The sequence below is a fragment of the Chiloscyllium punctatum genome, chromosome 8, assembly GCF_047496795.1.
Source record: "Chiloscyllium punctatum isolate Juve2018m chromosome 8, sChiPun1.3, whole genome shotgun sequence".
Classification (NCBI taxonomy): Eukaryota; Metazoa; Chordata; class Chondrichthyes; order Orectolobiformes; family Hemiscylliidae; genus Chiloscyllium; species Chiloscyllium punctatum.
The window spans coordinates 38,595,943-38,668,031 of NC_092746.1; positions in this window are offsets into that span (position 1 = coordinate 38,595,943).

A 72,089-nucleotide genomic window follows, 5' to 3' on the forward strand; every position below is an offset into this window, starting at 1 on the left:
CTGTTCATGCAACCAAATAAATTCATGATAGTAGCTCTTACAGATAAGATACTGGCTCTGAAATCTCTTTGTGGGTGTGCATTTGCTAATGTGACCTTGAATATCGTTCTGAACTTTGATGGTAATATCTGTTACTGACAAGTAACATAAGAACATCTTAACGATGAAACACTAGCATGCCTGAAATTACTGAAGTATCTTTAGGAAAAAGGCAGGTACATTTAAGTCATTTTTTCTGCTATTTTTCAATTCCACAGACCTGTTTAATTCCTGTAAAAGTTTGTCTAACTTTAAATTGTCAGTCTGATTTATTATCATCTCCTTACATTTCAGTGAATTAAACCAATAACCAAGGCATTGTGAGCAGTAAGAACGCTCACACATTCTTTTACCAATCAATGCATAGTTAGCTGATCTCAGATCGAATTGTAATGCCGATGGGGGCCAGAATTGACCTTCATTTGTCTCAGTTCACTTTCCAGACTGTAATTCAGAAAACAGTATGGAAATAGACAAGTGTGGGCAGATAATCCTCTCTTGCTGATCTCACATCTAAAACCGACATTGAACAATGGCCAAAAACTGGACAACAACTTAATGCATAGAGAGAAAAAAATAAAATCACACAATAGAGGGAAGAAACATTATTACTTTATGTGTTATTTACAATTAGAAGTACATTAGGAAACAATGAAGAAGCTTTCATATGAGTAATGACCTCTGTGGCATGTCTGTAGAAGGAGAATTTTCCCAATTCAATACTGATTTTATTGACCAAAAAAAATCCAAGAACTGCAGATGCTGGGAAGAAGCAAGACTGGAGATTGCTGGTAAAGCTCAGCAGATCTGGCAGCACCTCTGGAGAGAAATCAGAGTTAACGTCTCAGGTACAGTGACCCTTCTTCAGAACCTTCTTCATTTTACTAAACATATGAAAACAATCTGACATTGTGGCAACCTTGGAAATATAAATTGTCATTCCATACTTTATTTTCACACGTATGGAAAATAATCCATATGCAGCAGGTTAGCTCAGTGGTTAGCACTGCTGCCTCACAACACCAGGGATCCGGGTTCGATTCCAGCTTTGGGCGACTGTCTGTGTGGAGTTTGTACATTCTCCTCGTGTCTGCGTGGGTTTCCTCCGGGTACAACGGTTTCCTCCCACAGTCCAAAGATGTGCAGCTTAGGTGAATTGGCCATGCTAAAGTGTGCATAGTGTTCAGGAATGTATAGATTAGGTAAGGGAGTCATAGGTAAATCCCAGGGAATGGGTTAGAATGGGATACTCTTTGGATGGTCAGTGTGGGCTTGTTGGGACAAATGGCCTGTAGCGATTCTAATCATCTGAAAGCAATTTGCATTACCAAATAATGTTACTTTAAAATGATATTCAATGAATCAGCTTTAACAGATAAAATATTTGTATTTATTTCAATGAAAAGTTGTAATAAATGTACATGGGCAATAAATAAATACAGCTTCCAAACTCCTGTTTCTGCAATCGATTATTTCAAATTCAGCCGTTTCTCTTCCAAGACAGTGTGAAGCTGGTAAATGTCAGGAAGATGCAGATTGTCTAGACTCTGACATGAAGATTAGGGTTTGATTGAACATGAAGATTAGATCTTGATGGAACAACCACTTTGTCCATTCAAAATGTTTATGTCTTCTGAAGAGGAACAAATAGAAAACTCTTGTGGAAGAAGAAAATGTCATGGTAAAGAAACTAAACTTTAGTTAATAAAGAATGTGATGTTTCTGATTGGAAGAAAGATGAACTGGCATCCGTGCACTATGCAAAAATACATGGAAATTGCACCTAAATGATGGTAGCACGTGGTTTGCAAAGTTGGAAATTAAACTAGAATGATAAGGAAAAAGACATTCTTAGTCATTACAGTAATATTCAAATAGTAATACATTGTAGAAGATGAACTAGTATTTGCTTAAACAGAACAAATAATTGTAAAGTAAGGAAATATTTACAAAACAATGTATAAAAATCTGGATGAACATAGTTCCAACAACAATCATGAAACTCAATAGCATCCAGTTTAGCATTTCAGATAAAGTTAGCTTTCTCAGCTGACATCTTACTATTAAAGTGTTCATGCTTCTATGTTTTTTACCCTGCTGACAAGAGGCTAGAAGCTGATAACTTAATGATACTTTTTTTTTGCATAACTATGCTGTTAACTTTCTGCAGGGGTTTTTATATCAAACTGTGCTCACAAAATGTATTACACTAGATTATTTTTATAATATCCATCCATTAAATGTATAGAACCTGTTACTTTTTCAAGTGCATTGGTGACATCCTGATCTAATAATCAAGGACCCCAAGCCAGCATAGGCTTCCAATCCCACCATGGCAAATGGTGTAGTTTGAATCAAATACAAATATCAGGAAAATCAAAAGCTAGTCGAATAGTGAACAATGTAACCATTATTGTTAATCCCCTCTGGTTCACTCTGTTCTTTATGGAAGAAATCTTCAATACTTATATCCTTACAGGTGACTCCAGACCTGCAACAATGCGGTTAAATTTTATCTGCCCACAGAGCAATAATACTGGCCTAGACAGTAATACCCATATCCCATGAATGAACAAACAATATTTTGACATTGAGTAATATCAAAGAAGTCCAACTTTATCATATATCTAACAAAATCTATAAGGCGAGATTATGTGATTACCATGAGTATCAGTGATATATGATCCAGTAAGCTTTGTTCCATTGTGAGCTTGTAATATTGAATGAGGCATTAAATCAATGCTTCATCTACTAGCTTAGATAGTTGAAACAGATGTTATGGTACTATTCAAAAAGAATTGGGGAGTTATTCCAGTGTCTCATCTTTTCTTTTTATTGCAGGCTTCATGTATTTACTTTTTTTAAAAAATCGCAATATGAACCACATCACTGCTGTTCCTATAAAAAGAACAAAGAACAAAGAAAGAACAAAGAACAAAGAAAAGCTACAGCCCAGAAAAAGGCCCTTCAGCCTTCCAAGCCTGAGCTGATCAAAATCTACTGTCTATCCTGTCGCCCAATTCCTAAGCATCTGTATCCCTCTGCTCCCCACCTGCTCATGCATCTGTCCAGACACATCTTAAATGAATCTATCGTGCCTGCCTCTACCACCTTTACTGGCAACATGTTCCAGATGCCCACCACCCTCTGTGTGAAGTACTTGCCGCGTGTATCCCTTCAACCTCTCATCTTGAAAGCATGACCTCTCGTTATTGAATCCTTCACCCTGCAAAAAACTTGCCTCTTTCCACCCTGTCTATACCCTTCATGATTTTGTAAACCTCAATCAGGTCCCCCCTCAATCTCCTTTTTTCTAATGAAAATGAACATAACCTACTCAACCTCTCTTCATAGCTAGCACCTTCCATACCAGGCAACATCTTCATAAACCTTCTCTGCACCCTCTCCAAAGCGTCCACATCCTTTTGGTAATGTGATGACCAGAAATGTTCACAGTATTCTAAATGCGGCCAACCCAATATCTTGTACAATTTTAACATGACTTGCCATGACTGAATCCTTGGTCCCACATTCCCTCCCTCTCTTGTTGGCAAGTGAGGACCACCACATAAGACAGAAGCTTCAACTCACAGAGCTGGGGAGCTTGGAGTGAGTATAAGGACACATTCCAATGGGGTGGTGTATCAAACTCTGTTACCTTTGTGCCACCACTAGAATTATGATTTGAGCAGAAAGACCCTGTTGGACCTTTCCATCTCATTGCCAATTAGCCCTTGGGGTCTAAATACCACTTAAGGGACTTAATCTAACCATTGCTGAGACTAACCCAATTGTGGCATGTTGTTATGTGGCATTCCCAATATTTGCATGCAACCGTTGTGCATCAATGTTGAAGACAATGAATGTTGAATATACTAGATAGGGTGCCAGTTAAGCAGGCTGCTTTGTCCTGGATGCTATTGAGTTTCATGATTGTTGTTGGAACTACGTTCATCCAGGCAATTGATGAATATTCCATCAACTCCAGACTTGTGCCTTCTCGAAAATGAAGAGGCATTGTGGGGTCATGAAGTGCATTTGTCACCACTGAATTCTTAGCAACTGATCTATTCTTGTCCTGCTTGTAAATCTTTTCTGAACCCTTTCAAATTTCACAACATCCTTCCAATAGGAGGGAGACTAGAAATGCATGCAATATTCCAAAAGTGGCCTAACCAATGTCCTGTACAGCTGCAACATGACCTCCCAGCACCTATACTCAATGCTCTGACCAATAAAGGAAAGCATACAATTGGTCCAGTTTTGTTTCAGGTCAATGGTAAACACCCAGGATGATGATAACAAGGGATTTAACACTAGTAATGCCATTGAATGTCAAGAGGCAATAGTTGGATTCTCACTTTTTGTAGATGACCAACTTCTCAGATCCTGAAGCAGTTCATATCCATGTGCAGCAAGAACTTGGCAATATCCAGGCCTGGAATTTGTATGACTCAAATCTCATCGCCATTTGTCAGTCCAAGCCTGGATTGGTTGCTGGGCAAGGTCACTCACATTAGCCTTCCGAGCATGAGTTGTGTTTGGGATAGTAGTCCCTTCTCCTCTGAAGTTGCATGAAAATGCATCAACACAATGTGAAAATCTTGCTTTTTTGATCAGCATTAATGAGCATTGATTTGCTAGTACATACCGAGCACTCTATAGACCATTTAGTCATGGATGAATCTTTAAAAGGCTTGCCAGTGAACTGTGATCTGTTGTTAGACACCTTCTATTTTGGAATAATAAATAAACTGCAAAGAGCATTCATCGTGTCAGCCACAGTCATCCTCATTGTTATGCTAAATCATTGGCAAATTATAATTTAAGACGCTACACATTTGGAGGATGTAATCTTCCTTATAAATAAGGCTGTTGCAATTTTCATTCAAGTAGTGGCTGGAACATCATGTGGATGAAAGGATCTATTCACTGCTTAGGTTGGTATGTTTGGCATGCCTCACATGTCCTCACAAATTGTTGAATATTCTGATTCATCTCAGGCTAGTACACAGATTCAGCTGCTTCCCGTCTTTTGTTCCTCTCTGTAACATGGACATGATATCTTGGCATAATGCTTCTGGTATGAAGACTTGTTTGTCTTGAAAATGACACATCATGATGTACCAAGTTTGTTACTGTTTGACTAAAATGTGTGAGTCTTCTCAGGTACTTCTTTAACACTATGAGGCCATCCCTGGATAATGATATTTTACAACTTATATAGTTGCTCATTTTCTGCAACTGTTCATATTGTTTCTGACCAAAGTGTAATAGATCAACCTTGAGGGTGTCATCAACTTCACTGTCTAGAACATCAATGTGTGGAGAACGAGGAATACCTTGGTTCTTGGATTGGATCATCTGTTCAGCATGCTAGACAAATTATCCTGTTACCTGGCTTGTCTCTCATTTTAAAGTCATATCCTTGTACATTGACAACGGATGTTGCAGCCATGGTGGTGCATTACCGGTTTGCAGTACATCATTTCTAGAGGCTTATAGGCTGTTTCAAAAGTGAATTTCTTACCAAATGGTTATATATGAAAGTATAAGTCTATAGAGTTATAGAGTTATAGAGATGTACAGCACGGAAACAGACCCTTTGGTCCAATTCGTACATGCCAACCAGTTATCCTAACCTAATCTATTTCCATTTGCCAGCACTTGGCCCATATCCCTCTAAACCCTTCCTATTCATATACCAATTCAGATGCCTTTTAAGTGCTGTAATTGTACCAACCTCCACCACTTCCTCTGGCAGTTCATTCCATACACGCACCACCCTCTATGTGAAAAGATTGCCCCTTAGGTCCCTTTTATGTCTTTCTCATCTCATGCTAAACCTATGACCTCTAGTTCCGGACTCCCCCATCCCAGAGAAAATACTTTGTTTATTTATCCTATCCATGCCCCTCATGATTTTATAAACATCTGTAAGGTCACCCCTCAGCCTCCGACACTCCAAAAAAAGCAGCCCCAGCCTATTCTGCCTCTCCCTATAGCTCAAATTTTCCAACCCCGGCAACATGCTTGTAAACCTTTTCTGAACCCTTTCAAGTTTCACAACATCTTTCCGATAGGAAGGAGACCAGAATTGCATGCAATATTCCAAAAGTGGCCTAACCAATGTCCTGTACAGCCACAACATGACCTCCAAACTCCTATACTCAATGCTCTGACCAAAAAGGAAAGCATACTAAATGCCTTTTTCACTATCCTATCTGCCTGCGACTCTACTTTCAAGGAACTAGGAACTACACTCCAAAGTCTCTTTGTTCAGCAACACTCCCGACAACCTTACCATAAAGTGTATAAGACCAGCTCTGATTAGATTTTTCAAAATGCAGCACCTCACATTTCTCTAAATTAAACTCCATCTGCCACTCCTCAGCCCATTGGCCCATCTGATCAAGATCCCATTGTACTCTGAGTAACCTTCTTTGCTGTCCACTACACCTCTAATTTTGGTGTCATCTGCAAACTTACTATGTTCACATCCAAATCATTTATGTAAATGATGAAAAGTAGTGGACCCAGCACCAGTCCTTGTGGCACACCACTGGTCAGAGGCCTCCAGTCTGAAAAGCAACCCTCCACCATCACCCTCTGCCTTTTACCTTTGAGCCAGTTCTGTATCCAAATGGCTAGTTCTCCTTGTATTCCATGAGATCTAACCTTGCTCACCAGTCTCCCACAGGGAGCCTTGTCAAACACTTTACTGAAGTCCAAATAGATCACGTCCACTGCTGTCTCCTCATCAATCCTCTTTGATAATACCAGAGCTATTGTCATGTACTCACTATTAAAATAGATTGTTTGCATTGATAATAAGCTTTTTGAACGAAAGAGCAGTAGACTTTTCATCTTGAAAAAGGCACATACCTAAGTCTTATGATTCATGTACTTTGAAAATTGTTCCTTTCCTGATATGGTAGTACTGTCGCAAGTAAAATCTTGCTGACAGAACCTGCTTGACAGCATCAAAGATGAATTGGTGGCTGCCCTACCATATTTAGCACAGAACCTCTTGAGTAAATCCCTCTGTGAAGATTTCTTTAATATGATTTTTTTTAAATCTGAGAAAACTCTGCAGATGCTCTTTATTTTGAGCAATTAGTATTTGTATGACATTATTAATTTTACTTGAATTGGGACGGACTCTATGGGTGGAGTAAATAGACTCATATTGATATGATTAATATTGCTCTGACACTTCATGCAATTAATTGTTAATCTAGTTATTATACTGTTATCACCTCCAGGTGAAGATTATGTTGATTGTGTTGATAGTAGGCTTTTGTCTTACCCAATACCATGACTGTCATTCTTGCAAAAACTTATTAATCTTATCTATGTGCTGCTGCAATATGTCTTGACTTACTAAGAGACAAAGGTCAAATTGAGTACCATCCAATTGATGATGTAAATGTCACCAACCCTTGGAATTGTTCCAATAAATGCATTGATCAGTATCCACGTTTCACATCTAGCTTAGAAGATTATATTGTTTCAGAGAATTTAGGATTTAATTCTTCCAGCTTCGGTATTTTGCATGGACTTCACTAAAGTGAAAGGTTGAAGCACTTTGGATCCAGACATTTCTCTGTTGTGTCACCTTTTTTTTTAAATGTTCATGATGGAGCTAAACCGATTATGTGATTGTTGATCTTCTGAGTGACCCCATAATTTTGCTCTGTCTCATTCAGTTCTGCTTGAAATGTCTCTTAAATGTGTAAGCTGCTTTTCCTGCAGGATCTCCCAGTGGGGTTGCATAATACTTAAGATGCAATATTGCATCACCCTTAAAATTTAAAATTGCATCAGATCCATTGATATATGTGTTTTGGGGATTGTTGACTGACTTGATTGAATCATGTGTGTTCTGTTCAACCACCGTGGATATGGTTTGAATCGCATGAATAATAAATAGACCAAAACTTGTGGAGACTGATAGTCCAAGTTTTGATCCATTTGTATCTATCAAGTAGAAGATTTCAGGTAAACATAATGAGCTCGTAAATTGGCATTGCAGTGTGATCTTTGCCAAAGCATGAAATTACTTCTAGGAGCAGGTGAGAAATCATGCTTATTGGTACTTTTGAATTAAAAACAGGAAGTGCTGAAGAACTTCAGCTCATTAGACACAGATCTGTTGAGTTTCTCACTTGCTGATTTGATTTTAGCTACTCCTGTGTCCACAGTATTTAATTATCTTGATTCTGCTCCTGTTTCCAGGTGCGTACCTGCAAGGTACATCTCCCTGGAACCAACCAATTAGGATGCTGGGGCTAGCAGATCTGACAATTTAAGGAAAATGGTTAGATTTCAAATCAGCACATGCATTCAGTGTGGCTTGAAAAATGGTCATCTTCTGTCTGCAGAGAGAGCCAGTAAAACAGAAGCTGCATGTTGTACCCAGGGCCCAGAGCTTCTCAAGGGCGTAGTCCCAGTATTTTGCATTGAGTGAACCTCCAACCATTCTCCCAGACTTTGCTCCCCTCCACTTGATCTTCCTCAATCCAATAGGTCATAATGGGTCCATTTCTTTGTTTGATATATTCCAGCAATACTAGCCAGGATTGTTGTCACTGCATCCTAAAGGTATGTGTGTATGAATGAAGCTCTCCGGTGGTGGTGCCAAACCTAGTGCCAAAGAAGTTAGTCACAGTTATTAGAGATTAACCATTGCAGCCTTAGGATTTTGCTGCTCAAAGTGAAAATCACAGCTGATGACTTTGGCACTGGATGTGGCCTGACAATGTACTACCGGGACTTAAATGTACATTGACTGTATATCTGGGAGGCAGGATTCCAGCATTTGCAAATGACACAAAAATAGGCTGAGTGCTTCGTAGTGAAGAAGATAGCTGTTAACTGCAGGAAAATATGAATAGTTTAGCTGAGAGAGTGGGAAAACGGCAAATAGGTTTCAATCAGGAGAAATTCAAGGTTCTGCATTTGGGGGTGACAAACAGAGCTTAAAAATGTGTTGCTGGAAAAGTGCAGCAGGTCAGGCAGCATCAAAGGAACAGGGTAGCTCCTCCCTATCTTTTATCTTGGCACACCCTCCTCATTCCTGAAGAAGGGCTTATGCCCGAAACGTCGATTCTCCTGCTCCTTTGATGCTGCCTGACCTGCTGCGCTTTTCCAGCAACACATTTTTAAGGTCTGGTCTCCAGCATCTGCAGTCCTCACTTTCTCCTAGGTGGCAAACAGAGCAAGGGAATAAACAATTAATGGTGGGATATCGACAGGGATATTGAGAAGTCAATCTCACAATCTTTACACAGTAATTTGGTGAGCACTTGAGATGTGAAGGATATTCAAGGTTATTGGCCAAGTGCTGAAAAGTGGCAGTAGTGTAGATAGGTTGGTACAAGTCTGATGTGCTGACTTTCTGACTGTAAGAGTATGAGAAAGTGAGCAACATTGGACTGCATGTCTACTGGTCCCTGAAAGTAATAGGACAGGTAGATAAGGTAGTTAAAGAAGTCCTGTTTGGTTCTCTTCTTCATTGGACAATAATAAAAGGATAAGATTAATACAAGGTGTAATGCTGAAACTATAGAAGACATTGGCTTGGCCACAGATGGAGTTTTGTGTATAGTTCTAGTCAATACATTACAGGAAGGAGATAATTGCTGTAGAGAGGGTACAAGAATGTTACCAGGGCTTGTAGATTACAGCAATGAGGAATGATTGGATAGGCTAGGGTTGAACTGATGAGTGACTTAATTGAGGTATGCAAAATAAGGAGGGGCTTAGACAGAGTGGACTTGCGTTGTCATCAGAATGGTCAGATACTGGGGGCTCAGATTTAAGGTGATGGATATTAGGATTAGAAGGACTCTCAGGGGACAAAAGGAAAAAAATGTTCTTACCTAATGGGTAATATAAAAGAAAGAACTGTGGATGCTGAAAATCTGAAACAGAAACAAAAATTGCTGTAAGAACTCAGTAGGTCTGGCACAGCTATGGAGAGAAAACAGAGTTAATCAGTGGACACAAAAAGCTAACTCTGTTTTTCTCTCCCCATATGCTGTCAGACCTATTGTGTGTCTCCAGCAATTACTGTTTCTGTTTCACACAGAGGTGGCGCTGTCTGGAATTCACTGCCCAGTTTAGTAGTTGAAACAAAAACCTTCATTTCATTTAAAAGGAACCTCGATCTGTGCCTGAAGTGCTATAACCTGAAAAGCTGTGGACCATGTGCTTTAAAGTAGATTCAGAAATGGACAGTTATTTTGTTTCTGCCAGTGTAGAAGCGATCAATTAAATGGCCTCTTTCAGTGCTGTAAATTTTATATGGTTCTCAATCCTATGAAACTACTTTTCAAAGTTGTCCTTAAGCCATTTGCTGCACGAAGCTGTCGGTCAGGTTTGCTCATTTTTTTAAGTAGGACCTTACATTCAATTGAATGGATTGGCTAGCTATATACAGAGATGATATTCTGAATCTAAATAACTTGAACTGATCATGTGTGACACGGTGGCTCAGTGGTTAGCACTACTGCCTCACAGCACCAGGGACCAGCCTTGGCTGACTGTGTGTGCGTGTGAGTGAGATTAGCAATGATAAATGCAGTGTAACAAAGTGGGGTCTGGGTTGGATGTTCGTCAGAGGGTGGGTGCAGTCTTGATGGGCTGAATGACCTCTTTCCACACTGTAGAGATTCTATGATCTATTTGGAAAAAAAATTGTATTTAGCATAATTAGGATTTATTTCTAAAATTAGAAACATACCAATAAAGAGGAATTTTGTTTTTCTTTCCAGTTATCACAAATCTTTGAATGTTCTGCAGACCCCACAATTATATTGGGAGTTCAGCAGAGAGTCATTGACTTTCAGCCTTTGATGTTTACAATTCAAAACCCAAAAAAGGTGAGATTATAACATGCAGAGGTATTACAGGAGCTGTGGCACAGAATGCAACATCCCTTTCTGCCCCTGAGCCAGACCTTTTGAGTTAGTCTGCCATTACCAAGCTCCCCCATAATAGACACACACACACACACACACACACACACACCTACTCCTATGGGACTTGATGGCCAAAGTATTTGAGTTTATAGTATGGATGAGTTTATAGTATGGATTATCAACCTACGAATCCCTCCAACACATGCTAATGGGAGCAGTAAAGAGGAGGACAATCATAGGACAGAAAGTTGGAACCTCTGCCCTCAGTAACCCTCGACTACAGCTGGCATATGAAAATCACATGTTGCAGGAGTAACTGAGACGCCTTAAGCAATTTGTAACACACCACTGCTACTTTTCCTTAAAGTTAAAAATCACACAACACCAGGTTATAGTCCAACAGGTTTATTTGGAAGCACTAGCTTTCGAAGTGCTGCTCTTTCATCTGGTAGCTGTGGAGCAGGTCCATTAGACACAGAATTTAAAGCAAAAGATTAGTGTCATGCAACTGAAATGATATATTGAACAAACCTAGATTGTTGTTAAGTCTTTCATCTTTTAGAATGAGTTGCAGGTTTCAGTTCATTAATATGTAAATCCCAGATCTTCTTTTTAATCGCATCCTCGAGATAATTTCAGGTTTTATTTAAAAAGGGGTGACACCTCAGTTCAGACAATGCAATAAAGGTGTGAGGTTAGATTCTGTCTGTATTCCAACCTTGAATCAGACTGGTTCTATTTCCAAAGTGGAATTTACAAAATATTACTTGGATTGACTGCCTGCAGATTGTACATTATTTGAGCAAAATGGAATGTATCTGCAAATGTAATTCTGCAAATACAAATTCACCCCATAGATTTATATGTGTGTGCGCATGCATGAGAGAGAGTTAGTGTGTGTATGTAAGTGTGTGCATGTGAGCATGAGTGCACATGAGAGAGCGTGTGTTTGCATGTGTGCAAGCTTGGTAAAGTGTGTGTGTGTGTGTGTGTGATGGAGTATAATCCTGTGAGAGGGTATGTGTGTGTGTATATGAGAGAGACCGTGTTTTAAATTCTCGGCTCTAGTCTTCCACTTAGGCCAATCCACTTAGGTTTTGTTCTCTTAAACTCACCAATGAGTGAAAATGGCACCCTATTCCTTTGAGATAGTGTAACAATGAAAATGTGATTAACTGGCAGGATTATGGTCTTTGATTAGGATTGGTTTTTGCATTGACTTTGCAAATACTTAAATACAATTATCCCCAAAACTAAAGTTCTGAAAAGAAGGTGTAATCTCCATTATAGATATTGTTCAAAATTTGAATAAAACTAATCACACATAATTGCCTAAAATAAACAGTATCAATGAAAAGTGTTTTAAAATTGTAAAATGTTTTTACATTATTCTGTTGGAAGCAGAGCAAAATCAATGTATTGGGATGTGTACAATAGGTGTCATGAATACTCTTTGTTAAATGTTGACCTTGACTTGAAAGCCTGAGGATAAAGAGAAAAAAAATACTGCTGTTGATAAACATCACATGTAACTGTCAAATGTTTCTCTCCTGACTGTGGAACCAGTTTTGAGATAAAACTAATCAAATCCTGGATCCTTTGAAGGATATTTTTAATCTCTATCGTATACTTATTACTACATAGAGGGAAACGTGAATGAGTTCCATGCAGATTTAAAATGAAAGAATAATTCCTAAATCCCACCCTCTTTCTCAGCATTGCATAGGTGCAGTGTACCTAAAGGATGTTGTATCCATATAAGTCAAACATCAGTTGAATTTATTGTACCATAGATTATCAAGGTCTGGTTATACCTGATGGTCTGAGAGCAGCGCTCCGAAAGTTAGTGCTTCCAATTAAACCTGTTGGAGTATAGCATGGTGTTGTATGATTTTTTTAACTGGTTATACCTTGACCACAAACTGTCTTTAGTAGCACCTTGCTCTGAAAAATACGAGAGTAGTGGAACTATCTTGATTATTGGCTTGGCCTAACATCCCATTGATTGTTCGTGTTGAACAGACTGAAGATTAGGTGGGTGAGTTTTAATTTTTTTATATGTGTTTGACTGCTTAGCTTTTCTTTAACTTACTGCTGTGCCATTTCAGGACCTTCAATCTGTGAGAGGTTCTAGTGCTTGCTTCCTCACTTGCATTGTTCAGAAATTGTATCAGACATCTTGGATCTCTTTTACATGGAGGATGTTTTCATGATTAGTGGTGCTGGAAGAGCACAGCAGTTCAGGCAGCATCCAAGGAGCTTCGAAATCGATGTTTCGGGCAAAAGCCCTTCATCAGGAACCTGATGAAGGGCTTTTGCCCGAAACGTCGATTTCGAAGCTCCTTGGATGCTGCCTGAACTGCTGTGCTCTTCCAGCACCACTAATCCAGAATCTGGTTTCTAGCATCTGCAGTCATTGTTTTTACCTCATGGAGGATGTTTTGTCTACTCTTTTAAACAAACTTAATATCAGGTTAAACAGCCTCTGATGGGGCACTGTAATAGAATATAATCGAACACTTAATGGAATCTTTTAAATGGGTGAACAGAAAGTTACTAAATCAAAGTAATGTTATCCAGGTATGATGCACTGCAGCCTGTGCAGTATCTACTGGTCTCTAAAGGCCTCTAATGTGCCACTGGATATTGAATGCTCCCTCTCAAAGGACAGCTGAACATATATATAATTGCAGAAGAGGAGCAGACAGTCAGGGATAATGATCCCCCTCCATGGTCTGCTGCCAGGATTTGTTAATGGCCAATCAGGCCAAGCCCAGGAGCTGGTCTATGAGGAGACCATCTGACCTACTCATCTCTCCCTGCACAGGCTGTCAATTGATCGGGAGAGTGAGATTACAACCAAACGTTTGGGAGAAGCCCTTTCAAAGCACGAAAGAGAGGCTACAAATGGAAACATTTAATGTGAATGCAGAATATCATTTCCCCTAAGCCACAAAAGCTACATGTGGCCTAACACCTCATTGAATTTACTTAGAGTCATGGAGAGGTACAGCATGGAAACAGGCCCTTTGGTCCAACTCGTCCATGCCAACCAGATATCTTAAATTAATCTTGTCATATTTGCCAGCTTTTGACCCATATGCTTCTAAACCCTAATTCATATACCCATCCAGATGCCTTTTAAATGTTGTAATTATACTAACCTCCACCACTTCCTCTGGCAGCTCATATATGTACCACCCTTTGCATGGAAAAGTTGCCCCTTAGTTCCCTTTTAAATCTCTCCCCTGTCACCCTAAACCTATGCCCTCTAGTTCTAGTTAATTTACTAAAACAATAATCTGCTGTGTGCAACATTCTCCAGAACACATCCCCAATAGATAAGAGGAATACAAAGTTTAACACATACCAAGCAGTTTCCCATCCAAGTACTAACTGGGCTCAAGTCTCCTTGGCTTCTACTTAGGCTTCAATTGATCTGCTAAGGTATATTGCCAGAATGCTGGGACAAAGACCTATTTATATTGACCTTAGTTCATGGCTCTTTCTCTTATGTGACTGAACAGGGTGAGAGGAGATAAAGGAAAATACAACAGTTGATCTGATTATTTATCAATTTATCTACTTTTTGTCATTTACATAAATGATTTGGATGTGAGCATAAGAGGTACAGTTAGTAGGTTTGCACGGTGGCACAGTGGTTAGCACTGCTGCCTCGCAGCGCCGGAGACCCGGGTTCAATTCCCGCCTCAGGCGACTGACTGTGTGGAGTTTGCACGTTCTCCCCGTGTCTGCGTGGGTTTCCTCCGGGTGCTCCGGTTTCCTCCCACAGTCCAAAGATGTGCAGGTTAGGTGAATTGGCCATTCTAAATTGCCCGTAGTGTTAGGTAAGGGGTAGATGTAGATGTAGGGGTATGGGTGGGTTACGCTTCGGCGGGGCGGTGTGGACTTGTTGGGCCGGAGGGCCTGTTTCCACACTGTAAGTAATCTAATGACACCAAAATTGGAGGTGTAGTGGACAGCGAAGAGGGATACCTCAGATTACAACAGGATCTGGACCAGACGGGCCAATGGGCTGAGAAGTGGCAGATGGAGTTTAATTCAGATAAATGTGAGGTGCTGCATTTTGGGAAAGCAAATCTTAGCAGGACTTATACACTTTATGGTAAGATCCTAGGGAGTGTTGCTGAACAAAGAGACCTTGGAGTGTAGGTTCATAGCTCCTTGAAAGTGGAGTCGCAGGTAGATAGGATAGTGAAGAAGGTGTTTGGTATGCTTTCCTTTATTGGTTAGAGTATTGAGTACAGGAGTTGGGAGGTCATGTTGCAGCTGTACAGGACATTGGTTAGGCCACTGTTGGAATATTGAGTGCAATTCTGGTCTCCTTCCTATCGGAAAGATGTTGTGAAACTTGAAAGGGTTCAGAAAAGATTTACAAGGATATTGCCAGGGTTGGAGGATCTGAGCTACAGGGAAAGGTTGAACAGGCTGGGGCTGTTTTCCCTGGTACGTCGGAGGTTGAGGGGTGACCTTATGGAGGTTTACAAAATAATGAGGGGCATGGATAGGATAAATAGGCAAAGTCTTTTCTCTGGGGTCCGGGAGTCCAGAACTAGAGGGCATAGGTTTAGGGTGAGAGGGGAAAGATATAAAAGAGACCTAAGGGGCAACCTTTTCACACAGCGGGTGGTACGTGTATGGAATGAGCTGCCAGAGGAAGTGGTGGAGGCTGGTACAATTGTAACACTTAAAAGGCATTTGGATGGGTATATGAGTAGGTAGGGTTTGGAGGGATATGGGCCGTGTGCTGGCAGGTGGGACTAGATTGGGTTGGGATATCAAGTCGGCATGGACGGGTTGGACCGAAGGGTCTGTTTACATGCTATACATCTCTATGACTCTAATTAAACTGTAAACTGAGCTTGGTGACAGGATATGTAATGCATATCCTTGTCTGCATCATCAGCAGTTCCTGAATAAAATATAATCAGTGGGCCTTTGAATGGTGTCAAGTTCAAGATTCATGAATGTGCCTTTGAAGTTGATCTGATTGATATACAGTATATATGTTCAGTAGTTTCTTATACTTTGACAAGTTTTTAAAATATACCAGTTCTTTGTTTCATTGTGTTGCTACTGGTCAGCTCCACATCCAAGCAGGTCAAGTCTTGACAACATCTATCATCCATGTTTAAATTTTGCCAAACTTTGGTTGAAAACCTCTCGAAAGCAAAATTCTGAAAGAGGCAGTCCTGAATTTCAGACTCATACTCACTTTAAGGGAAGTTTTCTGGTGAGGCAGTAGAAGGTTGGGTAAATATGTTTTTTAAAGTGTAAGAATATCTCATATAATCTGTTATACTGGCTTTAAGCTCTGAATGTTGGTAGAACAATCTGATAAATATTAGCATTAAAAGTTAAATTGACATTTTAATACCAGGTATCTAGGTCAAAGCAGTGCCTCAGATCTAAGATAATATTCTGGCCCCTATTAGAATCAATTCAGGCTATTTTCATGCATTAATCCTAAGATTAGACAGATCAGCTTCCTAAGAACATTGAACAATATTAGTTATTCAGTGAAGTAAATGCTAAGGAAAGTATAGAATTACTGTTCCTTTCATGCCAAAATATTGTTCCTGGTATTATGAAAGGTTATTAGATGTTATTATCTCTGTTCTTCTGTAACTTAACCACCTGCATTCTTCTGGGTTTTTTTGTGAAAGTAAACCTGGAATAGATACTTGTTCACATGCCTAAAGCTGCCACTGAGAATACCATAACTTCATACAAATAGGAAAGAAAAGAAACAACCATTATCTGTGGCACAATGTTAGCCAGCAATGCAAAACTGCATGGAACAGTGACTCTCTAGTTTCTATTACGACAGCATTGTGAAACCAAGCTGCAAATTGCATGAATAAGAGAGCAATTCAAACAAACAAAGTGTCAATACATTCTTACGTCTGAATCTTCAATGCAATACATTAATGTAAATATAGTTAAGAAGAAATGAAATATTCCAAGTCATAACAGGAATGTTCAAGGTCAATTGTTTTATTACAATTTGTTTCTTGTACATCAATTCAAGGCCAGAAAAATTGTTTCAAGGAATTGTTAAAAGATAACAGAGGCAAGTGACCACGGATTATTTTCACTCAATTTGTCTTTCATCTTCTTTTCTCTTTCGTCCATGCTTATTTTTAATTTTATGATTCATTTATGGAATCATACTGTGCAGAAGAAGAATAATCAACTCATCATGCCCATACCAGCTTTGAAAGAGCTCTGTAACTAGTCCCACTACCCATTTTCTTCTCATAACTCTATAATATTTCCTTTGCAATTATCTATTCAATTAAATCTACCTTATAGACAGTGCATTTCAGATCATACACCCACTGTTTTTTTGTAGAATCCCTACAGTGTGGAAACAGATTCTTCGGCCCAACAAGTCCACACCAACCCTCCTGACAGTATCCCACCCAAATCTATTCCCCTGCCCTATTATCTACATTTACCCCTCACTAACACATCCCCTAGTACTACGAGCAATTTAGCATGGCCAATTCACCTAACCTGCACACCTTTGGATTATGGGTGGAAATCGGAGCACCCGGAGGAAAACCACACAGACAGTTGCCCGAGGCTGGAATCAAACCTGGGTGCCTGGTGCTATGGGGCAGCAGTGCTAACAACTGAGCCACCGTGCCGTTAAAAAACAATTTTCCTCAGCTTCTGTCTTGTTCTTTTAGCAAATATTTTAAAACTGTGGCCTTGGTTACTGTCTATTCCCAGCTATTATCAAAACCATTTATAATATTGAAACAGCATGACTACTACAATGTAGGACATTTTCAACATCCAACAATTGTAATGGATTGCAGAATGATGTGGGTGAAAATTAATATTTGTCATTTTAAATGATGAATTATTTTAGTCTGCACTGTATAATATGGAAATCTTTAGGATTAGATTCTGACTTAACAAGGCTCAATAGTTTATAAAACTGCATGCTGGCTCTGCCTTGGCAAAAGAGCAATACATCTTGACTGATGTTGAAAGAGAGAGATCTTCCTGCCTTAAGAGCCCACCCATAACTCAGGTTGGAATTCTGCAGATCTTTCAGGATTAATGTTTCAGGCTCCCAATGCAAAGCTTGATTTGGTCTGGAACAACACCAGACCATTGTGTGTAGGGTCCTGATCCCCATTACAGAGCTCAATTTGGATAAGAGTCCCTGTCTGCATTGTAGAGTGATCTGTAACTAGAAGAAAGTGAGGACTGCAGATTCTGGAGTACCAGAGTTGAAAAATGTGGTACTGGAAAAACACTCTCTACCCTGGAGTCTCCCTGCCTCTATTCCTGATGAAGGGCTTTTGCCCAAAACGTCGATTGTCCTGCTCCTTGGATGCTGCCTGGCCTGCTGTGTTTTTCCAGCACCATATTTTTCAACTCTGATCTGTAAGTGTTCCAAATGTGATTGTGGTAGATATCAGGCAATTATTGAAATGTACGTGGCTCATGACTTCAAAGATTCAGCATCTCTTCTTTTTAATCCTTCTGTTGCTTATGCTATCAATTGCACTACAATCCATGTGCTAAGCATTGGGCAAGTCTGAGACAACAGAAAATAAAGCAGGTAAGGTGCTCACTTTTACATGCACTGTCAACATGATCTGCATAGCTCAGATGTAAAGTTTTGATTAATCTCTTTAGGATCTTCATGATGGAACGTTCCTATCTCAGAGATAAAGCTAAGAATAGCTACCAATATGGTTAGAATTTGTCAGGCTTGACCAACTGGAGAGAGTGCTTTAAGGAACATCTCTGGGACACCCGCACAAATCAACCCTACTGCCCCGTGGCCCAACATTTCAACTCCCCCTCCCACTCTGCTGATGACATGCAGACCCTTGGCCTCCTCCACCACCACTTCCTCACCATCCGACGTCTGGAAGAAGAACACCTCATCTTCCGCCTCGGAACACTTCAACCCCAAGGCATCAATGTGGACGTGACCAGTTTCCTCACTTCCCCTCCCCCCACCTTATCCCAGTTCCAAACTTCCAGCTCAGCACCATCCTCATGACCTGTCCTACCTGCCAAGCTTCCTTCCCACCTATCCACTCCAACCTCCTCTCGACCTATCACCTTCATCCCCACCCCCATCCACTCATGGTATTCTTTGCTACCTTCCCCCAACCTCCTCTTTAACCTATCACCTTCATCCCCATCCCCATTCACCTATTGTACTCTTTGCTACCTTCTCCCCACTCCCACCCTCCTCCCATTTATCTCTTTACCCTGGAGTATCCCTGCCTCCATTCCTGATGAAGGGCTTTTGTCCAAAACATCAATTTTCCTGCTCCTCGGATGCTGCCTGACCTGCTGTGCTTTTCCAGCACCACTCTAATCGAGACTCTGATTTCCAGCATCTGCAGTCCACACTTTTGCCCAACTAGAATAGCCCAACCATCTCAGACCTTCAATTACATATAACGTTTCCCATCATTGAGAACATGGGTCCCACCTACATCAACACTGGCTACAAAGGTAGGTGATCTGGGGTGGCTCAGTGATTAGTACTGCTGCCTCACAATGCCAGGCACCTTGGTTTGATTCCAGCCTTAGGTGACTGTCTGTGTGGAGTTTGCATTTTCTCCCCATGTCTGCGTGGGTTTCCTCCAGGTGCTCTAGTTTTCTCCCACGGTCTGAAGCTGGGCAGGTGAATTAGTCAGGGGGAAAATTAGAGGAATGGGTCTGGGTGGGTTACTTTTTGGAGGATCGGTGTGGACTTGCTGAGCTAAAGGCCTGTTTCCACACTGTAGGAATTCTAATTCTAATTTTAAAAATCAGATATTCTGTCACAAATGACTCCTCAATGTCTCTCCATCAAACCTCAAGTCAGATGTTGATGGAACACAATCCCTTACCTGGATGGATGGGACTACAACATCATTCAAAATGTTTGTATCACTCAAGTGAGCAATTTGCTCTATTGCTCCTCCTACCAGCTACCTATACCGACTCGCTTACAAACTGGCAAGGGTGCAACCTTACAAAGAATGATACTCACAGTCAGATTTCCATGTGCTCCATTTTACTTACCCTGCCTTGGAGCTCTGCGTTTTGAATCTGAACTTCTGATTCTATCTGGTCCAGAACCCTTTCAGCGCTGTACCAAATGGCATTGTTGACTCAAGGATTCAGGGATTTAACTGTCCAAAACCTAGATGAGAAGCTACAGGGGTAAGTGTGTAAGATGGATTAAGGCAGTAAAGTGACAGTGGGGTGAGCAGGGAGGATGCAGGAAGGGGGGGGGGTGAGGTGATAATGTGAAGATGTTTGATGGGTTGGGATAGTAAGTGGGATAATGAAGAGGCATTTTGGCAGATTGGGGAGGGCATTTGGTACAGCTAGGTGAGTGAAGGACTAAAGTGGCAGATGGGTGAGGGGTAGGAAGGTGAGTCCATTGGTGAGTGGGGAGGGTGGCAGCTGGGCAAGAGAGTACATTCAGGTAAGTGGATGAGGGCACTATGGGGGCAGATGGGTGAGCATATGACTGAGGCATTAAGGCCACAAAGTAAAGTTACTAAGTGAGGGAATAGGGTGGCAGATAAGTGGATGGTGGGGTAGGATTGCAGATGAGGGGTTAGGGGCAGGTAAGTGGATAAGGGGATAACATGAATGGGGGCATTGGGTTGATGTCAGGTCTGGGAGAATTAGGGTCAGATGTATCGGTATGCTGTGTCTGTTCAGGGAGTTTCAGGGCAGGGCAGATTGAGGGTTTGTTGGGAAGTGGTATCGCTAGTGGGTGGGAATGAGAGGGTCAGGCAGTGGGTGAGTGAAGGGGGGCAGGGTAACAGGGAGGTGGATCAGATGGTAAGGTGCCAAATAGATAAGGATGGTGGATGGAGGAGGGTAAATGGTTAGGTCAGATTTTAAACTGTGTAATATTTGCCAGTCAGTCAGGTGTGACAATAATTAATTTTCAAAATAGAGTCTGTTACTTCAGTAAGAACTAATGGCAAACTAGAAACACCGTATCTGTAAGCATCCAGTTCATTTGATTGCATGTATTTTGCTTTTTTTAATGAGAAAGTTTTGATTAAAATATTAAAAATAAAGCATTGGAAGGTTAACATTTGATTTTCAATGCCAAGATAGTTTGCTGAAATGAAAAACTAACAACTTCACGGGTCATGATCTAATCTTCAACCAAGACATTTTCTTTGCTGACGTCTTCAAATCAACGACCTTACTCACCAAGAATCCAGACGAAATCTGGTCTCAGTTCTAGCTATTGGTTTTTGGTTTTGAGACAAGTTCACTCATCTCAGTGGGTGTTTCAAGCTTGTACATTACACACACAACACGTTCCAAGAGACGCACTTTGAGATAGCTTGTTGATTCCTGAGGAATTAGTGTAGGCCTTTTAAAATAAAGGTTAAAAAATACCGTGGGTTAGAGCACTGAAAAATTATGTATTAATGTATTTTATTCTTTAACAGATTAGATTCCCTACAGTATGGAAACAGACCCTTCAGCCCAAACCAACCCTCCAAAGAGTAATCCACCCAGACCCATTCCCCTAACACTATGGGCAATTTAGCATGGCCAATTCACCAGACCTGCACACCTTCAGACTGTGGGAAGAAACCCACGCAGACACGGGGAGAATGTACAAACACCACACAGACAGTTCCCTGAGGTGGGAATTGAACCAGGTCCCTGGCACTATGAGGCAGTAGTACTAACCACTGAGCCAACATGTCACCCCATAGTTTAGATGCATTTTCTTTTGACACTATGAATTATTTACAGTTGGAAATCAGATAGCAAGGTGAGCAACATTTTGATTGAGAAGCTCTCAAGATCACTGCTGATATGATTGTAACTTCAAACCCTGCTTATCTCTGCATATCGAAAATCTATCTATCTCTGCCTTAAAAATATTCAAGGACTCTCCTTGCACTACCTTTTGAGTTCCAAAAGTTCAAAAGAAACTCTCTCTAAACAGAATTTCAAAGATCATAATCCCATAAGACACAGAGAGAAAAAAAATCCTATTCTCGGCATTGTGGCAGAATGTTTAGCACTGCTGTCTCACAGCACCAGAGATCTGGGTTTAACTCCAGCTTTGGGTGACAGTCTGTGTGGAGTTTGCACATTCTTCCCGTGTCTGCATGGGTTTCCTCCGGATGCTCCAGTTTCCTCCCACAGTCCAAAGATGTGTAGGTCAGGTGGATTGGCTATGGTAAATGCGGGGTTACAGGGATTGGGTCTGGGTGGGACACCTTCAGAAGGTCAATACAGACCCAATGGGCTGAATGGCCTCCTTCTGTACTGTAGGCGTACTATGATCTCTTTTTAATTGGATGAACCAGCTTTTCAAACAGTGACCCCGAGTTCAACATTCTCCAGTAAGAGAAAATATAGTTTCCACATCTACTCTATCAAGGCCCGATAGGAATTCATTTGTTTCAATCAACTCATATGTTTTGCCTAACTCTTCTAAACTCTAGTAGTATAAGCCTAGTGTGTTTAACTTTACAGATGCGAAAACCCACTCATTCCAGGTATTATTCTAGTAAACTTTGTATTTTGCTTGTGGCTCATCTCACAGGCTCCACCTTCAGCTGACAAGACCCTAAAACCTAGAACTTCAAATCCTTCTCCACTCCTCAACCTACTTGCCTTTCTCCCTTGTCATGCTTGTTGTAAAATTTGACCTGTCAATTTTAAAATTCCTCACCTTTAATTTTAATACCTGACACATTTGCAAATTATTTCTTTTAAGAAAGGAAAGAGACGTGAATCTAAGATAACTATAGTGATCGCCTGGTCACAGGTTGAGGCAAGTCCACGAAACCAATGTTGAATATAATAAACCCTCCGAACCAAAAGTGCCATTTTATCAAATGATATTAGGTTGAATTTTCCCAAAATGTGGCTAACTCTCAACTTCAGGTAATTGTATGGAGGATTTCTCTCTGTGAGCTCCATTTCTCATGCTGTTTTAAGGTGCTCAGCTTATTGAGCATACCATCACTAGCAGAGCAAGTTTTTTAAAAAATTCATTTATGGGATGAGGACACCGCTGGCTGGGCCAGTATTTATTACCCATCCCTAATTGCCCACAAGGCAGGTAAGAATCAATCACGTTACCGTGAGTCTGGAGTTACATGTAGGTCCTTGCCATTGTCAAGATGCTCTGGGTTTTCTGCTTCTGGCACCTTGTTTAAAGTCAAGCTACACATCTGGTCAAATGGTGTCAGCCAGCAATTGAGCTTCTCAGTTCCAGAGTGTGAAGAATTACACCTGAGATGGCCAGTAGTGGAAAATTGGCACTTGGATTTGCAGGCAGGGATTTGGGAGCTCTGATAGACCGGGTGATGGACAGGGGGGTGTTGTTGAGGGCATTCTTTTGCCTCAGGATTACCAAAGGAGACCATGGCATGAAATCCTGCCAACCTGGTCTGAAATTGCCCAATGCATTGTCAACAATCCAGAAGAAAGCAACATAGGGGGAAGCTGAAATCAAACAAAAAACTGTGGTTGCTGGAGAACTAAAATAAAAAAATACAAAAAGAGATGGAGAATGTAGCAAGTCTGGCAATGTCTGTGGGAAGAAAGCAAAGTTAGTTCTAATGAACAGTCACCAGATTCAAAATGGTAATTCTGCTTTCTGCTCACACATACTGCTAGATCTGTTGGGTTTCTCCAGCAATTTCTGTTTTTGTTACAGGGAAAAGCTTAACAATCCTTTGCACTTTGCAAGGATAAATGCCACCATCTTTTATCTACCATCTCACACTAACTGTAAACTCACTACTGCACATGGTCTACCACAGCCCCCATTGCATATAGAATCTTCCCTCAATTGCTCTCATCCACCCAATGCTCCCAATCAGTTGACATTTCCTACCCTCTGTGCTGCCTATTCTCTCACTCAGGACACCTCGTCAACTTTCCTGTACCTAGATCAACACTCATAGCTCTACTATTCATTATCAGCTCACTCATTCCTGCCAATGGGCAATCAGCCAGATGACGAACCACATGTGGGACCTGCAAGACACTCTCCTCTCAGGACAATCCAGAGGTACTGGCCTTTCCACCTGCATCTTGCCTGTGAATGAACCTGTAGCTGGCCAGGCCTCCCTCAGCATGTCTGATTCCTCTTCACACAAATGCACCCATAGCCATCCACCCAAAACTCCAAGGCTCACAGGTCCCTCCAGCCCAGCTATGGAGCCAAACCTGCGTCCAGACAGAATGGGAGGGAAAGGAAAGAAATACAAAACACTGTGAGGACACACTATTGGTACAGGCAACAATTCATTGTAAATAGATGATCATATTTATAAATATATGTTCATGTTACATCATCACCTTTGTGATCAATGGTCATTTTTTGGTGCAGCTACTGGAGCTAGAGAAGGTAGCTATCCTAAGTGCCACACCATGTTATAATCCTGTCTGAAGAATAGCTATTCTTTCTCTAATGTCCATACTAACATATAAGTTTAGCATAATTGAATGAGGGAGCATCAAGTATTACGAAAGCATGCATCAGTCGATTATCAGACATTATCTTTTATTAAACAACAGGGAAAAGCAAAGAACGAACTAATTGATGAGCTGCATTTGCAGCTGGGAATAGACAGTGGCTTCTTGCCTTTCTTGAATCAATACATTTGTCGATAATGGATGATTACCCTACCAACTCATTTCTATTGAACGTTGTTTCCAAAGATGTCCTGGATGAGTTGTTGTGGCTGCAGTTCTATGCTGTAGGTTGGCAAAAGTAAATGTTCCTTCTAACCAGTGTCCCCATTCTCCCACTCAGAATAAGCCGCGATTCTCACAGACCCTCATTGTCCATCAAATACACTTGTTGTATCCTCCAGTTGTCCAGAGGATTGTGCAATGACTGGTGCTTGTAATGTATTTCAACAAACTGTCAGGCCAGAGCAAGCATGGGAAGTCATCTTGAGAAGACTTTGTATGACTCCTCAGTGATGTCAGTACAAGAAGGAGTTGCTTTGCATATCCACGCAGTCTCATGGCATGGTGCTCTCATTGAACCTATGTTCAATCCATGGCAACCTATGTCTGGAATGCTCTGACAGCAGACACAGATCTGTCACATATCCTGAGACGTTACCATTTAGGAGTGTCACTGCATCTCCTTCATCTCGAGGATGTTCCAAAGAAGATAAAAGAACATAGCCACCTGTGCACACAATTAAAGAACGTTTTGTAGGAAATTGCATTTGCAGGCTGCTCAACATGTGTTTAAGATTAATGTTGGTTTTAGGTTTTCAAGCACATATCCATTATTAATCTCTGTAGCTGTTAGTGCAGCAGCACCAGAGAGAGAATAGCAGCTACTGTGTCTGGATCCAATGGGTAAGGTGCCAATTATCCCACATGGACAATATCAGAAAGAAAGCAGCTTCACAGTAATGTGATCAGTTAGCAATCACGGCACACACAAATAACACATTTAACCATCCTTCTCCATAAACTGGGACAGGGAGGTCTCCAACAGGAAGGTTAACGGGATGCCTCCACATAGACAAAGTGTATACTGCACAAGACATGTGGGATGCCTACAGTAGCAGAGTGTAAATGTGATAGGAACAATGGTGCATGAAAATAGCCAATTGCTTATAAAGGAGGCACAATTAGGGGTAATAATGAGATGTGATGTTAATACATGCAAATCAGACCATAAGTCCATAAGACATAGGAGTGGAAGTAAGGCCATTTGGCCCATCGAGTTCACTCCGCCATTTAATCATGGCTGATGGGCATTTCAACACCACTCCCCTCACTCTCCCCGTATCCCTTAATTCTTTGTGAGATTAAGCATTTATCAATCTCTGACTTGAAGACATTTAACATCCCAGCCTCTGCTGTGCTCCATAGCAATGAATTCCACAGGCCCACCACTCTCTGGCTGAAGCTATGTCTCCTCATTTCCATTCTAAGTTGACCCCCTCTAATTCTAAGGTTGTGCTCATGGGTCCTAGTATCCTCGTCTGACGGAAACAATTTCCCAGCGTCAACCCTTTCTAAGTCATGTATTATCTTCTAAGTTTCTATTTGATCTCCTCTCAACATTCTAAACTCAAATGAATATGACCCCAGGATCCTCAGCCTATCATATGTTAGACCTACCATTCCAGGGATCAGTGTGAATCTCCATTGGCCACACTCCAGTGCCAGTATGCCCTTCCTGAGGTGTGGGGCCCAAAGCTGGACATAGTTTTCCAAATGGGGCCTAACCAGAGCTTTATATAGTCTCAATACCATATCACTGCTTTTACATTCCAACCCTCTTGAGATAAATGACAGCATTACATTTGCTTTCTTAACCATAGACTCAATCTGTAAGTCAACCTTTAGAGAATCCAGTACTAGCACTCTGAAGTCCCTTTGGACTATTTTATAAACGGTGAGAACATGCATAAAGTCAAAGTACAAAGTGCAAGACCTCACATTTGCTCACATTGAATTTAATCCGCCATTTCTTGGACAACTCTCCTAAAATGTCTAAATTTTTCTGCAGCCTCCCCACCTCCTCAGTACTACCTACCTGTCCGCCTAACTTCGTATCATCAGCAAACTTTGCCAGAATGCCTCCAGTTCCTTCATCCAGATCATTAATACATAAAGTGAACAGCTGCAGCCCCAACACTGAATCCTGCGGGACACCGCTGCCATTCCAATAAAATGAAAAAAACCTTTTATCCTATTGGTAATAACCAAGTTTCAATACTTAGCTCAAATGTGCTCTCTGTATGATCCTGAAGAATACACAATGTCAGCCTGATAGTCAGCTGGAGGAAAAATGATCCTGTCTTCAACTGACATTTGTATGCACTGGCCTGCAGAAGGTGTCACTGAACCGCAATCAGGAGCCAGTAGGCCAGGTGATGTTCCCTTCTATAAGAGGAGGTCCTGAAATCAACTGCAGCTCTCCAGTTTCTGCCCTGTTACTATAGCACACATTGAAAGTGGCACTCTCCTGGTGACTGCCTTCATCACCTAAATATCATGGAATGCAGTCATCCAAATGTGCATTTAATTAGACTAATATCTAACGAAAAGTGAATCAGTACCAACCCTTGCTCCAGGATCTCGTGCACGGATAGATCTAGCTGCTGCAAATGAAGCAGTTCGACCAACAATCAGAAGATAAGGAGCATGTGATGGGATGTCAGGCCTAGCACTGACTGACACAACTGTTGATGTTGTCAGAAGGAAGGAACATCTTTATTAACTAAATTCTATCTGCACAGGATTCAGCATTAGCCATGATCTTATCAAAACCTCAAACAAAATAAGCAAATTTACCATCAATCAACAGGTAAAATTTGCATCCCCAGGAATGTCTTCAGGTGACAACATATTCAAAAGTACAAAGCGGCTACTCATTGCCACGAATGTTATTTCTAATGGATTTGGCAACAGGTCAGCATACACCTTAGGTAATATTAGAGTAACTAACAAATAGAACAGATAAAAATTGTATCAAGTAGAAATCATGAAAGTAGCAAACAATCTACTTTGCTCAAAAAAGCATGTATTTCATCAATCATTTACAACCACTATCTTGAAAGTGCTTCTTGGAAACATCATCTTCATGTTTATAAGCCTAAACAATTGGAAAGGTAACAATGTCTTTTTGCAAAAGGACCTAAACTGGACTTTTTAAAACTGAAACATTTACATAGGACCCTCACTGATTGCATGTGAGATTTACAACTGTTGAAACTTTATGTGGAAATTTGAACATTTTTTCCCTCAAGAAAGCACAGAAGAAATTTGAGGTTGTGCCAATTATTTATAAATGTTTGCATGACCTCCTTACTTTTATATCCAATATTCTGATTATAAAACCAAGGAACATCCTTTTAACAATTATCAGAATTAATGGGTAATATAGTTAGAATATTGGTATTCCCAGGAGAGGCAGAAAACATAAAAAAAGATTTCAATTCCATGCAGACTGAATCTGTTTATAGACTTCTTCCAAAACCATTTATGCAATAAAAAGGCTGTTGGAGAAAACTTGAGTTGGATCAGTAATTTGGTTTTCTGCAGACCACTGATCGAAAATAAAATTTGTTGTTACCAAATTCTGTGGATGACTCAGCTTGTTTTGTGACTTTAGTCATGAGATAATCTTGGCACTCACATGCAAAACTAAGTGCAGTTTTTTGATGAAGTAAGGAGGAGGTCGGACATCTCACCAGGAGCACAGAAGCAGATTGCTTGTTTGAAAATTGTTTATTTATTTTTTTAAAATGCTTTGATGTTATTATTCACAGTAAAAGGAAATTTAAGCAAAGTCACATGTTTAAATTGCGTCTTTTGTAACCTCAGCATGCCACAAGGCAATTTACATCCAATGAGGTGCTTTTGTCCATCATCACTGCAGGCACGATCTCTGTATGGAGGCCAAGAGTGCTGGACATGAGATCAGCAATTGTGTAGCACAATGCCAGAAAATTATCACTGTCATCAAGATATCACAATCGTAGGCCTCTAAGTCTTACACCTTTAACTTTAAACATTGATCAGAATCAACTGTGTTTGTGCAGAGTCAAATGGCTTAATTTCAAGTGAAAAATGGTAAACTGATTCACAATATATTCTTGGTTCATCATTGTCTTTTAGATGCCTATAATTTGAAACCCTACTTCATGTTCTTGCTATCCTTCAATGATTCTCCTAAGGTTCACTTCAACAGGCCAATGATGACACAAGGCTACTAGTGGTGAAGGTTCCAATAACTGTGAGCCAAGTTTATAAAATGCCTGGAAATGCTGACTTGGAAAAGTTGACCCAAACCCACCTTGAAGATCCATTGAACAAGGGATAAATTCTAAACAGTATCAGTATATTTTCTGGTTCTGTTCGCCGAGCTGGGAATTTGTGTTGCAGACGTTTCGTCCCCCGTCTAGGTGACATCCTTAGTGCTTGGGAGCCTCCTGTGAAGCGCTTCTGTGAGCTTTCCTCCGGCATTTATGGTGATTTGTCTCTGCCACTTCCAGCTGTCCACTGCAGTGGTCGGTATATTGGGTCCAGGTCGATGTGCTTGTTGATTGAATCTGTGGATGAGTGCCATGGCCTCTAGGAATTCCCTGGCTGTTCTCTGTTTGGCTTGTCCTATAATAGTAATGTTGTCCCAGTCGAACTCATGTTGCTTGTCATCTGAGTGTGTGGCTACTAAGGATAGCTGGTCATGTCGTTTTGTGGCTAGTTGGTGTTCATGGATGCGGATCATTAGCTGTCTTCCTGTTTGTCCTATGTCGTGTTTTGTGCAGTCCTTGCGTGGGATTTTGTACACTACATTGGTTTTGCTCATGTTGGGTATCGGGTCCTTCGTCCTGATGAGTTGTTGTCTGAGAGTGGCTGTTGGTTTGTGTGCTGTTATGAGTCCCAGTGGTCGCAGTAGTCTGGCTGTCAGTTCAGAAATGTTTTTGATGTACGGTAGTGTGGCTAGTCCTTTGGGTTGCGGCATGTCCTCATTCCATTGTCTTTCCCTTAGGCATCTGTTGATGAAATTGCGGGGGTATCCGTTTTTGGCGAATACATTGTGTAGGTGTACTTCTTCCTCTTTTTGCAGTTCTGGTATACTGCAGTGTGTTGTGGGCCTTTTGAACAGTGTCTTGATGCAGCTTCTTTTGTGTGTGTTGGGGTAGTTGCTTTCATAGTTTAGGACTTGGTCTGTGTGTGTGGCTTTCCTGTAAACCTTTGTGGTGAATTCTCCGTTTGGTGCTCTCTGATCCTGGACCCAATATACCGACCACTGCAGCGTAAGGGTGGAACTGACAACCGGAAGCGGCAGATACAAATCACTATAAATGCTGGAGGACACATCACAGAAGCGCTTCACAGGAGGCTCCCAAGCACTGAGGATGTCACCGAGACAGGGGACGAAACGTCTGCATCACAAATTCCCAGCTCGGCGAACAGAACCACAACAACGAGCACCCGAACTACAAATCTTCTCCCAAACTTTGAAGTATTAGTATATACTGTGATAGTGTTTCCAACCATTGACTCTATCCACACTTCCTGCTGCTTTGGGAAAGCAACCAACATAATCCCACCCCAGTTGTATTCTCTTTCCACCCTCTTCTGTCAGACACAAGATATAAAAGTATGTATACACATCCATATCGTTTCAAGAATAATTTCTTCCCTGTTGTTCTTCGACGTCTGAATGGGCCTCTCAGATTTTAAATTTAGTGTTGATCACACTCTCTGTGCCCCTTCTCTGCAGCAGTAATGTTGTAATCTTCACTCTGTTTTATTACCCTAATGCACATTGTATGGTATGATCTGCCTGTATTGCGCACAAAACAAATCTTTTTTACTGTATCTAGATACATGTGGCAATAATCAATCAAATCAAATGAGTCTATCTGCAGGTTTTTCACCTCCACGAAGTTAACATACTCATTGTCACAACAAAGTTAGGCCCAATCAGAGAAGCAGAAGAGTCAACTCTTATTTTAAGACGACTGTCTGATTGATTTCTTGTTGCTGTCATTTGTATTCCTAAAAAAAAGTCCCACGTTTTTCCTGCAAACTACACCTTTACAATCCAAAGTGACATTGCAAAACCTTTAATTACACAGTTAAAAGTATTTTTGGCCAACGTTTGAGCTGAAACCAAACCTGTCCAACAATTTCTGGTTTTGATGTGATTGCTGCATTTCACTAAATTGAACTCATAATATCTAAATTTAAACTTTTCATTGGCTGATAATCAATTGTGAATAAATAAAACAGATTTAGAAGAGTTGGCAGAGGTTTGGTCAGAGACCTTTTATTTCTTTAAAGAGAATAATAGGAGGAGAGTGAGATAAAGGTATGTACAAGGATACTCCCAGAGATAGGAACTTTTATTGGCTGAAGGCATGTCAACCAAAAATTAAAATAAAGTAAAGAGAGAGGAATACATAGAATCCGGAAAGTGGAGAGAAGAGTGGTCATTCTAAACTTGAAGAATATTTTAACTTGCAGAGAAAGCTGAAAATAAAGAAAATTAGATAAAAGAAGACAGACATTTTGTTGAACCTGACACTGATATGATGAAATCAATAATTGTGTGTATTTTTGTATTTATGCTTAAAGGGTAAAGTGAGGACTGGAGATGCTGGAGATCAGAGTTGAAAATGTGTTGCTGGAAAAGCGCAGCAGGTCAGGCAGCATCCAAGGAGCAGGAGAATCGACATTTTGGGCATGAGCCCTTCTTCAGGACCTGACCTGCTGCGCTTTTCCAGCAACACATTTTCAGCTATTTATGCTTATACCCAAGACAATTAGTTAAGTCCAAAGATGTGCAGTTTAGGTGGATTGGCCATACTAAATTGACCTATAGTGTCCAGGGATATGAACGCTAGGCCAATTAACCACGGGAAATGCAGGGTTACTGTATAGGCTCAGGGCTAGGTCTCGGTGGGATGCTCTTCAGAGGGTCAATATGGACTCGATGGGACAAATGGCCTCTTTCTGCACTGTAGGGATTGTATAATTCTATGATTCTATGAACACATGGGCAGAATTGTATGGTGACATTCCAGCACATTTCCAGATAGGCTGGAGAGAGGGGTCATGGGATGTTTTGTTAACAGTAATCAACCAGTTCACACTTGTGAAACTCATAGTTCCAAAGCTGTATGTGATATCATGATTGGCCAACAATTGCTAAATAATCCTGAATATACAAAGAATTAAGTTGAAAACCAATTTAGATTTGTCAGTTGGGGTTGCAATGTAATGTATGTGTGAAAGCTAAACATGTTAATGTTAATACACAGGACCCTATTCTTTACAGACAGAAAGAACACACAGTGCTCCTTTTTCAACTCAACAAAATAAGTGACAGATATTTCCCTGGTTCATTTCTTCAGGTAACATCTTGACTACAGCCAATCTACCTGATTTAAAATTTAAACAATGCTGACAGTCAGTCATCAGCAATTGGTGCATTCTCCATGGCAACACCTCTCCTAATGAGAGTTCACTTGCCGACCAACCAGCACTTTCAAAATACAGTATAATTCATGTTTTCCCTTTAAGTTTTCCTGTTGCAAGTTGTTCTTATGAGCACAATATGAATCATTTCTCCAGATGCCTTTTATCACCAAAGCTCATATTCTGTCTATCAACTGAATATTTAAGCCAACTTTATTTTCTTTTAAACAAAATATTTCCTTCCCCAACACTTTCCAGATCAAGTAAACACACATGTGAATATACAAATACTCTCACTGACAGAGGGGATTCAGCATTTTCCCTTCAGAAGCCCTGAGGTCAGTTGCCTCTTTGCTTGTCGCTATTTGCAAGAGAACCAGCAACATATACTTAATGCTGTTAACATTTTGCTTGGTTGATTTTGTTTTAAAGCAGTTATTGAATTTCAAATGACTCAAGGATAAAATACATTAACAAGAAATTAGACATGTGTTATTGTTCTCCAAGACAAGTGTCCTTGCTAATTATTACAAGAATGATCAATATGGTACTCCCCCATTACCTGTGTGAGTGAATAGAACAATGGCATTAGGCTGCACCTGGAAGCTGTTTACTTACAGCTCCTCCCTTCCTGAGGGAGGGGATGTCAAAAGGGTATTATTACTCTGTATAGTATACAGAACGTTGTTTCAAAGCAATCCAACATAGCAGGAAACACATTTATCCAGCTTTAATAACTTTGCATTTCAACAATACCACATATTGCAAAACAAGATCATTTTTAACACAGGGATATATTTAACGTTGCATTAATAAAAGGGATGTGGTGGGGGTCTATGGAGGTGGAAAGTGAACTGTGTTGATTATGCTTTGTGTATGAAGGAGGGAACATCATGAACCAAGTGGTCTGTTCATTTTCCACACTGTTATGTTGTTTTCCACTGGTGCTATTCCATGATTGCATGTATGACAAATTCTGAGCTTGAGACGCAACATGGATTTCTCACCTTAACTTCAGAACATTAGGTTAAAGGTGGAGCAAAAGAAATCTGTTAATCTTTAAACAGGACGATTTGGCTTTCAACACATTGAAATAATGAAATTTTTAAGACACTTTGTTGTTTATTATTTTTATTAATATCACTTAGAAGTTAACAGTTTTATTTCCAAAAACAGACAATGAAATTCAACATAAACTCACCAGTTAGCAAATTAAAAAAGAACAAACCACAGTGTGGCAACTCCCTGGTTGGGATAGTGATTAGAGGGTGTAAAGATTAATATATACAGAGATAATCAAGTATGCCATGGGACAAGTATGCATGTATCAGGGAGCTGATGCCATTTCACAAGATACTAAATTGCCTGACTAATGGACATATGAAGAGTGAAACAATGAGGAATTAAAGGTAATTGTTCGAGAGCTTTATTTCAAGTGGAAGAGTGGGACTTAGTGACAGAGTGATTTCAATAATAAGGAGCAGAAGATTAAAGCCATCTGGGTGATGTGGGCTACAGTCGGAATTATGGCAACATCAAATGAGAAGTTCAACGAGGCTGATTTTGACCTCAGTAGGATCTTGTGCCAACGTTTATGCTTTTCACTAGCAGAGGGTGAGTTTCTGTCCAGACAGCAGTAAATTGCCAAAGGAGAATTGTAGATTGTTAAATGCACTTTTGATAGCTGAAGTCACCTCATTAATGTTCAGATTCAAAAAGCAAAATGTTGAGAAAATTCAACCTGGAAACCAGAGTGGGGACCTGGTGGTTGAGCTCACCTTTTGTTTCAAGGGACCTCCGTGATGCATTCGATCAAACTGCAGCTCAGGGCATGATCTACAAGCACCAACCATGCATGTCCCTCATCCTCAGACTTCTGCCAACCGCTTGTGAATACGTATCTCTCCAATGCAATTGCAGGGCTCTCTGGAAGCACAGACTCATATTGCAGAGTGGACAGGCAGCCAGTGTTGGAAAGCTGCAGAAGGAACAATTCCTGCGCATAGAATGCACTTCCAGCCCAGAGAATGTACCAGGCTGCATCTCAAGGTAGCTCCCATACCCTGTTAGCATCCACTTTCTTAGTGCTCATTCACAGCATACTTGCAGCATCCATGCAGTGTCTTGCCATGCCGATCAGTGGCCACACAACCAGGCAGACTACCTTGCTGGTCGACAGTCCTCAGTCAAGGGGGCATATACGTCTTGTTGTACAGCATATTGCTATGACAATCTGATAACTGCTTCACGTGCTAGCAAGTTTATGAGACAAGCACACTGCTTGTACAGCACCAAGCAGCCATGTCTTAATGTTTTGGAGGAGTAAGTGTCATTGGTCAGTCAGGGTGTCCCAGCAAAGGGTGTCGAGGGCAGTCTCTGCTATCAGTCTCGGGGAATTGGCCACAGTCAGGTATCTGGTTGGGATAGTTTTGGTCAAGGGCTCCATGTCATTGTGATCCCAGGAGTGGGTCCTGTGGCAACATAGTGAGCAGTCTGCAGTCAGGGAAGCACATACACCCATCCGTTGGGGGGGGGGAGGGTGGGTATTTCTTATCCAAAGGGGTCCGGTTATGGATGGTGGGTTCTCCCTTTGAAATTTTTCAGACTAGTTTTGTCCATCTGAAATTTTCAGAATTTGTTTTCCCTGTAAAATTGGATGGAAATTTCAATCACGTTGTATTTGCTGCTACTCAGGACTGCCTTTATTCTGACATCATTAATTACTCCTGTCACAATACAAAATACCAAATCAAATATAACCCGCTCTTAGGTTTGCGCCAGTGATACTCTAATAAACTATCGTGATTGATGAAAGCAATGATGAATCTTTCAACCAGGCTACATTTGCCCGTCTGACTTTTCTGAGCTTATATGTAATTCAAAATCACCAGTGATTCTTTATTCCTTTATCATAAGCACACAATATTCCTTATTTTACAATTCTTCCTGTATTGTGTTTTTTGGTACAAGGTCTTAACTGTTCCAGTCGTGATTTTGTTTTCCTACTATTCCTCTTCTGCTTCCAAACCAATTGTGCAACTTCATATTTTTTTCTTTTTGTGTAATAGGATCTGGGTGTCACAGGTCAGGCTAGCCCGAATTGCCCTCCACTTCTGCAATCCTTTCTTAGTTTGGGGACATTCAGTGCTGTTACAAAGAGAAATCCTGAAACAGGATTATCTCTAACTATTGTAACAATGCCATCCTTGATTAACGTTAACAAGATCGACTACTTCAGACTTCTCTGCATTAAATTTTATCTGCCTTTGGCCTGTCCATTCCAACAACTGGCATACAATCCTCATCAAGAACTGCTGGAAATCCGAAACAAAAAACAGAAATTGCTGGAGAAACTCAGCAGGTCTAGCAGCACCACTGGAGGGAAAGAGTGGGCAGTTGGAAAAGCCCAGCAGGTCAGGCAGCATCTGAGGAGCAGGAAATACCCAGCATGAGCAAAACCAATGTAGTGTACAAAATCCCATGCAAGGACTATACAAAACACTACATAGGACAAACAGGAAGACAGCTAACGATCCATATCCATGAACACCAACTAGCCACGAAATGACATGACCAGCTATCCATAGTAGCCACACACGCAAATGACAAGCAACATGAGTTCGACTGGGACAACACTACTATTATAGGACAAGCCAAACAGAACAGCCAGAGAATTCCTAGAGACATGGCACTCATCCACAGATTCTATCAACAAACACATCGATCTGGACCCAATATACTGACCACTGCAGCGGACAGCTGGAACTGACAACCGGAAGCGACAGACAAACCACTACAAATGCCAGAGGAAAGATCACAGAAGCGCTTCACAGGAGGCTCCCTAGCACTGAGGATGTCATCTAGACAGGGGACAAAACGTCTGCAATGCAAATTCCCAGCTCGGCGAACAGAACCACAACAGAAATGACATTTCAGGCAAAGACCTTCATCAGGGATGAGACTTGTGAGCCAAGAGGATGGAGAGATAAATGAGGAGAGGGGGGGCTGGGGGGAAGATAGCTGATAGGGTGATAGGTAGACGGAGGTGGGGGTAATGGTGAGATCGGTCAGAGAGGAGGGTGAAGTGGACAGGTAGGACAGGTCATGAGGACGAGGCCGAGTTTAGATTAGATTAGATTAGATTACTTACAGTGTGGAAACAGACCCTTCAGTCCAACAAGTCCACACTGACCGAAGAGCAATCCACCCAGACCAATTCCCCTACATTTACCCTTTCATCTAACACTATGGGCAATTTAGTATGGCCAACTCACCTAACCTGCACATCTTTGGACTGTGGGAGGAAACCGGAACACCCAGAGGAAACCCATGCAGACACGGGGAGAATGTGCAAACTCCACACAGACAGTTGCCCGAGGCGGGAATTGAACCCGGGTCTCTGGCGCTGTGAGGCAGCAGTGCTAACCACTTAGAAGGTTGGAACTGGGATAAGGTGTGGGGAGGGAAAATGAGGAAACTGGTGAAATCCATATTGATGTTGTGTGGTCGGAATGTCCCAAGGCGAAAGATGAGGTGCTCTTCCTCCAGGCGTTGGGTGGCGAGGGTGTGGCAATTGCGAAGTCCCTATACCTCTATCCGGCATGACAAGGGCCTTCAAGCCCTCTGTTTCTTCCTCTCTTGGTGTCCTCACCAGAACCCTTCCACTGACACTCTTATTTGTTTGGTTGAACTGGTCCTCACCCTCAACAATTTCTCCTTTGAATCCTTCCACTTCCTCCAGATGAAAGGAGTAGCCATGTGCACCCGCACAGGCCCCAGCTCTGCCTGTCTCTTTGTCAGTTACGTGGAACAGTCCATCTTCTGCAGTTACACCGGCACCATTCCCCACCTTTTCCTCCACTACTTTGATGACGGTATCGGCGCTACCACGTGCTCCCACGAGGAGGTTGAATAGTTCATCAACTTCACCAACACATTCCACCCCGACCTTAAATTGACCTGGACCATCTCTGACACCTCCCTCCCTTTGCTGGACCTCTCCATCTCCATCAACGGTGACCAACTCAACATGGACACCTTCTACAAACCCACCAACCCCCACAGCTATTTGAACTACACCCCCTCTCACCCTGCCTCCTGTAAAAATGTTATCCCATGTTTCCAATTCCTCTGCCTCCACTGCATCTGCTCCCAGGAGGACCAATTCCATCACAGAACACACCAGATGGCCTCTTTCTTCAAAGAACACAAATTCCTCTTCCATATAGTCAATGATGTCCTCCAATGCATCTCATCCACGTCCCGCACCTCTGCCCTTGAACCCCAACCCTCCAACTGCAACAAGGCCAGAACCTCACCCCCCCAGTCCTCAACCTCCACCCCACCAACCTCTGCACATACATTGCATCATCCTCTGCCATTTCTGCCACCCCCAAACATACCCCACCAACAGTGATATATTTGCCTCCCCACCCCTATTTGTTTTCCATAAAGACCATTGCCTCCTCCGCTACTCTCTTGTCAAGTCCACATGCCCCACAAACCTACCCTCTCATCCTGTCACCTTCCCCTGCCACTGCAGGAATTACAAAACCTGTGCCTACACCTTCCCCGCTTACCTCCATCCAAGGCCCCAGAGGTACCTTCCATATCCATCAGAATTTCACCTGCACTTGCACACATGTCATTTACTGTGTCTGTTGCTTCCAATGTGGTCTCCTCTACTTTGGGGAGACAGGACGCCTACTTGCAAAGCACTTCAGAGAACAGCTCTGGGACACATGTACCAATCAACCCCAACCCTCCCACCGTGGCCAAAGACTTCAACTCCCCCTCTGCTGAGGACATGCAAGTCTTGGGCCTCCTCTATCGCCACACCCTCACCACCCAACACCTGAAGGAAGAATGCCTCATCTTCTGCCTTGGGACCTTCAACCGCATGGCACCAATGTGGATTTCACCAGTTTCCTCATTTCCCCTCTCCCCACCTTATCCCAGTTCCAACCTTCCAACCCAGCACCGCCCTCATGACCTGTCCTACATGTCCATCTTCCTACCCACCCAACCGCTTCACCCACCTCACCGACCTATCACCATTACCCATACCTCTATCCATCTGTCAGCTACTTTCCTCCAGCCCCGCCCCCCTCCCATTTATCTCTCCACCCCCTCAGCTCACAAGCCTCATTCCTGATGAAGGACCTTTACCCGAAACGTCGATTCTCCTGCTCCCTGAATGCTGCCTGACCTGCTGTGATTTTCGTTTCTTAACTCCAGCATCTGCAGTCCTCACTTTCTCCTCAGTGGAGGGAAAGCAGAGTCAACATTTTGGGTTCAATGACTGATGAAGGGTCACTAGACTCGAAATGTCAACTCTGCTTTCTCTGCACAGATACTGCCAGACCTGCTGATTGCCTCAAGAAATTTATACATCTTTTTAAAGTTCTTCACTGTCCTCCCCATGCTTCTCAATTTTCCAAGTTTTTATTCATCTACAAATTTTGAAAATGTGCCCTTATACACCAAGGTTTAGGTCACTAATATAGAAGATCTGGGTCTTTACACCTGGAGAACGTCTTGACAAAGCTTTACTTTGAACGTTCCTCCAGTCTGAGAAACAAAATCACAAATACTTTTTGGTTTCTGTGGCTCAGCCAATTACATATGCAGGTCAGGCAGCATCTGAGGAGCAGGAAATTGACATTTCGGGCAAAAGCCCTTCATCAGCGAGAGAAGCAGGAAGCCTCCAGGGTGGAGAGATAAATGGGGGCTGGGGAGAAGGTAGCAAAGAGTACAATAGATGAATTGGGGGTGGGGATGGAGGTGATAGGTCAGCGGGGAGTGTGGAGCAGACAGATGGGAAGGGACATTGGCAGGTAGGACAGGTCATGAGGACAGTGCTTAGGTGGAAGGTTGGAATTGAGGTAAGGTGGGGGGGGGAGGGAAAATGAGGAAACTGGTGAAATCCACATTGATGCCCTGGGGTTGAAGTGTTCCGAGGTGGAAGATGAGGCGTTCTTCCGCCAGGCGTCAGGTGGTGAGGGAGCGGCGGTGAAGGAGGCCCAGAACCTGCATGTCTTCAGCAGAGTGGGAGGGGGGAGTTGAAATGTTGGGCCACAGGGCAGTGGGGTTGATTGGTGTGGGCGTCCCAGAGATGTTCCCTGAAGCGCTCTGAAGCATTACCTGAGGCGTCCAGTCTCCCCAGTGTAGAGGAGACTGCATCGGGAGCAACGGATACAATAAATGACATTGGTGGATGTGCAGGTGAAACTTTAATGGATGTGGAAGGTTCCTTCGGGGCCTTGGATGGTGGTGAGGGAGGAGGTGTGGGCGCAGGTTTTTCAATTTCTGCGGTCACAGGCAGCATTGGGGTGTGATGGTGGCTCAATGGTTAGCACTACTGCCTCACAGTGCCAGAGACATAGATTCAATTCCAACCTTGAGTGACTATCTTGGTGGAGCTTGCGCATTCTCATCATGTCTGCGTAGGTTTCCTCCAGGTGGTCCAGTTTCCTCCCACAGTCCAAAGACGTGTACATTAGATGGGTTGGCCATGCTAAATTGCCCATAGTGTCCAGGGCTGTGCAGACTAGGTAGATTAGCCATGGGAATTGCAGCATTATAGGGTGGTGGTGGAGGTCTGCATGGGATGTTGTTCAGAGGGTTGGTGTAAACTCGATAGGCTGAATGGCCTGTTTCCGCACAGTTGTAAATCTCGGATAACTAGGTTCCACTGAGATGCTGCTTTTGGCTAGTCAGGATGTGTTACTGTTTTTATTCTTTTCCTCCAGACTCTTCTACTTGTTTGTATGAGGCAGAGGGTGACTGGTTTAACCTTATAAAGTTCTTTGACTTCTTAATTAAAAAATCACAGCTCATGGGAACTGGAAAGGAAAAATAAACTGGGAACCTAAATTGTAGTTCCAGTGTCCAGGAGGTTGAGAGTAGTGAGGTCAGAACTGTGGTTTCAAGGTCGCAAGAGTTCACCTTCAGGCAGGATGGTGGTTTGAAGTGTGCCTACTTTAACGCCAGGTGCATGTGGATTAAAGTGGGTGAACTTGCAGGATGAGTTGGTACCAGGGATTTCAATGTTGTGGCCATTTCAGAGACATGGATACAGCAGGGACAGGAATGGTTGTTGCAGGTTCCGGGATTTAGATGTTTAGGTAAGAACAGAGAAAATGGTAAAAGAGGGGAGGTGTGGCATTGTAAGTCAAGGACAGCATTATGGTTGCAGAAAGGACGTTTGAGTACTTGTTAACTGACATAGTATGGGTTGAGATTAGAAACAGGAGAGGAGAGGTCACCCTGTTGGGAGTTTTCTATAGGCCTCCAAATAGTTCCAGAGATGTAAAGGAAAGGAAAGCAAATATGATTCTGGATAGGAGCGAGTGTAACAGAGTAGTCATTATGGGTGACTTTAACTTTCCAAATATCAACTATAAATACTGCAGTTTGAGTACTTTAGATGGGTCAGTTTTTGTCCAATGTGTGCAGGAGGGTTTCCTGACACAGTATGCAGACAGGCCTACAAGGGGCGAGGCCACACTGAATTTGTTACTGGGTAATGAATCTGGCCAGGTGTTAGATTTGAAGGTAGGTGAGCATTTTTGTGATAGTGACCACAATTCGTTTATGTTTACTTTAGCAATAGAAAGGGATATGTATATACCGCAGGACAACAGTTATTGCCGGGGCAAAAGCAATTATGATGCGATTAGGCATGATTTAGGATGCATAGAATAGGGAAGAAAACTGTGGGGGATGGACACAATTGAAATGTGGAGCCTATTCAAGGAGCAGCTACTGCATGTCCTTGATAAGTTTATACCTGTCAGGCAGGGAAGAAGTGGTCGAATGAGGGAGCCATGGTTTGCTAAAGAAGTTGAATCTCTGGTCAAGAGGAAGAAGAAGGCTTCTGTTAGGATGAGACATGAAGGCTCAGTTAAGGCACTTGAGAGTTATGAGTTAACCAGGAAAGACCGAAAGAGAAAGCTAAGAAGAGCCAGGAGGGGAGGTGAGAAGTTGTTGGCAGGAAGGATCAAGGAAAACCATAAAGTTTTCTACAGGTATATCAGGAACAAAAGAATGACAAGAGAAAGATTAGGGCCAATCAAGGATAGTAGTGGGAAATTGTACATGGAGTCAGAGGAGATAGGGGAAAGGCTAAATGAATATTTATCATCAGTACTCACACTGGATAAAAACAATGTGGTCAAGGAGAATATTGAGATGTGGGCTACCAGACTAGACGGGATTGACGTTTGCAAGGAGGGAGTGTTAGCAATTCTGGAAAGTGTGAAAATAGACAAGTCCCCTGGGTCGGATGGGATTTATCCTAGGATTCTCTGGAAAGCCAGGGAGTAGATTGCAGAGCCTTTGGCTTTGATCTTTATGTCGTCATTGTCTACAGGAATAGTGCCAGAAGACTGGAGGATAGCCAATGTTGTCCCCTTGTTCAAGAAGGGGAATAGAGACAACCCTGGTAATTTTAGACTAATGAGCCTTATTTCAGGTGTAGGTAAAGTGTTGGAAAAGATTATAAGAGATACAATTTATAATCATTCAGAGAGGAATAAGTTGATTAAGGGATAGTCAAATGGTTTTGTAAAGTGTAGGTCATGCCTCATTTGTCTTATTGAGTTCTTTGAGATGGTGACCAAACAGGTGGATGAGGGGAAAGCAGTTGATGTAGTGTATATGGAGTTCAGTAAGGCTTTTGATAAGGTTCCCCACTGTAGACCATTGCACAAAATATGGAAGCATGGGATTAAGGGTGATTTAGTGGTTTGGATCAGAAGTTGGCTAGCTGAAAGATGGCAAAGTGTAGTGGTTAATGGGAAACGTTTATCCTGCAGTTCATTGGCTGAGGAACTTGAGGCTGTTTTCGTTAGAGAGAAGAAGTTTGACAGGTGACTTAATTGAGACATACAAGATAATTAGAGGGTTAGATAGGGTGGACAGTGAAAGTCTTTTTCTTCATATAGTGATAGCTATCATGAGGGAACATTGCTTTAAATTGAGGAGTGGTAGATATAGGACAGTTGTCATTGGTAGTTTGTTTATTCAGAGGGTAGTAGGGGTATGGAATGTACTGCCTGCAAGAGTGGTAGACTCGTCAACTTTAAGGGCATTTAAATGGCCATTGGAAAACATATGGATAAAAATGAAATAGTGTAGGATGGATGGGCCTCAGACTGTTGGCACAACATCAAGGACTGAAGGGCCTGTACTGTGCTGTAATGTTCTATGTTCTATGTTCTATCTTCAGGCTTGAGATGCTTTTCATTGTGGAGTAACGAGACAGCTTAATCTTGCAGAGGTCTGATTGCTTCCACCAAAAAATACATAGCTATAAGCTGTTTAGCATCTTGGGAAACAATCACATCATTGTTGGCAGGCATAAGACCTTTGTCATCTAAAACAGGACACTAGTCCAGAATCCAATCAGTGACTTGTTGCCAGGCAAAGTTCCATTCATACACACTCCTTGGCTCCAGCTCATCTGCAAACTCAGCTTCCATTTTGCTTGAGCAAGCAGCTGTGAAAATAATAGTTACAATGAGCGGTTACTTGCTTTTAAAAAGTGCAGCAATCCTTCAACAATCCTTAGTTTTTGAAACAGTTTTTTTTCTCACTCATTTCAGTCCAGAATAAAAAATTGTTTTGTTTCCAGTGATAGTGCCATATAATACTGGAGAGTTCCTCAGTGTAAAGACAGGACTTTGTCTCCAAACGTACAACATGGTGGGTACTCCTCCCAGCGCTAACATGGAAAGATGCATTGTGCCAGACAGATTACTAAGGAAGAGGTCAAGCACATATTTCCTCTCATTTGTTCCCTCACCACCAACAGTACAGACAATCTTGAAGCAAAATCCTGTAGGACTCAAACAGCTCAGTCGGTAGTTCTGCTCGTAGAAATTGAACTCCCCACCCAGAAGCCACTCAGTGCTTCCTCCAAGTGCTGTTCAACATAGAAGAGTATTAATTAATCATTTGAGGTGCTGAGGGAATAATACATAATAATCAGCAAGCTGTTTCCTTTCCCATGCTTGCTCTGTTGGCATGAGACTTCATAGCGTCTGGAGTCAATGTAGATTCCCAGGACAACCCTTTCCTTGCTGTATACTACTGACTGCCACCTCTGCTGACCTGTCCAGCCAGTAGGCCAAGGCATACTCAGGGATGATGATGATGATGTTGTCTGGGACACTGTGGGTAAAGAACGATTTCCTGAATATGACAGCACCAGACTGTTGCTCGGCTCATCTGTAAGACAGCTTTCCTAATTTTGGCATTAGCCCCCAATGTTGGTAAGGAAAACGTTTATGGGGGCAAAGTTTTCTGTTGTCATTTCCAGTGCCGAGCTATGACAGAAAGCCAGTTTGGTTTCATTCCCCATTTTTTGAAGCAATTTATTTGTTTGATATCACTGAATGACTTCCTTGGCCATATGACAGGCCAGACTCTCAACTACATTGCTTTGGGTCTGAAGTTACATGGAGGCCAGATGAGGTAAGGTGGTCTAAAGGGCATTAGTGAAACAGTTTATTTTTGACAATCCATATTGTTTTTGTGACCATCATTCAAGTCTTAATTCCAGATTTTCTGGAATTAGTGTCCATCATCTGTGTTGGCAGGATCTGAAATTGGGTGTTTCAAACATTAACTGCATGTCTGGATTATTAGTCCAACAACAATACCACTACTTCCCCTCCCCTCACCAATATATAGTGTCTTTAATGTAATGGAACATGCCAAATTACTTCATGGTGATGTACACAGTAACCAATGGTATAGAACTAAAAAAGCTATTATGAGAGTAACCAAACACTCGGTCAAATGGGTGGTGTTCATGATACGAGAAGTGAAGAGTATACAATTTAGGCTTGAAATTAGTAAAGAATTTTCAAAGATAGAGAGATGGCTAGTACATGAAGGAATTTAACAAGAGCATGAGTTTTTTAAAAATTAAGCTGTTGGACACAAGACGATTTATGTCAGTGGGGACAGACATGGTAGGTGAGCAGCTCAAAATGATAAATAAGGATATGGGCATCATCATCCTAGAAAACACAATTACAGTCAAGACAGATGGTGTCAGAGGTACAGATGATGTTTTGGCATTGGGTGAGCTTATGCAGTGTGGGTAGGCTATCCAATGAGACCCATAAGACTTCAGCCTGCTCACCTTTCCAAAAGAGTTATAATTTCAAGCAGAAACCACAGAAATGTTCTGGTTTCTCAAAAGAACAGTAACTTGTAAAATTGTTTCTGATGTACTGCGTGAAATCAACTACCTTGGCACACTCCAGAGACCAGACTTGAGGCTTTCTGGTCCATTTAGCTTCTTTCCATATTTGCCAATACATTTATTTCTAATGACATCAGGGGATCCTATTTGTAATTGCAATCTGTGCAATGCATCATTGTTTTTAGTAAAAATGCACCAAACTCAGGTTTCAAATGTAGCAAAGATTTGCAAGAACTACAAACAGCAGAAGGAAAATAGCAATATAATGTATTCAAGAAAATGGGTACCCAATAAACACACCAAAAACAAACCCAAACAAGCAGACACAATGCAATTAAAAACGATTGCCACATCACCTTATATCAAAGACATATCAGAAATGACTTCCAGACTACTCAGACTCTTTGACATCATGGCAGCCCACAAACTTACCTACACACTTAAACAGCGACTAATGAACCAAAGAATGCATTAGATGCTACCATCAAAACTAACGTCATTTACAAGATAATATGCAAGAACTGTAAACAACACTGTATTGGACAAACAAGCAGGAAACTTGTCACCAGGATACATAAACACCAACTGGCTAACAAAAGACACCACCCACTATCACCAGTTTCTATACATATAGACAAAAAAGGATACCATTTTGACTGGGACAACACACACATCCTAGGATAGGCCAAACAAAGTCACGCACGAGAATTCTGCGAGGCATGGCATTCTAACAAGAACTCCATCAATAAACACATCAACTTAGATCCTTATGAAAAAAAGATGCCTTGAAAAAAAAAGAATCCGAATTACATCATCAACCTTAAGAAACCAGGACCTATAAATAGAGAGGTGGGACATACCACCAGTCTTCAATGAAACCTCTCACTGATGATGTTACCTAGAATGGTGATGAAACATCTGCAAACTAATCTTCCAGCTCAGCGAGCTAACTTACATACGTAGCATACATATTAATATGTAATTGTTTTAATTACACACATCATAAATAATGAATAATATGAGATCTAATAACTACTAACAGCAATCAAACCATGTATAGTTTCTAATTCAGCTGCTTGATATTGAGCATTAAATAACTTCATCATGCATGTATTAAAACAGAAACCTCAGGTGCAACTATTTCAAATTTTGAAGTGAAATTGTTCAGAGTAGGCACTGCCACTATTAATGATCTAAAATTGGAATACCACGTTGTTTCTGTGGAATGCAGACGCAGTGTACGGAGGTCAGTTTTTAGTTCTATCCTGTATCCTAAGAATGTGACATTATCATACATCCTGAAGATAAAATGGAAAACTCATTGTTCTGTTAAAACCAGAAGCATCTGTGCACAATCAACCTTGAATTTCAGGAACTGTTGAAGTTATAATTTGACCTTCACTTGTTAATCAGTAAAGAATACCAGCAATCTGTGCAATATACGCCCTGGTAACATGACTGCAACCTCACCCACGTAGCCATGAATGAACGAGCCAATGGATGCTTGCAATGCTATTTTATTGAATTGTCTCAAATTAAGGATGAAATTGCTACACAGACGAACAAAGGTAAAGTTGAAGAAACCAGCATTAATTACAAAGGGAAGATTTAGTTAAAAATCACACAACACCAGGTTATAGTCCAACAGGTTTACTTGGAAGCACTAGCTTTCAGAATGGTGCTCTTTCATTGAATGGTTGTGGAGATTAAGATCATACTCACAGAATTTATAGCTAAAGGAGTCCAATGTCATGGAGATGTGATATAGTGCTGTGTCAGACTGACAAACCTTCTGTGTAGTTCTACAGAGTTTTACATGGATTCATGCAGCAAAATAAAATGTAATTTTGCAAAAACAAATTCACCCCATAAGTTTATATGTGTGCGCATGTAGGGGGCGATGGATTGAGTATGCATGTGAGTGTGTGCGTGTGGATGTGAGTGCATATGATAGAGTTGTGTGTGTATATATATGTGTGTGCATGTGTAAACTGAGTTAAGTGTGTGTGACTGTGATGGGGTATGTGTGAGAGGGTGCATGTGTCAGTGTGAGGGTGGGGGTGTGTATGTGCATGCATATGAGAGAGAGCTTGTGTGTGTGTGTGTGTACATTGGGATCAGCTGTAGTGTGACATGTAATTTAAAAGAAGTTCTGGGACTGGCATATCAAAGAACAGAAACCAGCATATCCCATTTTAAAAGATGAAAGTTTTAATCTAAGATTATTTACTGTATCACATCTCCTTGACACTGGACTCCTTTCACTATAAGTTCTATGAGCATGATCTTAACCTCTACAACCCTGATGAAGGAGCAGCATTCTGAAAGTTAGTGCTTCCAAATAAACTTGTTGGACTATAACTTGGACCCCACCAGAATGTTGATGCCCTGGGCTTGACATGTATGCTCAAACCATCAGGAAATATGTGAATACCAGATTAATCAGCTGCACCCACAAAATAGATCACAACGCAATGCCATTCACTCTCTCAAGAGCAATAATAGCAACATGGTCATCAAACCAGCAGATAAAGGAGGAGTCATTGTCATTCAGAATAGAATGGACTACTGCAAGGCAGTGTACGACAACTGAACAACCAGGAACACTACAGGCCAATCCAACTAAGTAGCACACCCATGAACTAAACACATTGATCAGTACTTTTGATCCAGTCCTTCAGAGTTCCCTAAGCACTCTCATCTCATGTACTTCTCACATAGGTGACTTCTACTGCCTTCCGAAGAAATACAAAGCCAACACACCAGGACTTCCCATCATATCAGGCAATGGAACCCTGTGTGAGAACCTCTCTGGCTAGTCGAACGCATCTTGAAGCCCATGTACAGGAAGCCTCCAGCTTCTGTCGTGACACTATAGATTTCTTACAGAAACTCAGCACCCACCGACCATTCGAACCAGGAACATTCCTCATCACAATAGATGTTGCAGCACTCTACACTAGCATCCCCCACAATGATGACATCGCGGCAACAGCCTCAGTACTCAACACCAACAACTGCAAATCTCCTAGCACCATCCTACAACTCATCCACTTCATCCTCGACCACAACATTTTCACCTTTAACAAACAGTTCTTCATTCAGACACACAGATCAATCATGGGGACCAAATTTACACCCCAATAGGCCAACATTTTCATGCACAAGTTTTAACAAGACTTATTTTCTGAACAGGACCTCCAACCAACACTTTACACCAGATATATTGATGACATTTCTTCCTCTAGACCATGGTGAGGACTACTGAAACAACTACACAGTGATGTCAACGAGTTTCATTCCATTATTAGACTTGCCATGGATTACTCTTTAGTGTCTGTTTCATTATTGGACACGTGCATCTCCACCAAGGATGGGCACATCAGTATCTCATTCTACCGCAAACCCACAGATAACCTCACAATGCTGCACTTGTCTAGTACACACAGACATCCCCACACTCACACCGACACATGCACCCTCTCGCACATACCCCATCACACTCACATACACATATGTACACTCAGATTAGATTAGATTACTTACAGTGTGGAAACAGGCCCTTCGGCCCAACAAGTCCACACCGCCCCGCCGAAGCCCTTACATCTACCCCTTATCTAACACTACGGGCAATTTAGCATGGCCAATCCACCTGACCACACATCTTTGGATTGTGGGAGGAAACCGGAGCACCCGGAGGAAACCCACACAGACACGGGGAGAACGTGCAAACTCCACACAGTCAGTCGCCTGAGGCGGGAATTGAACCCGGGTCTCTGGTGCTGTGAGGCAGCAGTGCTAACCACTGTGCCACCGTGCCACTGTATCACGTGCACTCACATCCACACACAAACCCTCATATGCACACTCAATCTGTAACCCATACACGCACACACATTTAAGCTAATAGGGTAAATTTGTTTTTGCAGAATTACATTTTATTTTGCTGCATGAAAGAGGGTGGCATGGTGGTTCAGTGGTTAGCACTGCTGCCTCACAGCACCAGGGTCCCAGGCTTGATTCCAGCCTTGGGCGATTATCTGTGTGGAGTTTGTACATTTTCTGTGGGTTTCCTCCCACAGTCCAAAGATGTGCAGGCCAGGTGCATCGGTGATGCTAAATTGCCCATAGTGTTAGGTTATTAGTCAGAGGGAAGTGGGACTGGGTGGAGTTACTCTTTGGAGGGTCGGTGTGGACTTTATGAGCCTGTTTCCACACTGTAGGTAATCTAATTCATGTAGATCTATACAGAGGGTTCGTCAGTCTGACAAAGCATTGCAACACAGACAGACTTCACACATTTTTAACAAGCTGAGCTAACTTGAAAATGTAATTTAAAAGAATTTACATATCATAAAGGATTTACATATCAAAGAACAGAAACCAGCATATCCCATCATAAAAGATTAAAGTTTTAATTTAAGATTGTTTACTGTATCACATCTCCATGATACTCATGATTTGGAGATGCAGATGTTGGACTGGGGTGTACAAAGTTAAAAATCACACTACACCAGGTTATAGTCCAACAGGTTTAATTGGAAGCATTAACTTTCGGAGCGCCACTCCTTCATCAGGTGATTGTGGAGTACATGATTGTAAGACAAGAATATATAGCAAGTTTACAATATGATGTAACTGAAATCATACATTGAAAAATACCTTGATTGTTTGTTAAGTCTCTCATCTTTTAGAATGACCATGTTAGTTTCATTCCTTTCATATGTAAATCACAAAACGTTTTTTTAAAAGTTACATTCTCAATGTGAATGCATGTATGAATGCACAGACACACATACACATGCATCCTCTCACAGACTTAGACCCCTGTACACTCACACATACATGTATACTCTCTCTCACAAACACTCAAACTACACCTCCGCGTGCACACACGCACACACAAAACCCCCATGCACACATACACCCAACATTTGTTGGGTGAATTTGTACATGCATTGTACTTTGCTCAAAAACTGCATGAATCCATGTAAGAATCTGTTAACTCATGTTTTAGATTAGAATCAGTCTAAACATTATGGCACAGAGAGCAACACACAGGGGGCTAACACCTTCAACACATTATCTGGGCTGACAACAATTGTTAAAGTTCACTTGAGAATGTAACTTTTTAAAAATGTTTTGCAATTTACATATGAAAGAAGTGAAACTAACATGGTCATTCTAACAGATGAGAGACTTAACAAACAATCAAGGTATTTTTCAATGTATGATTTCAGTTACATCACATTGTAAGTTTGTGCTATAAATTCTGTGTCTTACAATCGTGTACTCCACAGTCACCTGAAAAGGAGCAGTGCTCCGAAAACTAGTTCTTCCAATTAAACATGTTGGACTATAACCTGGTGTTGTGTGATTTTTAACCTGGTGAACTATAACCTGGTGTTGTGTGATTTTTGACTCCATGACACTGGACTCCTTTGGTTATAAATTCTGTGAGCATGATCTTAATCTCCACAACCATTTGATGAAAGAGCAGCACTCCAAAAACCAGTGCTTCCAATAAATCTATTGGACAATAACCTAGTGTTGTGTGATTTTTAACTTCGCGAAAGTGCGTACTGCAGATGCTGGAGAATAGTGACGAGAGTGTGGTGCTGAAAAAGCACAGCACATCAGGCAACGTTGCGAGGACCAGGAAAATCGATGGTTCAGGCAAAAGCCCGGTCCAACACCAGCACCTCCAAGTCAAAAGGAAGATTGTGCTTGAAAAGTCTCATGAACTTATTTAATAAATGTTTATGGTAGATAGGTAAATTGCAGTTGAAATAATGTTTGATGACCTTGGGTAAACATAGAAACATAACTAAATGGAAGAATACTGGAGATAGTGTAGGCTGATGGGATTTGGGGCCAAAAACAGTATGAAGTAAGAATATAAGCAGGAATTGATCCAACAATCCCACAAGCCTCCTCTGCCATTCAATAGAATCATAAATGATCTATTGCCTTAACTTAACAGCCCAAATACACTGATTCCCTAAAAGATCAAAAGTTTATTCATTCAAAAATGTATTATACACTATCTTTTGGAGTAGAGAACTCAAAATATTCATAACACCCATTTGAAGAACATTTACCTAATCTCAGTTGTAAATTATGAATACCTTATCCAGATATTGTGCCCTTATATTCGAGATTCCCCAGTCATGGGTAACAATCTCCTGATATCTACAATGTCAGCCCCTTCATAATAGGGGCAGGGTAGGTGATTAATGAGGCAGGTTGTCTACAATGTGACAAGAGAACTCACTCGGCCTTCCATAAAGCTGAAAGCAACTCGGACTTAGCCAAAACAGTGTAAGATTCAGCCTTTTGAAACTCACTTATTATTATAAACACTGGCATTCATCCTCATGTGTTATCTGAGGCTGTATACTCGTAATTTTTTTTTTGGCACCAACATAACAGACAAAGCAAATACATTCAAGGAGTTCAAAGTCTGGAATATCTTTACTCGTATGCTTTAATTATAGCAACTGACAAAATGCATTATCGACGAACTGTGGAAATACATGGCTGGATGAATGATGATCTAATACTTGATCTTTGTGGAATTGTTTGTGATGGTTATATTTTTGTCAAACTGGGTTGTTTTACCTGTTCTACCTTACTCTGAGCTTTCATATTTTGATTCACTTCACATGATAAGGTTCTCAAAATACTTATTGAACTTTGTTTGAAGAATTTTCTTCCTTCCTAGCTTAAGATAAGGACCTGGTAATTATTAGCCTGTATGTGATCACAATGCTTCAGTATGAATAGCAATCACTGTGCAAAAGGGTTCATTGATTGTTTAATCAATATTGACTGGGAGAGCTACATGGCAGTCTGCTTCTCAGAAATTGAGCACAAAAAGTAGACACAACACTTTTTTTGTCTAAGTCTTGTAAATATATAGGAGTGTTCTTCAAAAGGTAAGCAATTCTTTCATGCATCTTCTCAGGAAAACTCAGTTGATAAGTTTTGGGTAGCATTGATGAAACGTTAATGTTAAAATATTCTTAGTTCCAATACTAGCATTGAGAAAATGGATTAATTGTAAAACATTTTTCTGTGAAGAGCAGAGTGCTTCAGTCACCAGATAGTCTCATTCCTCACATCAATTGCTATTTCATACCCAGTAAAGGCATATCATATTCTCAAATTTAAACATGGTGCATATTCACTGTCGAGTTTTCTGGAGCTGCCTTCTCCATTTTTAAAAATTAATATCAAAAGGTGGATAAGATGGCTGTCAAGAATGTTGACTCCTGCTATTTTTGCAGAGATTACCCCAAGTCTGCAGAAATTCACAATTGAGTGATTTCCCTCAAATGGCCACATCAGGCCAAAAACACATTTGTGGAATTCAGTCTTTTGTTCTTTTTGGAATTACTCAATATATAAAATGCAAAAACTGGCAGACTCATGGGGTGGAATCTTCCCAAACCAAGAACTAAGTGGGCATTGTGAGTGGGTTGGGAAAGTAGGGTGAAAGCAGCAAAATGAGATTCTCAACATCAATGTGATAAAGGCAGATTCTCCAACCAAGTGTTTAATGACAAGATGCGAATCTCACAAGTGAGCATCAAGAGGCCTATTTGCATCCACTTGTATGCATTAACATATGATTATTACCCAGTCTCATTTCATTGATATGCAGGTTCTCATTTACCACCCATGGGATAGAAATGGTATGACAATGATTGTTGATATGAAAGTCAGAGTGGGATTGTTGATGTTTGCTCCTCAGGGCCTCCATTTTGGACAGTAGTCACCAACATTTCAGTGTGCGCTCCTTGAGCAGTGACTGCCCACAAGCTGAGTCCATGGGAGTTCACATTGAACACTTATTGTACTCTCATGGTGCATTTTAACCCACAGTTGATTGCTGTAATGCTGTACTTTGGAGTGCACCAAACGCTTTAATAATAATGTTGTTGCTAGGATACTTTGGTGCATGGAGGCAGGCTCATCACAAGAATTCATCTCAGGATGCATGGCTTGTTCTCTTAGTGCTCACTCACTTTGCACCTACTCCAATACTCACAATATCTCTGCCTTGTCTTGATTTGAGCTTTTTCTCCTCAGCCAGAGTTTCAAGGCTTACAGTCCTTCTATTTTACATTACTGTTTAATGCAGATATAAGGCCAGGCCAGTTGTGATGGTTGTCAACAGTGGTGAATGAAGAGGGCAGACATCTTGCTGCAGGGCAACATGTTACATCAGTCTCACACTTGAACCAGCAGTGTATACAGCAAACACATTGCATGTACATCAACCAGATAACCATGTCTCAAACTCGAACGGCAGTAGTCCTTGATCAAGTCAAGGAAGAAAGGGCTCAATCAGGAGTTTATGACACGGTATGTCAAGAGCATTGACCGCTTTTGGTCCTGGTGTTGGGACTCAGTCAAACGGCTGCTTGAGTCAGTTGGGAAAGTTGATTCAGTTGAAGTGATCAGGATCAAGGGTTCCATATCACTATAGTCTCGGGAGTCGGCCACAGTCAGTCCTTCAGGTACAATGCAACCAGTCCAGGCAGTCACAGTATATCAGTCAGGGAGCTGCAAAGGGATCAGTCAATGGTTTAGCCACTCATCAGTCAGGGCTGTTCTTCTCAGTTGGCTATGGGTCAGCCATAGTCAGTCCAACTGGTGGGAGAGGGTTCTGTCCACTGAAAGACGAAGGGGCTGCTGAGTAAGGAAGTTGAAAAACTCAGAAGAAAATGCAATGGGAATAACAATTGTGTCGGAGGGGGAGTGCTGCTTAACATATAAGGAGGGAGATGATAGAGCTGGGCAAAGTTGACAGGCAGTGCAACCAAGATGGAATATGAAGACTTAGGTGGGGTCTCACCTAGATTGAGACGCTGAATCTGTGACTCTCTCAGTGATGCATGACCATTGTTTCCTTCCATCTTTATCCAAACAACAAATGGATAATGAAGATGAGAGGCTGGAGTGGGTGAAGCAATTAATTGAATCAAAGAGGTACTGGGTTTGGGAGCTCTACTTTCCAGCACTGAGAGACCCTTTAAAGGGCAATAGCATGAAACAGATGCCCACACACTGCAGGTGAAAGACACTTGTGGTTACAAAACGCTGTATGTGAATGGATGCAACCTACTGTATCACCCAAAACTCCTGACCACATCATTCAATATTACGAGCAAATCCCACTTACGTCTGGAAGGCACAAATAATGTTTTATATCCTGGAAACACTCCCATTAGTTAGCAAAGTAGCAATCAACTTGCAGGCTCCCACAGCTGCAGTATAGTACAGGAGCTACTCATTTCATACTGTAGACCGTAAAACATTCTGCAGTGATCATTCTTGGTGTTGCAGCTAAAATGACATTTGCACATGATGAAGAGTGAAGACATGCTTACAAATGATATCTCACCCGTACCACAATGTACCCTCTGAAGAGTTCCTTTCCTACCCAACCTGCCCAGGTGCAACCACCAGCTCTGCAAAAGGGATGGATGGAGCCTGCCTTACAGTGAAGCCTGTTAGTCTTGGAGTTTTGGTCAGGCTACCCTGGGGACATTTGTGGCTCGAGGGCCTAGCCGTCCTCAGTGTGGCCTGTCCACGTACGGGTTTCACTTCTTCAGTTTGAACTTGCAGAGAGTTCAGGGTGGAGATGGAGGGCTTTGGCACTCCCAGAATATTCTGGGAGGAGTCATTTTGGAGGGGCACCTACATGTTGCTCTTTCTCCAGCTGGATGCTTTGTGAAAGCACTCTGTCACCTTGAGAGGAAGAGGTGCTTGGAGTGAGGTCAATGTCTCTCTTCCTCTTGCTACCTGGTCTTTGGTGCCTGAACAGCAATGACTCAAGCAATGCAGTGTAGGTCTGTGTTTATATCCAGCAGAACTGAGGCTGCTATACCTGGATCACCATAGCAGCCATGACCCTGTCCACAGAGGCAGCCTGATGCTTGCACGCCCTGAAGCAGCATGACACAAACAGTTTAGAGTCATAGAGTCATAGAGATGTACAGCACGGAAACAGACCCTTCGGTCCAACCTGTCCATGCCGACCAGATATCCCATCCCAATCTAGTCCCACCTGCCAGCAACTGGCCCATATCCCTCCAAACCCTTCCTATTCATATACCCATCCAAATGCCTCTTAAATGTTGCAATGGTACCAGCCTCCAACACATCCTCTGGCAGCTCATTCCATACACCTACCACTCTCTGGATGAGAAAGTTGCCCCTTAGGTCTCTTTTATATCTTTCCCCTCTCACCCCAAACCTATGCCCTCTAGTTCTGGACTCCGCGACTCCAGGGAAAAGACTTTGTCGATTTATCCTATCCATGCCCCTCATAATTTTGTAAACCTCTATAAGGTCACCCCTCAGCCTCTGACGCTCCAGGGAAAGCAGCCCCAGCCTGTTCAGCCTCTCCCTATAGCTCAAATCCTCCAACCCTGACAACATCCTTGTAAATCTTTTCTGAACCCTTTCAAGTGTCACAACATCTTTCCGATAGGAAGGAGACCAGAATTGCACACAATATTCCAACAGTGGCCTCACCAATGTCCTGCAAAACTGATAAGATTCGCATCCAAAAGCATTTATGGCAGATTATGGCACAGTAACCCTTAAACACTCTTTAAACTCCCACACCTGACAAGAAGTACATATCACTGCAAAGGCTGATGGAGATGTCCAAACATTAAGTCACTTTACTGACTCCCTGCTGCTCCTGAGTCTGTCTGTGCATTTGAATACAGTTGTTAGTTAATGCTATAGGTTCTCTCCTGCTTTGAGCTAAGCTGATGCCTCAACCAGCTGTAATGATGTACTTACCAGAATGACCTTTCGATTCTAACATAGCAAATTTATCCACCAATAGCTCAACTGGCAGAGGGGGAGGGAAGCAGCCATCTTCATGCATCCTCTGAGGGACCTGTTGGCTTCTTCTTCAAAGGTGGAGAAGGCTATGACCTCTAGAGCTGTCCTCTTGATAATGGAGAAAGTGAAGACTGCAGATGCTAGAGATCAGAGTCAAAAAGTGTGGCGCTGGAAATGCATAGTAGGGGCAGGCAACATCCGAGGAGCAGGAGAGTCAATGTTTCAGACATAAGCCCTTCATCAGAAATGCCCAAGGCATTGACTGTCCTGGTCCTCGGATGCTGCCTGACCTGCTGCGCTTTTCCAGCACCACACTTTTCGACTGTTCATCATGGAAACTGTGCAGATTATGCTGGTGCCTGCAGGAGACAATAAAAAGAGTTGCAAAATAGGGGCTGATGTTCAAGCATGTTAAGAATAATATCACAGTCATAGTAATGGGAGAGATGTGAAGCAATGGACAATGATTGATGTTTGGTTGCTTGGACAAGGATGTCTCTCCTCACCATATGAGTGGTCATGGTCTTCTCCAGCTGGACCAAGTATCCTCTGTTGATAAGAGGTATGGAGATGCATGTTGGGCACCCCACCAACTGCCTTGGGTTGTCCAGCCCTATTATGGGCACTTACCTCCTGGAATTAGACAGACAGAGAGATGACGTGGAACAGCACAGATGTTAGTGCAACTGGAGGGAAATCACTGAGGATTTCCGAGTGAAAGAGCCGGCTGCTCTGAGGCCATGCAGGGTTAATAGTCCAGAGGGAATTAGGTGGGTGAGAGCAAATGAGGAAAGATGTTGCATGTGACAACGTGATAAAGCATGAGTCTTGGTGGAAGTTGGGTGTATTAGCAGAGGTAGAGTAAGTGTGAAGTAAGAGTGACACTTTTTATTGCCGAGTGGAAAAGGTCACTTAGCCTTATTTTATCATTCCTGGGTTTTCCTTTGCACCATGGGCACCACACTGACCTTGGTGGTAACTTTGCAGGCTAGCAGAATGCTCTGGTCTCCTGTGGCAGAGCTGAGGAAAGAGGAACACTTTGCTCTGCACTAACCCCTCCTGTAGGATTTCCAGGTCCCTGACAGAGAACAGTGGAGCTATGCTATCTCTGAGCTCCCAGAGAAACCATGCAAGGCAACTTTGGACCTGGTGCACAAACGCGTTTCAAATATGGTGCTGGTACCAGGAATTCTAGGAAGTCCAGGTCACGAAAGGTCCATCCACCTCTGATGAGAGGGAATTTAGGATAATTGAGCTAACTTAGAGGCATGGTGCACTGTTAATGAGGTGAGCTTTGGAGTGTATTGTGAGAGAACATGCTAGGACTCAACCCTCCATGAAACTTGCCAAAATTGTTACTGAAAAGATATATTTCTTCAATTCCTCTAAAATTGATATTTAGCAAGAGAGCTGTAGAAAGCAGCTAATCATATGTGGATGTGAATAGCTACCAACTATGCTGCAATTTGGAGTAAAAGCTTCTCCTATTAATTATTCTGGGTGGACAATGTAAGTTTCCTTAATGTGATTGAAACTAACTACAGGTTAAAAAAAACTTAAATCTCAAGGCAACAGTGGAAATCAGTTAGTCTGAGAATGACAGTTGCAGAGACAGCAGCAGAAAGAACAGTAACATCGATGAGTCTTTTTATAAAGCTCAATATTTCAGTGTCTCCCAGCCTGTTCCTGTTCAAGACTGCTCATTTTTAAAAAAACCACCTCCTCGTAATAAGACTACAAACAACTAAGTAGTGCCCTGCTGAAAATTAATCTCTTTGAGGAATCCTGCAAAAATCCTGACATACAATTCCAGCTATAAGTCCACTTACTCCTCTTTCTGAGTGAAACTTCCTTCTCCGTCAATCCAGCAATGCATGATTTACTCAGAGTTGAGCCAAGCATGTCAACTATGAATTATTCTTTTGATCATGATTTGTAAAAATGCACTTTTGCCTCTTTGCCTGTATTATTCTGTGTGTGTGTGTGTGTCTGTCTGTCTGTATGACAGAGAGAGAGACAGACAGAGAGACAGAGAGACAGGCTACTGAGTGAATGAATTGGTCTTCAACTTGCGGGATGAATTCTTGAATAAATAATCCTCTTAAACGCAGGAAAGCTTGGTGCTAGTTATTCAAATGGACCATGCATTAAGGAATTAAGAACCATACACATCTCCTTTTTCAGAAACATGCTGATGATGGAGATTAAGAGAAGAGAAGTGAGTTTCAGTTCTCTCTCATCCTGTCCAGGATACCACTTTGGCACTCAGTACTGGAACGCCAGGAGAGTCACGTGAAATGTGATCTCAATGTACCACTCTCTCTCTCCTACTTATTGTTCTCTGAGTGCCTTTCCAAATCAAAAGCAGAGAATTACAATTAATGGCAGGAAACAAGAGAATTAATCAAAACATCCAGTTAGAATCAGAGAGCCTAAAGCAGCTTGCAAAACCTTTGAAACTTTCGACTTGCATTTCTGTCAGAGTTGCAGAAATCGAAACATTTGCCAATAATGCCAACAATACCAAAAGGCATTTAAAGGCTGTTTAAAAAAAACTGTCAAAACATGGCAGTTTTGGAAATAGTTTTAGGGAATTTGGTGGAAAGAAATTACAACATTCTTTGATACTACATTCCCCACAAATGTTCACATTTCATATTACTTTAACTGCTGAGGAACTTTAAAGATTGCAGGATGACGTTAATGGAATAGCAAGATCAAAGGCCCACTTGCATTATGAATGCCAACAATGTAATAATTCTTAGTGAATGTCAACTGAAGAGCAACAAGAATTAAAAGATCACTGGAAAGAAACATCCAAAACAGATGTCTGAAATGGAACACCTAAGAAAAGTAAAGGGAGAATGTGCTAGCAATCACTTCGGGGCAGGAGAATGTTGGCACGAAACAGGTTGAATTCCAAGAACCTGCACAATGCCATGTCAAGAAGCCATTAATTATGTGCATAAACAATTGGACAGCCACAGTTCACAGGAGTTCTCCTTACCAATCTGACTTCTCTGAAAAAACAGCTGGACAGGTTGATGATCAAACTACAGGCAGTCCTCACTTTACAAACATCCAGCGTGCAAACTCTTGTACTTATGAATGAGATCCTACATTAATATTAATTCTAAAGATCTGATATGCAAACATTTGCTCGTACTTACAATTTTATGCTTTATTGTATTGTGTTCCAACTTGCATACATATCAATGCATGTACATACTCAAGAACAGACCCTATTTGTAAGCTTGGGAATGCCTGTAAATCGGGTGACCCAATCAGTCCACAGCCAGCCAATCTGCAGCTCATAGATATGTGATTAATGAGGAAGAATTGGAATTTTTTGATAGCAAACCAATTGGGGTCAATCTCAGGGATCACTTCATGCACAGTCTGATTCACTTAGGGAATCCCTCTGTTAAATAATATCTGCAAATACAATTAGAATTCAAGTTGTTCTCAATAGATGACTGTTAAATTAGTAATGCTGATAGTGAGGTATCGTGTTTTATGGTGGATGAGGTGGTCTCATTCCCCATATGTCAAAAAGGTCATAGGTCAAGCTCCATGCTATGGGTGCTTTATGCACCTTAATCAGATACTCCAGTGAAGAAATGCATGATGTTGGTTTCTGTAGGTATGATATTTTGGAAGAGATGGTACACTGATCTTCCAACTCTTTGCTCCAGTGTTCAGAAGATATCACGGATCTCGTTATAAAATTCAGAAAGACAGAAAATTCTCCAGATTCCTGCCAATATTCTTCCTTCAACCAGAAAAATAAATATTTCAGTTCTGTTCATACAGCTTTTGCTCCTTCCTACATAAAGTAGCCAGTTCAATTTAAAAGTAATTTATGAACAGAATAGGGCCCCTCAAAGACCAGCAAGGCAGTCTTGGTGTGGAGACACAGAAAATGGGGGAGATGCTAATCGTGTATTTTGCATCCGTATTTACTGTGGAAAAGGATAAGGAAGGTATAGAAACTAGCAAAATAGATGGTGACATCTTGCAAAATGTCCATATTACAGAGGAGGAAGTGCTAGATGTCTTGAAATGCATATAAGTGGATAAATCCCCAGGACCTGATCAGGTGTACCCAAGAACTCTGTGGGAAGCTAGGGAAGTGATTGCTGGGCCTCTTGCTGAGATATTTGTATCATCAATAGTCACAGGTGAGATGCAAGAATACTGGAGGTTGGCAAACGTGGTGCCACTGTTTAAGAAGGGTGGTAAAGACAAGCCAGGGAACTATAGACCAGTGAACCCAACCTCAGTGGTGGGCAAGTTGTTGGAGCAAATTCTGAGGGACAGGATGGACATGTATTTGGAAAGGCAAGGACTGATTCGGGATAGTCAACATGGCTTTGTGCATGGAAAGAGGATTGATGAGGGCAGAGCAATAGATGTGATCTATATGGACTTCTGTAAGGCGTTCGATGAGGTTCCCCATGGGAGACTGGTTAGCAAGGTTAGGTCTCATGGAATACAGGGAGAACTAGCCATTTGGATACAGAACTGGCTTAAAGGTCGAAGACAGAGGATGGTGGTGGAGGGTTGTTTTTCAGACTGAAGGCCTCTGACCAGTGGAGTGCCACAAGGATCAGTGCTGGGCCCTCTACTTTTTGTCATTTACATAAATGATTAGGATGCAAGCATAAGAGGTACAGTTAATAAGTTTGCAGATAACACCAAAATTGGAGGTGTAGTGGACAGCGAAGAGGATTACCTCAGATTATAACAGGATCTGGACCAGATGGGCCAATGGGCTGAGAAGTGGCAAGTGGAGTTTAATTCAGATAAATGCGAGGTGCTGCATTTTGGGAAAGCAAACCTTAGCAGGACTTATACACTTAATGGTAAGGTCCAAGGGAATGTTGCTGAACAAAGAGACTTTGGAGTGCAGGTTCATAGCTCCTTGAAAGTGGAGTCGCAGGTAGATAGGATAGTGAAGAAGGTGTTTGGTATGTTTTCTTGTATTGGTCAGAGTATTGAGTACAAGAGTTGGGAGGTCATGTTGTGGCTGTACAGGACATTGGTTAGGCCACTGTTGGAATATTGCATGCAATTCTGGTCTCCTTCCAATCAGAAAGATGATGTGAAACTTGAAAGGGTTCAGAAAAGACTTACAAGGATGTTGCCAGGATTGGAGGATTTGAGCTACAGGGAGATGCTGAACAGGCTGGAGCAGTTTTCCCTGGAGCGTCGGAGACTGAGTGGTAGACCTTATAGAGGTTTGCAAAATTATGAGGGGTATGGATAGGATAAATAGACAAAGTCTTTTCCTTGGGGTGGGGGGTCCAGGACTAGAGGGCATAGGTTTAGGGTGAGAGGGGAAAGATATAAAAGAGACCTAAGGGGCAACTTTCTCACGCAGAGGGTGGTACGTGTATGGAATGACCTGCCAGAGGAAGTGGTGGAGGTGGCACAATTGTAACATTTAAAAGGCATCTGGATGGTTGTACGAATAGGAAGGGTTTGGAGAGATATGGGCTGGGTACTGGCAGGTGGGACTAGATTGGGTTGGGATATCAAGTCGGCATGGACAGGTTGGACTGAAGGGTCTGGTTCCATGCTGTACATCACCATGACTCTATAACTCTATAACTCTCTCTCTCTTCTTGTGCTCTCTGAGTTGAATATATATATTTTCTGGTGAAACCTGAATTGTACTAAGTTGTTTGAAAGATTTTTTTTCCTCAAAGTCAAGTATTTGTTCTCACTGTATCTCACCAACCTTGCCCTCCACAGCATCCAGCATGTCAGATTCCAATACCACCTTACACATTCATCCCTGAACAACAGAGGAGATTGGCTGAAAGACCGGCATCTTTTGCATCTATGCCATATTTAAAAGCACCCAGAGGAGCACTGGCATTCTGAAGCTTCCCTCCTCAGTCCAGGATGGAATCTAAACATATTGGAAAAAAGGAAGATGGTACCTCAATTCTCTGGTAAGGATATGAGGGATTTGGTGGAGATGGTGGTGCAAAGGAAAGAAGGACCAGCAGAGGACATTGTGCCACCAGGCACTAGCAGGCCACCTAATGTCACTACCTGGGTCAGTGCCACAACCAGCGTGTGGCCAGCAGAGTTAAAACAGGTCAATGACCTTCTCTGCTGCACCAAAGTAGGTGCAACCTTCTACTCCTGCTCACTCTACAACTGCATCAATGTCCCTCTGGTTATCGCCTGCAACAGCTTCTCTCACTCCCTAACATCCCCTGACAATCTCGCACAACACTAACCCTGCATGGTCTGCATGTCTCCTCAATGTCCCAGAACACCACGCTACTTTTCAGTCACCTGGACTGGCACTATCAGCCATGTCACCCTCTTACACTTCATTAAATCCCTCCTTTTTCTCATTATAGGAAAAAACAGCTCATAATGGAGCAGAGAGAAGCCACATGGCCAGGGCTGGGTTCAACATTCGGAACATCATGCCATGGGAGAAGAAGATCCCAGTCCTACGAGACCATACACGGTTTCAGTGACATCTTTGTCCAGGCAACTGAGTAAGTACACTGTTAATTCCACTGCACCTCACACTTTAATAGCAATGTCAGCCTCATTCATTGCACACCAACTCTAACCACTGGCCACAACACCTTCTCTCTCTTTTGTCTTGTAGCTACAGCTGGAACATTTACTGGCTCCTACACCCAACAATATGTCAGATACTGACACACTGGCAAGTACATTATGCTTTGAGAGTGTGGGTGCACCTTTCATAGAATCCCTACACTGTGAAAACAGGCCATTTGACTCAACAAGTCCACACCAACCCTCTGAAGAGTATCCCACCCAAACCCATTCCCCTACCCTATTATGATACATTTCCCCTGACTAATGCACCTAGCCTACACATCCCTGAACACTATGGGCAATTTAGCATGGTCAATTCACCCAACCTGCACATGTTTGAAAATTGGAGCACCTGGAGGAAACTCACACAGACAGTGGGAAAATGTACAAACTCCACACAGACGGTCGCCCGAGGCTGGAATTGAACTAGGGTCCCTGGTGCTGTGAGGCAGCAGTGCTAACCACTGAGCCATCATGCTACCTCACTGCAGTTACTCCACAGATAGCCCCGGAAGAAAAGCCCAGGTCGCTGGCACTGCCAGTGGAGACCAGGCACCTACTTGACCTCAGGCAGGACAGGACCCAGTGGACTTTGTCCACATGTGCAGGCAAGAATTGGAGCAGAAGGATAGGTGGGACACAATGGCTTTATCTGCATAGAAGCTGCAGTAGTACAAGAAATCTTATGCCCACCTACCTGCCTCCATAGACAAGTTGGTGGCTGCCATGGAAGAGCTAGGCCCAGCTCCCTCAGTGTCTGTCAGTGAGGAGTACATACTTTCACCTCACTGTCCTCAGGGCTGCAGGTATGACAACAGGGGGATGGTGAACCTGACCTGCACTTCCAGGGTGGTCCTTCCTCACAAGGGCTGAGGAAGTGCTCCTGGCCCGAAACGTCGATTTTCCTGCTCCACAGATGCTACCTGACCTGCTGTGCTTTTCCAGCAACACACTCTCAACCGCCAACTTCCTCGCACAGAAACAGGGAAGTGCCAGGAGGTATCCAGCTGAGGAAGGAACAACACGTGGACATATTAGGAGTCACTACCCATGCCACTCAGAGGAGCTGGACCGTCCACCCCTACCCTGCCTCTCCCCCACCACCCCCTTCCAAACCCTTGCAAGAACAAGCTAACAAGGGTCCATGCATCTCCGGCAAAGAGATCTTCACCTGTTTGATCCAGCCAGATAGACATGCCCCCAGAGTTGCTCTATTAAATCTCCAGCATCAATGAGCTTCACTGCTGAGCAGGTCCATTGAATGCCAGCTACAGAACCAGTGAGTACACAAAGATGTCATGAGAAGGGGAGAAAGAAGAATACTCATTGACGGCACTTTGGTGACATGGGGGACATTGGCCTGTAAATGATTGTGAATTTTTGCATATCGTTATCAGAGTCAGCACCCTTGATGGCCACAGAGAGAGCTCCACGCATACAGTTCTCTGTTGAGAACCTGCTGCATCATCTTGACGCAAGACGAACAATGCATATACCAGGTATTGGATCACGCTGACACCTTTGACTCTCATCATACAACATCTCAATTCTCTCATAGCTTCTGTGCCCTAAAGTGTAAATGATGAGCTGTTCAGCAATGTCTGGAGCAGGGAGATACAATTTACCGTGGGGGTGGGGGACAATATATTCAGGTGGCCAGGAAAACCAGAGCAGCCCTGTGATGCAGCCTGGACAACTCCATGAGCTCAGCATCTGTCCACAAGCACAACATATCCCTGCTGCAGCCTTTCAATGCTCATGTGGCAGACTGACAGTGCAAGTCTGTGCTTCCAGAACACACTGCCAGTGTTTCAGAGTGGTCTCATGATGGACACAAGGGATTGGCGAATGCTGGATTCCAATATTACATTATCATTGATGAGGAGAATTGTGCCATCAAGAAGGCATTTAACAAGCAATAACCCTCCACCATTATTAGGCAATCTCACGACTACCCAGTGCGAATCTCACTATGAAATCTGTGAAAAGCAAAAGATATAGCGAGTTGTTCCTGACATCGAGAAGGGCTTGTCAAACTTCTCATCCAATTCTGCCACACAACTTGCCGTCATGAAAGTCACTTAGTCCCCTGTAAGATGCCGCCCTATGTCAACCTATCATGCAACCTAAATGCTTATCATTTCAGTGTTATTTGTACTAATTGCTAACATAAACGATATCTTGCTTCGGACAAGTGCCTCTGCTTGTTTGAAAAGCAAGTGGTTTCCTGCTATCACTCTAGACCCAGGGGACTATGTCGATCACCATCTTAAAGCAGGATGGTGGGAGCAAATCAAGCACGTGGTGCGCAATGAATCAGGCAGCTGCATGTAGCATGATGGTCAATAGCAAAGATTGCTCATGCAACACTCCTGGCCCCATAAAAAAAATTAAAACGTTGCCTTAATGGCCTGTTTTGCTTCAGTCTTCTCCTGACAGACCTTGAGCTGTTGTGAAAGCTGCAGCTCATCACTGCTTGGGTCAAATGTAAAATCCTTGTCAGGCTCTAATGGCATCTGTTTATTTTGGAAAGGACCTGACAACTCTGTATTCAGCAGCTTAGCTTGTCAAAATGGTCAGTGATGTTTAGATGAAGTGGCAAATTTTACCTTCCCACCCAAATGGTTCCCACCAGGTTAGTACAGTTCAAATTCAACCTTTCTATCTTTGAATCAAGCAGTATATTTACTAATCTTGAACATGAAATATTAAAATGATAGCAGCAGAGTTACTGAAACAAAAGGGAAGTGTTTGTTTTCGTAAAATAATGATTCTGAAACATTTTTTAAAATTTGAATAGCGGGTTAGTGGCAAATGAACACATCTGCACTTAGATATCTGGCCAAGTTGCTACATTTTACTCAGGATTTTTATTTCCTTAAATTAGTGTATGCCCGTGGCTTGTATTGTGCACTGGAAGAAATCTAAGAACTTGCACTAGGTACAAATTTGTTCTTGATGCCTGCTTTATTAACGTGAGCGTGGCTTGCACTGGTGCTTGGTATTGTACTTTCCAAAGCTTTATTCTATTTTACACTTAAAATAACTTAGTGGCTGATCGTGTCTGACTTAATTGGCTGGAAAATAGTCTTTAACTTTCATTCTCAGTCAGGGAAAGCTTACTTTAAAGTTGAATCCACTCTAATTTCCAATTTTGAAACTTGGAGCCGGGAAGGAAACACATTTGCTAACAATCATTATGTAACGATTGAGTTATTTGTAGAAGTACTAGATGTCAAAAATAATTAATTTTAAAATCAATATCCAATATCCTGTTATATAAACATAAAGCAATTATATTTAAAACAGTACATTGGATGTATGAGAATCTATTTTTTTGTAGAATTCGTTTTTTTTTAAAACTTAGCTATGAGATTTAGGCATTGCTGGCTGGGCCAGAATGTATAGCCCAATGTTAATTGCCCGAGAGAAGGTGTTGGTGAGCTGCCTTCTTGAATCACTGCAGTCTTTGGGTTGTGAAGACACTCAGAGTGCTTAGTGATTTTTGAGAAGATTTATAGCTCAGGTTGATGACAAGTATGTAAGTTAGCTCACTGAGTTTGAAGGTTTGTCTTCAGATATTTTGTCACCATACTCGGTAATATTATCAGTGAGAGTCTCCGGTGACGTGCTGGTGGTTGGTCCCACTTCTCTATAGGTCTTGGTTTCTTAAGGTGGGTGATGCCATTTCCAGTTCTTTTCTTCAAGGGAAGATAGTTAGGGTGGAAGTCTCCCTACCTGGTACACTAACTTACAGACTAACCAAAGAACCCTAAAGCACCTAACTGAAGATTCACACCACTCCATTCACCCCACCCAAGAATTCCTGAACACCAAAGACACTAAGATAGACAAGGACAAAATAATGGTCTCCTTTGATGTTACAGCCCTCTTGACATTAGTTAACATCAACCTGGCCAAAGAAACACTGGTATCACTACTAGGAAAACCAGGACCACAAACACCATATAGCACCAACCTCATCAATAAAAACAACATCCTCAAGCTATTAGGCCTGTGCGTCACCAACCACTTCATATTCAATAAAAAAAAATCTACAAACAAATCAACACAACATCCATGGGATCACCAGTACCAGGACTCATTGATGAAGCATTAATGCAGAGACTGGAACAAGCTGCCTTCCCGTCGATCCAGCCAAAACTTTGGGTCCACTACATGGATGACACCTTTATCATCACAAAATGGAACTTGTTAGAGGAAACATACAACAATATCCTGACAGGCCTAAAATTAACAAAAGAGGAGAACAACAGACTCCCATTCCTAAACGTAACAGTTGAATGTACAGTTAATGGAGAGCTTCAAACCAATGTCTACAGAAAAACAACGCGAACCATATACTTAACTTCAGAAGCAATCATCTCAACGCCCACAAAGGGAGCTGCAAGACATTATTTCAACGAGCTACATCACACTGCAGCACCCAAGAGCTACAAAAAGCAGAAGAAAAATATCTATAAAACGTTTTCAAGGACAACGGGTACCCAATAAACACAATCCGCCAATTCCTCTGAAACAAACCCAAACAAGCAGACACAACGCAACCAGCACATTACCTTACATCAAAGGCATATCAGAAATGACTTCCAGACTATACATTAATGATAGAGATGAAGGCATTAAAAGTCATATTAGCAAATTTGCTGATGACACAAAGCTGGGTGGCAGGGTGAAATGTGAGGAGGATGTTATGAGAATACAGGATGATAGTCAGGAATAGGATACTGATTGTGGATGATCAGCCGTGATCATAATGAATGGTGGTGCTGGTCCGAAGGGCCAAATGGCCTACTCCTGCACCTATTAGATTAGATTAGATTAGATTACCTACAGTATGGAAACAGGCCCTTTGGCCCAACAAGTTCATACCGACCCTCCGAAGAGTAACTCACCCAGACTCATTCCCCCACCCTGACTAATACACCTAACATTATGGGCAATTTAGCATCTTTGGATTGTGGGAGGAAACCGGAACACCCAGAGGAAACCCACGCAGGCACAGAGAGAATGTGCAAACTCCACACATACTGTCGCCCGAGGCTGGAATCAAACTCTGGTCTCTGGCACTGTGAGGCAGCTGTGCTAACCACTCAACAACCATGTCGAACACTTGTCTATTGTCTATTGACTACCCAGAACATTTGGTATCGTGGTAGCCCACAAACCTACCAGCACACTTAAACAGTGACTACAGGATCCATTAGAAACTACCAGCAAAACTAACATCATTTACAAGAGACCATGCAAGAACTGTCAAAAAACACTACATTGGACGAATTAGCGGGAAACTTGCCACCAGGATACATGAAAATCAACTGGCCACCAAAAGACACAACCTACTATCACTAGTTTCCATACATACAGACAAAGAAGGACACTACTTTGACTGGGACAACACATACATACACGGTCAGGCAAATCAAAGACACACATGAGAATTCTTAGAGGCATGACACTTGATCCAGAACTCCATTAATAAGCACATTAATTTAGCTTCCCTTGAAAATAAGAACCAGAAATGATATCACCTACCTTAGGAAACCAAGACCTATAAATAGAGAGGTGGGACATATCACCAAGCGCTTCACCAGAGACGCTCACTGATGATGTTGCCGCATATGGTGACGAAACATCTGAAAACAAACCTTCAAGCTCAATGAGCTAACTTACATACTTACTCATAGTGATTTTTGGCAGGGAGCCCCAGGATTTTGACCCCAAAACAGTGAAGCAACTGGCATAATAATTATAAGTCAGGTTAGTATTTGACATGGAGGGGAAATTGCAGGTGATTATATTCCCATACATCTGTTGCTCTTGTCCTTCCAGCAAGTGGAGCTTACAGATTTAGAAGGAGCACTTGTCAGCTCTAACCTGGCTGTGGTGCATCAGAACATAGGAACAGAGGCAGGTCTTTCAGTAGACCATGCCTGCTACAGCTTTTGATATGATCATGGCTGATTGAACATTTCAATGCCTTTTACTCATGTTAATCCCATAAGTTTTTACATCATTGATAATCAGAAATCAGTCTACTGACCTAGAACATATATGATGTTAATACTCATACAACAGCCTTTCATATAAAGATTTTTTTGAAAGTCCAAGATTGTTACTGAACCAAAATGTCCAATATCAGCTTCAGATGACCAGTTCTGAAGTCATGAAAGCTGAACAGCAGAATTCCACCACATTCATGATCATTTATCTGTTGAAAAAGAAAATCCCTCCTCAGGAATTTCTTTAAGCTGGAAATTCCATCATTATCAAAAGCCCCTGAATAATTCTAGATCATCCGTAAGGAAACATAGAAACAGAAAATAGGAGCAGGAGTAGACAATTTGGCCCTTTGTGGCTGCTCCCTCAATCAATATGAAGATGATTGACAATCCAACACAGCACCCTGTTTCTGATTTCACCCCATATCTTTTGATCCCTTTAGCCCTAAGAAATAAATGTAAGTTATATTTTTTTGAAACATTCAATGTTTTGCTCCTCAATTATTTTCTGTGGCAGACAATTCCATGGGTTCATCACTCTCTGAGTGAAGAAAGCTTTCCTCCTCTCAGTCCTAAATGGACTATCCCATAACAATAATCTGTGACCCTTGGTTATGGGAAGCCTAGTCATCAGGAACATCTTTCCTACACTGACCCTGTTTAATTCTATTCGAACTTTGTAGGTTTTAATCTTGTGAACAACATTGAATACGTTCCTGTCTCTCTTCATACATCAGTTCTGCCATCCAAGAATCAGTCCAGTAAGCTTTCTTTCATTCTTTCCATAGCCAGAACATTGTTCCACAGATAGGAAGACCAGAACTGCATGCAGTATGCAATGTGTGGTCTCACCAAGCAGAAGGCGATGGAACTGCTCTTGCTGGATTGTCTTTTGCAGTAAATGATATGGATCTGGTTGTTCTATGCTCTTGAAATTTAAAACATTCACACCATAGCAAACAAGATGGAAAAGACTATGAAAAGGAAAGAACTACCTTCAATAAGAAAGTACTATTAATGCTGAGAATGAAAGGAAGGGGATGTTGAAGGTTAATACCATTAACTCAGGAGCAATCAATGGTATGGTTAATGGCGTTTTGTTTTCTGTTGTGCTTTACTTTCTTCAATGGAAATACACTGTTCAGTTATTTTGATTTCTTAATTGGTATTTGTTTATATCCTTTAAAATACTGCAGGGTATATTTGTCACAGATTGTCATCCGTGTATAGACTTTTGTGGGCTGGTTCTATTTCCTGGATGAGACAATAACAGCTTATTTCCCACAGATGCCAGTGTCAGCTGTTGGGACTAGATCATGTGTTTTATGCCAGAACACAAACTTTGTCTAGGGATTTGCAGACAAAGTCCAGTTTGAGAGGGGGCACAAAGGAAAAGGTAAATCAGTGAATTAATGATATTATCAGACAACCTTTATGATCCAAATACATAAAATAGGTCGGTGTCCTCAATGGCCAGGGGTCGTTCTACCTGTTGCAAAATTGAACCACCCTTCAGAGGAATGGAGGTGCCATGCCAATACATAAATAGTACAGTTCACATCTGGTCATTCCCAACTTTCACACAGGATGCCAGTCTATCAGCAGATAGCCACTGAGTGGCTATGGGAACCACACATGGTGAGATGGGACAACAATTGGATGTTAGAGATGCCACAGGGGCTTGGTTGGTAATTAATTAGGCCAGTTTGGCACGATAAGGTGAGAAGCTTTGTTAGTCCTTGCAGTGAAAATCACTCAAAAGACTTGATGCAACTTTGGAGTCAGCCAAAGAAATGTAAAATACAGCCTGATACTATGGAGGGAGAAGCAAGAAGTCATGGTGATGGATGAGTTACTGGACAGACAGGCCCTGCTATGATCAGAAACAGAGCTGGTTGGTGAGAGAAAATAACATCTCTGGCCACACTCAGTGCCAGTCAATGTTTGTCAAGTTGGGTTTGGAACCCAGCAGGACTGACTGTCCTCTTGAGTTAGGGGACGTGACAGTCTAATGGTATTATTGCTAGGCAATTAATTCAGAAATTCAGCTAATATTCTGAGTACACAGGTTTGAATCCTGTCATGGCAGTTGGAGGAACATGAATTCCATAAAAGAAAGACTGCAGTTAAGAGTCTAATTATGACCATGAAACTATTGTTGATTGTTGGGAAAAACCCTGGGAGAAAGTGAGGACTGCAGATGCTGGAAATCAGAGTTGAGAGTGTGGTGCTAGAAAAGCAAAGCATTCCTGGTGAAGGGCTTATGCCCGAAATGTCGATTCTCCTGCTCCTCGGATGCTGTCTGACCTGCTGTGCTTTTCCACACTCTCAACTGTTGGAAAAACCCATCTCGTCCACTAATGTCCTTCAGAGAAGGAAGTCTTCCATCTTCACCTGGTCTGGTCTACATGTGACTCCAGAGCTAAAGCAATGTGGATGATGCTCAAACGCACTCTGCAAGCACTCAGTTGTATAAGTTTCATTTAGGAAATGAAACAGGATGGACCAACTAGCATCAACTGTAAAAGACAACAGCAGAAATAGCCCTGTCAACCCTGCAAAACCCTCCTCACTAATATCTGCGAGATAGGGCCAAAACTGGGAGAGCTGTCTCACAGACTAGGTAAGCAACAGCCTATACAGCCATATTCATGCATTCATACCTTACAGAGAATGTCCCAGACATCACCACCACCATCATCATGCTTGGACATGTCCTGTCCTATTAACAGGACAGACCCAGCAGAGGTGGTGGCACAATGTTATACAGGTGGGGGCGGGGGCGGGGGGGGGGGGGGGGGGTGTTCACATCAATGGCTCCAGATCCTATGAAATCTCATGGCATCAAGTTAATCATAGGCAAGGACACCTCCAACATATACTATCCTCCCTGAAGTGATGAATCAGTACTGCCTCCATGTTGACCAACACTTCCAGGAAGCACTGACAGTGGCTCGGGGCAAAATGTACTTCAAGTGGGTCTGCTCAACATCAATCATGAGCATTGGTTCAGCAGCATCATTACTGATCGAGCTAGTCAGATCATAAAGGACGTAGCTGCTAGACTCAGTCTGCTGTAGGTGGTGAGGGAACCAACAAAATAGAAAAACAAATTTGACTTGATGCTGACCAATCTGCTAGCTGCAGATGCGTTTGTTCATGAGAGTATTGGAAAGAGACACCACCCACAGCCCGTGTAAAGATGAAGTCCCACCTTCACATTGAGAATAACCTCTATTATGTTCTGTGGCACTACCACTGTGTTAAATATGACAGACTTTGAACAGGTCTTGCAACTGAAGTCTGGGCATCCATGAGGTACTGTGGGCCACCACCAACTACAGAACTGTCCTCCAAAACACTATGAAACTGCATGCCCTGGCAAGTTCCCCATACTACCATTACCCAAGCCAGGGAATCAACCCTGACTCAATGGAGAATGTAGGAGAACATGTCAGGAGCAGCACCAGGCATATCTAAAGTCACCATCCTGACTTAGAAATAGGTCACTGTTCGTTCACTATCACCAGGTCAAAATCTTGGAATTTTCTCCTTAGCAGCATTGTGAGTCTTCCTACAGTTTGTGAACTGCTGCGATTTAAGACCCTTCTCAAGGGTAACTAGGGATGGGCAATGATTGCTAGTCAGCCAGCGACACCCACGTCCCATGAGAGAATAAAAATTCAGCTCAATAAAAGTCTTAAGCATTAAAAGGAGGCTAAGTGGGGATTTTGTGGTCAGTTTCTTAATGTGAAAGGGGCCAGTTTATCTGCCGGGAGGTATGCAACAAGCAGCAGGCCATATCAGAGGCGAGGGGAGATCAGTCTCCTTGTCTGCCTTCGGGAGGTGGCTCAGTGGTTAGCACTGCTGCCTCACATCACCAGGTTTGATTCCAGCCTTAGGCAACTATCTGTGTGGAGTATGCACATTCTCCCTGTGTCTGTGTGGGTTTTCTCCAGGTACTCCGGTTTCCTCCCACATTCCAACGATGTGCGGGTCATGTGGTTGGCCATGCTAAATTGCCCATAGCTGCTAAGTGCATTAGTCTGGGGTGGGGGGGGGGGGGTTACTCTTCCGAGGGTCGATGTGGACTTGTTGGGCCGAAGGGCCTGTTTCCGCACTATAGGGAATTTAATCTGGTGAGGTGTAGCAAAAAGTTGTCTATTTTCTAGAGGAATTGCCCAGCCCCCTCTCATTCTTGTCATAGCGAAGGCATCAGTGCTTGTTTTCTGTTCATTAATTATATATTTTGAAAATTGCTGAGAAGGCATTTTCTTGCAAAAGCACTCTCTCAATTGCTCACCCTTTACTGCAGCCTCTTGTTGCTCCCAGGCTAGAAGGCATTTACTTAGTTCTTCTGTTGCAAGAGCTTGCATGCATCCTTAATTGTTTGGGGAAGCTATCTTCAGATCTATTAAGGGGTCATGTCTGTGAAAGTTCCAGATCAGTGGC